This window comes from Bos taurus, chromosome 8 (genome assembly GCF_002263795.3).
Source record: "Bos taurus isolate L1 Dominette 01449 registration number 42190680 breed Hereford chromosome 8, ARS-UCD2.0, whole genome shotgun sequence".
Classification (NCBI taxonomy): Eukaryota; Metazoa; Chordata; class Mammalia; order Artiodactyla; family Bovidae; genus Bos; species Bos taurus.
The window spans coordinates 60,493,390-60,554,337 of record NC_037335.1 but is presented as its reverse complement, the minus strand read 5'-3'; the positions used below and the strand labels follow the sequence as shown (position 1 = coordinate 60,554,337).

At 41.2% G+C, this 60,948-nt stretch overlaps 1 protein-coding gene and 1 non-coding gene across 8 annotated transcripts; one reads left to right on the top strand and one right to left on the bottom strand.

Moving 5' to 3' along the window:
* Positions 1 to 206: 206 nt before the first annotated feature.
* On the top strand, positions 207 to 60,061 carry GNE (glucosamine (UDP-N-acetyl)-2-epimerase/N-acetylmannosamine kinase). 7 transcript variants are annotated; one of them, XM_005210123.5, is made up of 12 exons: positions 207 to 363; positions 26,046 to 26,248; positions 33,493 to 33,944; positions 41,100 to 41,252; positions 41,661 to 41,873; positions 44,136 to 44,223; positions 44,957 to 45,167; positions 49,308 to 49,437; positions 49,771 to 49,992; positions 51,853 to 52,035; positions 54,632 to 54,748; positions 56,328 to 60,061. In XM_005210123.5, exons 1-12 carry the CDS (start codon positions 313 to 315, stop codon positions 56,561 to 56,563), a joined length of 2,259 nt encoding a protein of 752 aa, XP_005210180.1. In that variant the 5' UTR covers positions 207 to 312; the 3' UTR covers positions 56,564 to 60,061. The 7 variants fall into 7 exon arrangements, 6 of the variants coding, with proteins under 6 accessions (XP_005210180.1, XP_059745270.1, XP_059745271.1 ...); XM_010807952.4 differs by lacking the exon at positions 207 to 363 and adding an exon at positions 17,505 to 17,687; XM_059889287.1 differs by lacking the exon at positions 26,046 to 26,248.
* Positions 3,857 to 3,988, bottom strand: LOC112447912 (small nucleolar RNA SNORA70). The gene has a single exon (XR_003036179.1). It is a non-coding gene; the product is annotated as a small nucleolar RNA SNORA70 (small nucleolar RNA).
* Positions 60,062 to 60,948: the final 887 nt, after the last annotated feature.

The window sequence follows — 60,948 nt, the reverse complement described above, 5'->3', positions numbered from 1 at the left end:
CCACCTTTAAGAAACTCAGAGGAAGAAAATTTTTCTAGTGGAAAATAAAATCATCAGATAGAATAGTGCATCCAAAACAGGAAACTAACACTCAGACACTGACTGTCCTACTTCTAAGCTACTGTCCAGGCAGACAGGAAGAGTTGAGAGTCACATTTTTTTTTTTTTTTTTTTCTTCCTTTTCAGAGAGGCGGAGCTCAAGATTTAGTTTGAAATTCAGACGGCTATTTATGACTGCTCTGTGGTAGTTAAACCAAGAGAACAAACGGCTACTCTGCTCACTGATTCAGACACCAGATACAGAGCTCCGGGATGGAAATTAACGTGTATCCTCACCATGCCTTGGGCTTTCCAGGCCCCCATGTAAGTAACTTAGCGATTTGATAGAATTTTATCATTGAAAATGCAATCAGGGAAAAAAAGGAGAAAATGGTCAGGAGGAAGAGGAAAAGCTTTGGTTTTAAATCTATCACACCTAGAAGTTTTTCTAATGTCATTTTTTTTTTTTTTTAACTGCTGACTCCTGGTAGCAGTAATTCTTTGGTTGCTAGATGTCTCTAAGTTCCTGTGTTGAAACTCACAGCCTCTTAACAATTCTAAACAAAAAACCGAAAATGAAATATTTCCATAAGATTCCTGATGCTTTCCTCACATAAAGAGGGTAAGCTTTTACTTTTTGAAACATCTGCTTCATAAATGTAGTTTTTTCCCATAAGTGCAGTGTTTACTGCAATTACTTTTATTTTTTCCTTTGCTTTTGAAACATGGTATATAGAGCTGCCTGACTTGTAGTACTTTTTCTCCCAGCTATTTACCTATTGACTGACTATACTGGTGAGGGAAGTACATTTTTTAATTTAATTAGTATCTGAGCCAAATTAAATGGAAATTACTTATGTTTATCTATATATAATATATATCATATCATATGCTATATTATAACATAGCTTATTTAGCCTCAAATTTTTACTGAGAAATATGGAAATGCAGATGTTTCAGAAAATCATCATCACAATTCAGTTTGGTGATTTATTAAAAAATATGTCTATATATATTCAATTTAAAGATCATTTATAGCTAAGGAATTGATTTATAAGCACCTTTCAATCAAATTATGTCATTCTTACAATTATTTTCAACACAGTCTACTAGTTATATCACTAATGCCTAATTTCAATTTATCTTCTTCAATGAGAATTTATTATTTTTTAATAGCACTTCCATTTAAATTCAGGGTCAGATTTTCTGATCTTCTAGTTGGAACTTTGTAGGTTTTTTTTTTTCCTCATGTCATCAATGAAATGTGAGAAATGGTTGTCTCTGGTTACAAAGTTACTCCTATTTTTCAAGTGACTGCTTTTTTAAAATTCACTTTGAAATGACCATTTCATCTATCTGCCTAATGTTTGGTTGTTCTACCACCACATCAGCTGTGAAATTTCACATGGAGTATGGCCGCTTTCAAGTCACTCTCCCACTTGATAGTCCAACCATGTTTTCCAATACTTCTCAACAGAACTTCTCCTGTCAGGGCTAGTCTCAATCCCTCCTTATTATCTTCAACCACACTGTATTCTCATCTAGGAAAATGCTCATGTAAACTGTAAAATGGGTAGGATTTCATGGCAGACTGAGTTTGAGAAAGAAAAGAGAAGTCAGGAGCAGCTCCCAGGTAACTGGGAGGGTGACTACCACCACTGAAAATTAGAATGGAGAAAGGCCAGGTGTGGGGGAAGAGGAAAACTTCACTGCGGCAAACTGAATTGAAATGCCCATGGAACACATGCGGAAAAAGGTATCCTAAAAGGAGTTGGATATTTGGATTTGGACTGAGAAGGCTGGGCCACAAGTTCAGATTTAGAAATAATGTTAATGGTTGTTTTTTAAGCCCCGCAAGTAGATGAGATCACACTGTGCACTAAAATGAGATGAAAGGAAGGCTAAATAGGGAAGCCTAGGAACCTTTAAGTAGGGGTTTGGTGACATATAGCAGACAGAGAAATTGGAGGTGGGTGGCAAATCAGGAGATATCATGAAGCTCAGGAAGAAGAAAGCTTTGAGAATAAAGCAGTGGGGACTTCCCTTGTGTTTCAATGGCTAAAACTCTGAGTTCCCAATGCAGGGGGCATGGGTTCCATCTCTGGTCAGGGAAGTAGATCCCGCATCCCACAAATACAGATCCCGCATGCTGCAACGAGGGCTGAAGAGCCCGTGTGCCGCAACTAATGCTCAGCACAGTCAAATAAACTGATTAACAACCACAACAAAAAAAGATAGAGCTGTGACCATAAGTGTAAAGAAGGGGTTAAGAGAATAGAAGGTGGAGGGCAGAGAAGATTCTGTGCAATGGGCAGTTGGATGAAGTGAGCTGGAAAAGAGGGAACCTGGCCAGGAAACACCACCGTTTATTGTAACATAAGGTGCAATAAACTGGGTTTCCACGGAACTTTACTCCTCATGCAATTAAACAATGTCGAAGAGTCTATTTAAGACTTATGTAACTACTCTATATAAAATATTACAGAAAGAGTTCTGAACTGGCCAAGAGTAAAAGTATAACAAACTGGGAGCCAGGAACATAATAAAAATCTGGTGAAACAGGTAGGGCAAGAAATGTAGTTGGCTGCATTAGGCTAAGAGTGAACCGTGTATTTCAAGACAGATACACATTTTATTGGGTGAGTTATGCCTATCACAGGTCTGTCTCTCCAACCCATCTCTTGCTTCAGGTCCTCAATCACAAATTCAACATATCCAGATCAGATCTCATTGTCTTCTCACTTACTCCAGTCCATCCCCAACCTGCTTCTCTACTTCAGGGACAAGCACTGCCAGCTACCCCATTGCTAAAAGTGGAAACCTGTGTCATTCATTCTTTTCCATTGGCATCTTTTCCATCTCATCTCTGCCATCAAGTTACATTCATTTTTTCCTCACATTCTTTTTTTTGGACAGGAAAGTATGATTTATTGGTGGGCGTGAGTAAGGAGGGAATAGTGTCAAAGTTCTCATGAGTGCAGGCCCGCTATTTGTCCAGAGGGTCACGATTAGGAATGTATTTGACCCCACAGTCATCCAAGACGAGCCGCTTTTCTGCCACCATGTTTTCAAATTCATCCACATTAAACTAAGTAAATCCCTACTTCTTGGAGATGCAAGTCTCCTGGCAGCCCAGGAACTTGAATTTGGCCCTGTGTAGGGCCTCAGTTGGGCTTCCCTGGTGGATCAGACAGTAAAGAATCTACCTGCAATGTGGAAGACCTGGGTTTGATCCCTGGATTGGGAAGATCCCCTGGAGGAGGGCATAGCAACCCCCTCCGGTATTCTTGCCTGGAGAATCCCCATGGACAGAGGAGCCTGGAGGGCTACAGTCCATGGGGTTGCAAAGAGTTGAACATGCTGCTGCTAAGTCACGTCAGTCATGTCTGACTCTGTGTGATACCATAGACGGCAGCCCACCAGGCTCCTCTGTCCCTGGGATTCTCCAGGCAAGAATACTGGAGTGGGTTGCCATTTCCTTCTCCAATGCATGAAAATGAAAAGTTAAAGTGCTCAGTTGTGTATGGCTCTTCGCAACCCCATGGACTATAGCCTACCAGGCCCCTCTGTCCATGAGATTTTCCAGGCAAGAGTACTGGAGTGGGTTGCCATTGCCTTCTCCCAGTTGGACATGACTATGTGACTAAGCACAGCACAGGGCCTTGATCATGTACACCTTGTTCTGCAACTTGGACATTATGATTTGGCCAATGTGGACCCTGGCCACTCTGCCCTGGGGCTTTCCAAAGGCACTACACACACGTGTCTGGAACCTAGATTGGGGACAGCATGTCAATCATAAATGTCTACTGGAAAGGGCTGTCTCCAAAATACCTTAGGGCAACCTGCACAGGCTACAGGCTTCCAACACTAAGGAGGCTGCTGTTTGCAGCCCTTGCACACTAGGCCCCCATGGGGAAAAGAGAACAGTTGGCTCAATGGGCTGAAAATCTCTACATTCTTTTGACTCCATTCTCTTGCTTTTCAGTCCCACCACCACCACTACCGTACTAAAATAGTGTTCTTAACTGGCCTACCCTCTCCTAGTTCTTCCTCCTCTTCCCTATCCATCTCCCACAATTCTAATGAAGTAAATCTGATCAGGTCCCTCCGTGACATAGCTGGCTAATTAAAAAAACCTCCCAGTTCCACTGATGAGAAAGAAGGTCTGATCTGCTTGGCATGACATCATGCTAACAAGCCCTGCCCTACATCTTGGCTGACCCAGCCTAACCTGCTGACTCAGCCTTGCCCCACATCTTAGCTGCATCTCAAGACTTTCTGCCTCCTCACATCCACCTTCTAACACTGCTAAGTTTCTCCTTGTTCTTTAACTCACCATGTTCCTTTACATTTGATTTACACTAAAGCCTGAGCAATAGTATTGTTCTACTAAGATCATTAGCTTGGGTGCTGGAAGAGGGCAGAATGGGAGAAGTTGAATATAAGTGATTAGGACCAGCCATAGAGAAAAGAATAGAGGTGGCCATGACCTTCGTTAAGAGATGTGATCCTGCATTGAACTCAGTGCTTATTAGACTGTATTTCTTAAATAAATCACAATTCAAGGGAAACAAGTATATCTAATAGAAATAATGTCAAAGAATTTGTAATTTGATGAGAGAAATAAGACATAGAATGAGGCAACTAATGTGACTGATTTTTCCTAGGTTCATTATAAAATGTCAAATTAATTGCTTTACACTCATAAATATACCACTGACTCAATGGACATGAGTTTGAGCAAACTCCAGGAGATAGTGAAGGACAAGTAAGCCTGGCATGCTTGGGGTTGCAAAGAGTTGGACATGACTTAGCAACTGAACAGCAACAACATACATATATACAGACATTCAAAGATACTAGATAACTAATAATATATTAGTATAATATTAGTATAATTAACTGATCGATGTACTAATTAATTAGTATAACTAATTATAATTAGTATAATGCTAATATAATATTAGCATAATATTAGTATTAGTATAATAATAATATATGTGAAACATGGTGGCAGGAAAGTGGATCATCCTGGATGGCTGTGGGATCAAGACAAGTCCTACAGAATTTGGAGGAAGACAAGAGTATTTGGGGATAGAGTGTTCAGGTTACATTTACAACAGAGATAGAACTTGCAGTCTGAGTAGGGCATACGTAGCAGGAGGAATAACCTTCTAATTATGGGAAATGACACAAACAGAGGCAGAAGAGGATGTGTTCAGGGCAGAAGAATCTGGGTAGGGGAATTATATTGATAAGGACAGGAAGAGGTCAGGGTGTGATTGTGGGGTCCCTTCAATGTGTACTCGACCCCTCGGCATACCTACATACTTTACCTAGCAGAGAATGGGTACCACTGAAGTTGTTGGTTTTTTTTTTGGTCACACCTAGTTCCCTGGCAATGGATGAATCTGTGCCTGCAGTGGAAGCACAGAGTCTTAACCACCGGACATAGTGAATGCAGTCTTTTAAGCAGATTAATCAGGCAGTAGTGTGCAGGACAGATTAGAATAGAAAGGGAATTCAGGCTGAAAGAGCAGTAGCACAGTAATCTAGGTCTGAGATGTCATAGTTTTTTATTCTAAGACACTATTGAATAATGGGTTTTTGTAATAAAAAGCTCTACATTAAATGTCTACACTGATTATACAATTTTAGGTATATAAAATTATAAAAATGCTGGCATCTCAGAATTAAGAACATAAGATAACGATCTGAACTAAGGTGATAATGAAAGGAATGAGAAGAGTAGATGCAAAAAAGAAAAAATCTTGAAGAATTTGGATATTAAAAGTCAGAGGAGGTTAAAATAAGATTCCATTGTTTTGAGTCTGAATGAAAGTGACAAATTGTTACCATTAAAAGAAGTGGCAAAGTCAAGAAGTAAAAAACCAAACTAAATTTTATGTAGAGTTGGAGGTGAGGAAATATCTAGCAGACAGTTGAAGATATTGGCTTAGAACTAGGAAGAAAGATCAGGCCAGAGTATTATCCAAGGAATTACCTACATACAAGTCATAGTTGGGATGGAAAGCTGAGAGTGAATGACATTCTGAAAGACCAAGTGTGTAAAGACCAGTGAGAAAAGGTGTCATTGCAAGGGAGTGCCCACATTTCAGGACAGAAAGGAGGGTAGGAGAAAAAAAACAGAAATCATTTGAAAGTTTGACTTAGATCCAGAGTAGGAGCATGGAAAACATGAGGAGAGATTGAGGTCTTCTTTTCACGCTTAGAATTTATTGTCGTTCACCATGTATATTTGAGTGTGTCTTAAGTATTCACAGTCTGGGCTTCCCTGGTGACACAGTGGTAAAGAATCTGCCTGCCAATGTAGGAGATGCAGGAGACATTGGTTCGATCCCTGGGTCAGGAAGATCCCCTGGAGGAGGAAATGGCAACCCACTCCAGTATTCCTGCCTGGAGAATTCCATGGACAGAGGAGCATGGCGGGCTACAGTCTATGAGGGTCACAAACAGTTGGACATGACTGAGCATGCACACCTCTAAGTATTCACACAGGTATGAAGAAGCCCACAGTGGCATCCAAAGGAACGTCCATGTGGGCCTGCACCTTCATCCTTAGCTGGATGCCAAGTACTAACTGTGGGCTGTTCCTCAGCTCCAGAGGTTCTGGACATATACCTGGGCTGGTTCCTCAGCTGTTGTGAAGAAATCATGAGATTTTTCTGAAGGTTTATTCCTTAGGAGATCCTTTAAAGTCCAAAAGAACATACTTCCCACATTACTCTTTGATGAGCAGTTATTTAGGAATGTAATTTTGTTAATCCAACTTTTTATAACAGGATCAAAGTTAAAAACCAACTAGTTTCTAACACTTTTCCAGTTCAGCTGGAATAACTGTGCCAGTTCAGCTTTCTGGATCCTGCTGGTCAGGGATGACTGAGCTCTCTCTGGCTTAGCTCATTGCCCTAGCAAGACAGATAAGAAACAAAAGTATTTATTAGTGCAAAATATGATACTTTCATAGCCCACAAAAATACATTATGAAATTGTCCAATGAAGGGCAATATTTCACAAAAACACACACATGGTCATTGTATTTATTTGTACTTTTCTTCTATAATTGGGAAAACTAGCACAGGCATGGCTCACCATGGCAGGCACTCTAAAAAGCTAATTGGCTGACATGATTAGTAACTGGGGATGTGAACAGTGATGATATTATCCCCAAATATGAACCTGAAAAAGGCTCCTCTTCTTGTCACAAATATTTTAATCAGGATGTTTGTAAGCATATCTTATAGTCTCATGCTCTTACAAACCTGAAGTTGACCCATACAGTTCGTTCACATTGTTACTGAATTATTTTCAGCCAGTATAAACAACCCTCACATGACTTTCCCAAGAGGAAAAGAAGTGCTTTCTCCTCTATATAGTGAAGCCTCATCAGTGTCACAGAAGTAATTCTCTCTTGTGAGGAGGTACCCACCTGACTTGGTTAGGCTGTAAGCAATCTGGCTTATGCAGTGATACTTCTTTGTAAGGTGTGCTTTATCTCTTTATATACTCAGGAGACTCTGACAATTAAAAGGTCATGGCTGAAATACAGAGTGGGGTAGAGGGAACAGCTAAGGCAAGGATATTTATTAAACAGAAACATCCAGATAATATGGTGATTAATTGCTCAGCTTTTCCCATCTGAGGTCGATTTCTTCATGATACGGGCCAAGAGCAGGAATGGCAAGTTCATGTCACCATTTCCACCTCTTTTCCACACACATCCCACCCACCCTCCCCCCTCCCCCCAAAAAACCCACGTGGAAGACACCACAGTTTTTTTTTCCATTGGACTAAGTCTTGGAGTTTGGTGTTAGTATCTTCTGACTCCAAGGAATAGGGAACCTTAAGAAAAAGAGGATTTATTTTAAGGATACACATAGTTTGAAGTCAGAGAGTTATTTAGGATCCAAGGCAAGTCAGAGACTGTATTCTTGCCCTATGGCCCCCCTGTTCAACCTCTCGTAATATATCTGTGCTCCCATTCCTTGACTGACCAATCTTCTTTATATTCCACAGTCTAAATGCTTCAGAGAGTCAGTTTAACATGCTTCCTTAATTACCATTGTATCTATTACTAAGCACAGCTTTGGTTCCAGGTTCTGTCATGGGTCATGGATAGGCAGCTCTTGGTTAGGCAGCCCATGGATACTGGTACTTTTTGTCTTTATCTTAGTGGTAGTTATCCAAGTGTGTTCAGTTCATGAAAACCCAAAATTCAACACATGCTTGTTATGTGCAACTTTCTTTGTTGTATTTTAATAAGTTTATTTTTTTAATTATGCCAAACTGATCTCATTCTCTTTTTTGAAGCACATCAGAAGAATGTCCAGGCATATATGTTGATTTTAAAGATATCTTTAAAAATTTTCTAAGACCATTATGTGTAATTCAGAGAGATATGGGCTGTATAGTAGTTATGTGAATTCTTAACAACTTACCCAAAAATTGACAATTAAGATCACCCTGAAGACAGTTTTCTGTCATGATGTATGTGGGTTCTCCAGTACAGAGAGGAAATGTAGGTCGAGTATGTGGGATCAAGGGCTGGGCTTTTCTGCTTAATAGCTGTTTGACCTTAAGGAATTTTTCCTTCTGTGCTTCAGTCTTTCTATCTATGAAATAGAGGTGATAGAGTCTACATCTTAAGATGGTTAGGGGTACTGAGTGAACATAAAGTGTTCAGAATAGCAGGCTACTAACATGTGGGCAGAGAGGCTTTATCATTAAGGTAGAGTAGAGGTAGAGGTGGGTAGAGGTAGAGCACTGTATCATTAAGTCACCAAGTTAAAGAGCAATACAAGTCCCTGTTAGGATAAATGTGCCCAAAGTGCCAGATGAACATCTGTCAGGGATGCTGTAGAGAGATCTCTTCTGTTAATGAGAAGGCTGAATTAGATGATCTCTCAAGGATTCTTTGGTGATCTAATTGTGCCCTGAATACTAAATTCTGTTTATGGAGTAATTCTATAGTTTCTCACTAAGAAGGGCTGGAGTCACCCATAACAAAATGGGTGTGCTTTGGAAACATCTGAGAACCCGGAGAACCAGTAGCTCATCCATCTAACGTTAGGTGAAAACATGAGAAAGTTCAATAGCCCCAAGCTTGTGAAAAACAACTACCTGTAAAACTGAAGAATCAAGAAAGAAACAGAGAGGTTTGTCTGCTTCATTTCTTCTTTAAAATGACCACCTGGCTTTAGCCATCATCTGGAATGTACTTTAGGCTCAAAAGGAACAAACATACACCTTCAGTGATTTGCCAAGAGTATCAAGGTAACTGCCTTGCTTTGTTTGCAAGAAATGTTTGCTAAATTTTTAAAACTCTGATTTTATTACATTACAAAGCCATCAGTACTTTTTTTGCAGTTTGTAGAGCCCTCAGATTAAAACCAAAGGAAATCAAACCAAACAAAACATAATGACTTGAGGAGTGGCCAAGAAGATGGAGCAGGAAGACCTGGTGTTCACCTCCTCCCAGAGGCACACCAAAATTGCAATTATTTACAGACAAAGTAATGCTCAAAATTCTCCAAGCCAGGCTTCAGCAATATGTGAACCGTAAACTTCCAGATGTTCAAGCTGGTTTTAGAAAAGGCAGAGGAACCAGAGATCAAATTGCCAACATCTGCTGGATCATCAAAAAAGCAAGAGAGTTCCAGAAAAACATCTATTTCTGCTTTATTGACTATGTCAAAGCCTTTGACTGTGTGGATCACAATAAACTGTGGAAAATTCTGAAAGAGATGGGAATAACAGACCACCTGACCTGCCTCTTGAGAAATCTGTATGCAGGTCAGGATGCAACAGTTAGAACTGGACATGGAACAACAGACTGTTTCCAAATAGGAAAAGGAGTACGTCAAGGCTGTATATTGTCACCCTGCTTGTTTAACTTATATGCAGAGTTCATCATGAGAAACGCTGGACTGGAAGAAACACAAGCTGGAATCAAGATTGCCGGGAGAAATATCAATAACCTCAGATATGCAGATGACACCACCCTTATGGCAGAAAGTGAAGAGGAACTAAAAAGCCTCTTGATGAAAGTGAAAGAGGAGAGTGAAAAAGTTGGCTTAAAGCTCAACATACAGAAAATGAAGATCATGGCATCCGGTCCCATCACTTCATGGGAAATAGATGGGGAAACAGTGGAAACAGTGTCAGACTTTATTTTTTGGGCTCCAAAATCACTGCAGATGGTGACTGCAGCCATGAAATTAAGACGCTTACTCCTTGGAAGGAAGGTTATGACCAACCTAGATAGCATATTCAAAAGCAGAGACATTACTTTGCCAACAAAGGTCCATCTAGTCAAGGCTATGGTTTTTCCTGTGGTCATGTATGGATGTGAGAGTTGGACTGTGAAGAAGGCTGAGTGCTGAAGAATTGATGCTTTTGAACTGTGGTGTTGGAGAAGACTCTTGAGAGTCCCTTGGACTGCAGGGAGATCCAACCCGTCCATTCTGAAGGAGGTCAGCCCTGGGATTTCTTTGGAAGGAATGATGCTGAAGCTGAAACTCCAGTATTTTGGCCACCTGATGTAAAGAGCTGACTCATTGGAAAAGACTCTGATGCTGGGAGGGATTTGGGGCAGGAGGAGAAGGGGACGCCAGAGGATCAGATGGCTGGATGGCATCACTGACTCGATGGACTTGAGTCTGTGTAAACTCTGGGAGTTGGTGATGGACAGGGAGGCCTGGTGTGCTGTGATTCATGGGGTCGCAAAGAGTTGGACACGACTGAGCGACTGAACTGAACTGAACAGACAAAGTATCCATAAGAGCACCCTGCTGCTGCTGCTGAATCACTTCATTCATGTCCGACTCTGTGCGACCCCATAGACGGAAGCCCACCAGGCTCCCCCATCCCTGGGATTCTCCAGGCAAGAACACTGGAGTGGGTTGCCATTTCCCTCTCCAATGCATGAAAGTGAAAAGTGAAAAGGAAGTCGCTCAGTCGTGTCCGACTCTTAGCGACCCCATGGACTGCAGCCTTCCAGGCTCCTCCGTCCATGGGATTTTCTAGGTAAGAGTACTGGAGTGGGGTGCCATTGCCTTCTCCGAAGAGCACCCTGAGGACTAACAAAAAAGGTCTTCTAAAAGCTAAAGTTACAAAGAAGGAACCACAGTGAGGAGGGGAGGAGGGGAGGAGATGCGGTTAGTCAAGACTCATGTCACCCAGGTAAGTGATGCACAACTGGGAGGATAATTACAGTTGCAGAGGTTCTCCCCCAAAATCAGGGGGTCCAAGCCCTGCATTGGGCTTCCCACCCCAGGGATCCTGTAATGGGGAGACCAGCCCCCAGAACATTTTACTTTGAAGGCCAGTGGCACTTTCTTTAGGGAGACCCAGAGAGTTATGGGAAATAGAGACTCCACTCTTAAAGGGCACACACAAAATCTCACACACTCCAAGATGCATGGCAGAAGCAGTCATTGGAAAGGAGCCTGGAGCAAACCCACTTGCTGATCTTGGAGAGCCTCTTGTAGAGGCAGGAGGCAACTGAAACTCACCCCAGGGACATAGATGCAGCCATTTCAGGGAGGTCAACCTACCAGGAGGGCACTGGCGCTGGCAAGCACCACTTTAGAGTCTTCCCTGTAGCTTATTAGTGCTGGAAACTACTTGCCCACCAGCCAGTCAGCAGCAGTCCAGGGATGCCTGAGGCCAGGTGCCCCAGATGGGCAGGGTCTTGACCTCACCCCCTAGCAGAAAGGACTCCTTGAGGCTCCAGCCTTGCGCCAGGACACACCCTCACCTACCAGATGGCCCAGGACGCAGCCCCACCCACCTAGTGTGTCTACATCAGCTACAGAACCTTCAGCCCCTCAGTCAGGGATCCCAGGACACAGCTCCACCTGTGGGTTGACACTAGTCTTGGAAAGAGGCCTCACCCACCTCTGGTAGACACCAGCTCCATGAACACCAAGACCCCGCAGCCAGCTGTGTCAGGACCTGGTGCACAGACCAGCAGGCTAACACCAACTCCAGGAGCAGCAGGACCTGGCCTCATCCACTAGTGGATGGGCGCCAGCCCTGGGAGCCCTGGGCCCAAGCCCCACACACCGATGGGCTGACCCACGCTGGGGTCACACGGACCACTGCCAGCCATGTCAAGACCAGGCCCATCTGTTAGCAGGCCAGCGCCACTTCAGGGTAGATTAAAGACTTAAACGTAAGACCTGAAACCATAAACTCTGGTAAGAAAATAGGCACTACACTCTTTGACACTGGCTTTAGCGATTTTTTTTTGGATGTATCTCCTCACAACAGAGGATGAGATGGCTGGATGGCATCACTGACTCGATGGACGTGAGTCTCAGTGAACTCTGGGAGTTGGTGATGGACAGGGAGGCCTGGCGTGCTGCGATTCATGGGGTCGCAAAGAGTCGGACACGACTGAGCGACTGATCTGATCTGATCTGATCTGATCTCCTCAGGCAAGAGCAACAAAAGCCAAAATAAACAAGTGGCACTACATCAAACTATAAAGTTTCACACAGTGAAGGAAACTATCAACAAAATTAAAAGGCCGCCTCCTGAAAGGGAGAACATATTTTCAAGTGATACATGCAATAAGCAATTAATGCCCCAAACACATAACGAACTCATACAACTCAACATCAAAAGACAATTTTTAAATGGCAAGAGATCCTAAATGGACATTTTTCCAAAGAAGACATACAGATGGCCAACAAGCATGTGAAAAGATGCTGAATGTCACCAATCATCAAGGAAATTAAAATCAAAACCACAATAAAATATCACCTCACATCTGTCAAAATGGTTAGCATGTGCTGTCAAAAAGATAACAAATAACAGCTGTTGGTGAGGACTTGGAGAAAAAAGAAACTTTGTGTATTGTTGGTGAGAATATAAACTGACATAGCCACTATAGAAAACGGTAAGGAGGTTTCTCAAAAAATTAAAACTACCATACCATCCAGAAATTCCACTTCTGGGTATTTATCCGCAGAAACTGAAAATACTAAGTATTAGAAAAGATAATGCTCCCCTATAGCAGAGACCCAGAAATCCAGAATGGTCATCTTTACCCATAGAAAAGTGATCTTAAAAACCCAAGAGAAAATGCTTCCTACAGCTTCTTGCTGCAACTTCATCTCAAGAGAACATAGAAGAAAATCCTAAAAAGGGATAATTTAGGGTTAAATGATTCTATGAACACAGAACTATTCAACTATATATGAAACTATAAAATTCTCAATATTGGTCAAAAAACCACAAAATCTATGAGTGGCTTAATAAGTGTATAAATTGTCAAAATTATATTTCCTATTACTACAAGTATTTATATTTCTAGTTACATTTTCCCCAGCTATCATCTTAAGCATTATTTCAGAAACATATTGTACTTACAATATAAACACAAAAAGTGCACATATTTTAAGTGTACAATATGAAATTTTACAAACTAAACACATCCATGTAATAAGCCGCCAGATAAAAACTGAACATTAACACTGTTTTGATATTATTTTTTATTCAAGAAAAGAAAACTGTTCTGGATAGGGTCTTCTCCAGCACAATTCAAAAGCATCAGTTCTTCAGTGCTCAGCCTTCTTTATGGTCCCACTCTCATATCCATACATGACTACTGGAAAAAACACAGCTTTGACTATGCAGACCTTTCTTGGCAAAGTGATATCTCTGCTTTTTAATATGCTGTCTAGGTTTGTCATATCTTTCTTTCCAAGGAGCAAGCATCTTTTACTTTCAAGGCTGCAGTCACCATCCACAGTGATTTTGGAGCCCAGGAAAGTCAGGTCTGTCACTGTTTCCATTTTTCCCCCATCTTTTTGCCATGAAGTGATAGGACTGGATGCAACAATGATCTTAGTTTTTGAACGCTGAGTTTTAAGCATCAAGAGGCCCTTCAGTTCCTCTTCCGCTTTCTGCCATTAGGATGGTACTACCTGCGTATTATCTACTACTATCTGCATATCTGAGGTTCTTGATATTTCTCCCAGCAATCTTAATTCCAGCTTGAGCTTCATCCAGCCCATCATTTCTCATGATGTACTCTGCATATGTTAAATAAACAGGGTGACAATATACAACCCTGATGTACTCCTTTCCCAGCTTTGAACCAGTCCGTTTTTCCATGTCTGGTTCTAACTTGCTTCTTGATCTGCATACAGGTTTCTCAGGAGACAGATAAGGTGGTCTGGTATTCCCATCTCTTGAAGAATTTTCCACAGTTTGTTGTGATCCACACAGTCAAGGGCTTTAGCGTAGTCAATGAAGCAGAAGTAGATGTTTTTCTGGAATTCCTTTATTTCTTTAATGATCCAACAAATGTTGGCAATTTGACCTCTGGTTCCTCTGCCTTTTCTAAATCCAGCTTGTACAACTGGAAGTTCTCAGTTCATGTGCTGTCAAAGCCTAGCTTGAAGGATTTAAGCATTACCTTGCTAGCATGTGAAATAAGCGCAGTTGTGCAGTGGTTTGAACATTCTTTGGCACTGCCCTTATTTGGGACTGGAATAAAAACTGACCTTTTCCAATCCTGTGCCCATTGCTGAGTTTTCCAAATTTGCTGGCATATTGACTGCAGCACTTTAATAACATCATCTTTTAGGATCTGAAATAGCTCAGCTGGAATTCCATCTCCTCCACTAGCTTTGTTCGTATTAATGCCTCCTAAGGCGGAGCCTGGTGGGCTGCCGTCTATGGGGTCGCACAGAGTCAGACACGACTGAAGTGACTTAGCAGCAACAGCAGCAAGGCCCACTTGATTTCATACTCCAGGATATCTGGCTCTCGGTGAGTGATCACACTATCATGGTTATCCTGGTCATTAAGACCTTTTCGTACAGCTCTTCTGTGTATTTTTGCCACCTCTTCTTAATCTCTTCTGCTTCTGTTAGGTCTTTGCCTTCTGTTAGGCTGTTGTTGTTTAGTCGCTAAGTTCTGTTCAACTCTTTTTCGACCCCCATGGATTGTAGCCTGCCAGGGTCCTCTGTCCATGGAATTTCCCAGGCAAGAATAATGGAGAGGGTTGCCTTTTCCTTCTCCAGGGGATCTTCCCAACCCAGGGATTGAACCCATGTCTTGTGCATTGGCAGGCGAATTCTTTACCACTGAGCCCCACCAGGGAAGTCTGAAGGAAGCCTCTAGAAATTGGAAAAGGCAAAGATACAGATTCTTCCCTGCAGCCTAAGGAAGACAAAGCTACTGATACCCTTTTTTTTTTTAAATTGAGGTATATTTGACATATAACTTTACATTAGGTTCAGGTGTAAAACACAAGAATCTTGTGAAATGATCACCATGATAAATCTAGTTAACACTGATCATGACACATAGTTATAAATTTTTTTCTTGTGATGATGATATCTATCCTGCTTCTTTTATTTTAGCCCCTCAAAAACCCATTTCAGACTTCTAACCTCCAGATTGGAAGATAATATATTTTTAAGCTACTAAGTTTTGTGTAATTTGTTATAGCAGCAGTAGAGTTCATCTAGAGTCCAGTGAATCTGTGTGTTCAGATTCATATATCTTTTGTATATGTAATTTATTTTTGGCTGTGCTAGGTATTCGTTGCTGTGCAGGCTTTTCTCCAGTTGCAGGGAGTGGGAGCTTCTCATTGTGGTGGTTTCTCTCGTGGAGCATGGGATCTAGGTGCACATGAGTTTCAGTATTTGCAACTCCCGGGCTCTAGAGCACAAGCTCAATAATTGTGGTACTTGGGCTTAGCTGCTCCTTGGCATGTGAGATCTTCTTGGACCAGGGATCGAACTTGTGTATCCTGCATTGGCAGGCAGATTCTTTACCACTGAGCCACCAGGGAAGCCCTAGATTCATATATCTTATTGCCTTTATAATAGTTTCATGTGGCTGTCTCGTAGGCATCTCAAATCTAACACATCACAAATTACACCTTTACTTTTAAATCCCTAAACCTGACTACTCCCCCAGCTTTTCATCTTGGTAAATGGCACCAATCACCCAATTACCAATACCAGACATCTGGAAGTCAACCTTCGTTTTCTCTGTCATCCTTGCATGTGTACTAAGTCACTTCAGTCATGTCCAACTCTTTGTGACCCTATGGACTGTTGCTCGCCAGGCTCCTCTGTCCATGGAATTTTTCAGGCAAGAATACTGGAGTGGGTTGCCACGCCCTTCTTCAGGGGATCTTCCCAGGGATCGAACCATGTCTCTTACGTCTCCTACATTGGCAGGCGGGTTCTTTACCACTGAGCCACCTGGGAAGCCCCGTCCTTTCATACCTGATTCATAATTAAGTTTCATCAATTCTACTTCCAAACTAAATATCATATCCAACCACTTCAATCGAGTTTCACTGCCACCATTTTTTTTTTACCATCAATTTTCTTTTCTTTAATATGGAATGCGTGTATATACTACACAATACAAAAGATATTATAAAAATAAATTCAGTGAAAAGTTTATCTCTTCCCAGCTCTGCCAAATGCAATTAGTGGTATGGGTTTTGTGTGTATATGTGTGTGTGTGTATCCTTTCAGAGATTTTTTTTTTCACTACCACAATTCTCAACTTTCAACCAGTCCATTTTCCACAGAATAGCAAAAGTGATATTTAAAAAAGAAATCTGCTGGTACTTCCTTGCAGGAAGGAAATCCCCTAATATCTGTCCTTTTGTGGCTGATGTGACCTCTTGGTGACATCAAGCTAGCTGCAGGGGAACTAACGGTTCACATATATTCTGTAAATTAGAGCATCATTAACTGAAATAAATTAAGTGCAAAAGTTTATTGGGCTTGAAATTCACTTTAGCAAGAACTGACAATGAATCATTAAGCTGTTTAGTTTCACTTGTGGTAAATTATTTACTAGCTGTAAAAATATTTTAATATACTGTATCACCAACTCAAAGCTTGTCAGTGGTGACTAAGGAGTTTGAAACAATCATTAGAAAGTGTTCATCAGGAGCTGTGTGAGCCCTTTCCCGCCACTTTCTCTGCCACCTCTATGTTCCTCTCTGTAAGTCTCTGGGGCAGGACGGCCTGGGGGTTCCGCGCATCATAAGGATCAGCAGGTCTCCTCTTTGCCCTGGTCATCAGCATCCACAGATCCTTCTAGTAGACGCGGTTCTGGAGGGGCACAGCTTCACTCGGGAGACGGCTCTGGGTGGACCGCCACACGACCGTATTGTTTTGGTCCTGCCTGTGAAATGACTGCGTGAGAAGGCCTGAGACATTGCCTCTAGGGCTCAAGGCCAAAACAACTACCCGTGAGGCGCTCGGGTTCCGAACTTTCACTTAACAGGCGGAGAAGCTGTCCAGGGGCGGGAACACCGACTGAGAACGAGAGCTGTCGCCTGGGGGCTACGCCACGTCCACGGAAGGCGCCGCCCCGGCCCGTCCTCCTCGCTCAGCCAATCGCAGAATTCCTCGCCGCTGACGTAGGGCGCGTCGGCCGATTTGGCGCTCGGGTGGGCGTGCAGGGCGCGCGGGGTGCGCCAGGAGCGGGTAGAGGCGAGTCATCGCTCTCGGTGCAGAGTGGCGGAAGCCGAAGGGGCTGTCTCGCGCCGGCCTGCGTTCCAGCTCGGCCCTCAGTTCTCACCCGCGAGGTCTGGCGGCGGCGACGCGGGAGAAACAGCGGACCCGCTACTGGTGAGACCTGCGTGCCGCCAGGGACTCGGGGGAGGGGTCGCGGGCTCGGGGAACGCCACCTGTCGGGCCCCAGGGCCTTCCTCTTTCGGCCTCCACCCGGAGGCCTCAGATCCCCGGCCGGCGGCTCCGCACCTCATCACGCCGTAGGTCCGCCCCAGGCCCGGGCCTCGCTATCTCCCGTGGGCCTGCACGCCAGGTCCGCTCCTTAGTCCAGTTGTGGGCTCAGCTGTTGGCTGGTGCAGCAGTTTTGAGTGCGGACCCCGGGTGAGTAACCCCGGAGTGGGGCTCGGGGTCTCAGAGGAAGGCCGGCTGCACTCTGTTCCTCCGGCTATCCTGAAAGACAGCGAGCAGCTGCTCACGGAGATGTGCAGGAGAAGGCAGGGAGCTCCGTAAAGATGAGTGGCCCTGGGATGTAAAGTGTCGGACGAAAGATGATCTTGAAGGTCTGTGCCTAACCCTGACTGTACTCTGAGTCTGAGCTTCCTTGGAAGCTTGATATGCATTTATTTCACTATCCCCACCCCCCACCCCCCACCGCGCGCCCCAGCACACTTGTAAAATTGTTAGAGCACGAAAGTTTTTTTTTTTTTTTTAATCCTGATGGAGAAGAGGCGTAGGGTACAACTTGGCATTTAGAGATAACTGTTCGAGTCGACTGTGGAAGCTCTGGAAGGAGTCACACCCTAGCATAGCTCAAGATAGTTCTGAATTTCAGACCACTTCAAGATAGACCTCTCCTGATTCTTGTGAGCCTCATCCGGTCTGCACTGAGCGAAGAGAGGGACTCATCATATGTGCCCTTGACTCACGCGGTGCCTGGCAGGAAGGTTCGCACTCATGAGTGCTTATGAAATGGACAGGCAAACACTGGATATGAGGACTATCTTGAGCGCTGATTTGGTGTTTGGTTTTGGCAGTTATTAGCTATGATTTGGGGCAGGTAAATTGGTTTTCACTGAGGTATGTCCATTTGTAAAACAGGACATAATAAGATAGGGCTGTGAGGATGAAGTGAGTTAATGCTTGTAAAGTTCTTAACATGTGCTTGGCAATTGTTTACTTTGATGGTTTCCTCTGCTCAGAAGGGCTTCCCTTGTGGCTCAGCTGGTAAAGAATCTGCCTGCAATATGGGAGATCTGGGTTCGATCCCTGGGTTGGGAAGAGCCCCTGGAGAAGGGAAAGGCTACCCACTCCAGGATTACTGGCCTGGAGAATTCCATGGACTATAGTTGCAAAGTTACTCAACTGAGCAACTTTCATTTCGCTTCTGCTCAGAAACTGCTTGAGCCAAGTGTCTTTTTCGATAGTTAAACGGGACCACAGTATTTATTTTCCTGGAAAGGGTCGCTCACCTTTTTGTCAGTATTTATAATAGTCTTGAGAGAATGTAGGTTTCTCAGATTGCCAGTGAGTTTGAGGTGAAGTCTTATTTTCATACCAGTATCTATGTTTTAGTAGCTCTGGTTACTCTCATGGAATTGAGTGAAATGAATGTAAATATCCAGTCTATCTGCTTTCTGAGCTTTAGGCTTTAAGGACTGTGGACAGTGCATCTTCATTGTTCATTTAAAAGATTTCTCGTTTTCCATACAATATTTTATATATGCTGAAAAGGATAGAAGACAACATGACACCCTGCACCAATCCTCAAGATTTAATACATATTAATATGTTACCATGTTTGTTTCAGATCTCTACTTAAACAATTTTTAAAAAAATGTTTACATAGACAACAGAAACCCTCTAAGCCCTCTTTTCCTTTCCCTTCCCTCCTCCTTCAGAGGTAACTACTTTCTTGAGTTGCTGTATAATTTTACTATAGATCAGTAAACAACATATAGTAATGTTTTACATATTTTTAGATGGTGCCCTATTGTATCTTTTTAGAATATACTGTTGTCATCTAACATTATATTTTAGATGTTTATTAATATTGACACATTTCAATGTAGTCCATTTGTTTTCATTACTCTCTGAGAGTCCACTGTGTAAATAAAAAGTTTTATCTTGTTTTACATTGCACTTTATGCAACTTAAAAACTCCTGGTATAGTTTAAGTCCATTATGTCACATTTATTCATTTCATACTGGTCGTGGAGACTCTGATCACAGTTCTTGGTGTAAAAATGGATCCTTAGACATTCCATTTTATCCAGAACAAATAATAATTATACTGGGCAGTGAAAGAAAATTTGTTACTTTTGTTCCTAGTGCTTCTGTTGGGAAGGTGATCTATTAATGTGGCTTGGTGGCATGTACTAGATTCTAAGTTCCTAAAAACCAGAGGTGAGATCTTCCTCAGCTCCACATCTCTGCTTTCCGTTGCTCTGCACAGAGGCAGTTCTCAATAAACGTTTGTGACACTTTTACTTTCAGGGCTCTCATAACCCTACATATATTTGAAAAGTTGATGGCCGGCAATTTTCAAAATTTCACTATAAAAAATATAATTTTATTTATTTATTTTGGCTGTGCTGGATCTCCATTGCTGTGCAGGCTTTTCTCTAGGTGTGGAGAGTGGGGGCTACTGTCCACTTGGGGTGTGCAGGCTTCTCATTGTGGTGGCTTCTCTTCTTGTGGAGCACTGGCTCTGTGGGATGTGGGCTTCAGTGTTTGTGGCATGTGGGCTCCGAGGTTGCAGTCCCCAGGTTCTAGAGCACAGGTTCCACAGTTGTGGTCCATAGGCTTAGTTGCTCTGCAGCATGTGGGATCTTCCCAGACCAGGGATCAAAACTCATCTCCTGCATGATCAGGCAGATCCTTTATGATTGAGCCACAGGGAAGCCCAGACTTGCACTTTTAGATTTTATCTCTCTGATCTGCCTCTTGAGAAACCTATATGCAGGTCAGGAAGCAACAGTTAGAATTGGACATGGAACAACAGACTGGGTCCAAATAGGAAAAGGAGTATGTCAAGGCTGTATATTGTCACCCTGCTTATTTAACTTATGCAGAGTACATCACGAGAAACGCTGGGCTGGAAGAAGCACAAGCTGGAATCAAGATTGATGGGAGAAATATCAATAACCTCAGATATACATATGACACCACCTTTATGGCAGAAAGTAAAGGGGAACTAAATAGCCTCTTGATCAAAGTGAAAGAAGAGACTGGAAAAGTAGGCTTAAAGCTCAACATTCAGAAAACTAAGATCATGGCATCTGGTCCCATCACTTCATGGGAAATAGATGAGGAAACAGTGGAAACAGTGTCAGACTTTATTTTTGGGGCTCCAAAATCACTGCAGATGGTAATTGCAGCCATGAAATTAAAAGATGCTTACTCCTTGGAAGGAAAGTTATGACCAACCTAGATAGCATATTCAAAAGCAGAGACATTGCTTTGCCAACAAAGGTCCGTCTAGTCAAGGCTATGGTTTTTCCAGTAGTCATGTATGGATGTGAGAGTTGGACTGTGAAGAAAGCTGAGCACCGAAGAATTGATGCTTTTGAATTGTGGTGTTGGAGAAGACTGTTGAGAGTCCCTTGGACTGCAAGGAGATTCAACCAGTCCATTCTAAAGGAGATCAGTCCTGGGTGTTCTTTGGAAGGACCGATGATAAAGCTGAAATTCCAATACTTTGGCCACCTGATGTGAAGAGTTGACTCATTGGAAAAGACTCTGATGCTGGGAGGGGTTGGGGGCAGGAGGAGAAGGGGATGACAGAGGATGAGATGGCTGGATGGCATCACCGACTCGATGGACGTGAGTTTGGGTGAACTCCGGGAGTTGGTGGTGGACAGGGAGGCTTGGCGTGCTGCGGTTCATGGGGTGGCAAAGAGTTGGACACGACTGAGCAACTGAATTGAACTGGACTGAATGCCTTTAAGGGCTTCCCTGGTGGCTCAGTGGTTAAAGAATCCCTTTGCCGATACAGGAGATGTGACTTTGATCCCTGGGTCAGGAAGATTCCTTGGAGAAGGAAATGGCAACCCACTCCAGTGTTCTTGCCTGGGAAATCCTGTGGACAGAGGAGCCTGGCGGCTACAGTCCATAGGAGTCACCAAAGAGTTGGACATGACTTAGTGACTAAAAAACTACAACAACAATGTCTTTAAAGTTTCCCATTTTACCACTTGATTCAGAAATGTAATTAAGAACAATTAAAAAGCAAGGTATGTGACAACAATTTGTAGAATATATTGCTAATTGCCTAATACACTCTCTGTATATTTATAAAATATATTTGTATTTATATATGTGAAGAAATATATGTGTATTTTTTGTATATATAGTTTATCTGTAGGAGGATGGATAAGTAACTAGCAACTCTAAGCACCCAGGGAGAACTCTACGTCTGAGGACACAGATGAGAAGACTTTTAGAGCCTCTTGTGCCTTTTCAGTTTTAAACTGTGTGAATGTACTATCTAATCAAAAGTTAGTTAAATTAAAATTATTTTTTAAAAATAATTCTCCCCTTAAAAAAAGGATTTTTACCATTATTACACTTCAAAAAAAAAAAAAAGATTTAGCTTTTTTCTTTAAAAAACTTTTGGTCTTAGTAACATTTGTATTTTTTTCATAGTTTGTGTAATATGGCTACTTTCACTTTTGGTAGAATAACCTTTGAATTATCTGATAAGCACTAAGCATTTTAGAATTGCCAGATAGAAAGTTTACTATTCTAAAATAAATACAAATTTACCAACCTTTGGTTGGTAAAAAAATCCATTTGCTTTGCCTCATCTAGCAAATTAAATATCATCAGCAATTTATTCAGCTCAAATTTAATGAGTGGAAGAAGATTTACGTACAAGAACACTTAGGCCAGCTGGTTTTGGAAAAATATCTTTGTCTCTTTGGTTAGGTAGTGCTTGTGGGAAAAGAAAATGTGAAAGTGTTAGTCGCTCAGTTGTGTCTGACTCTTTGTGACCCCATGAACTGTAGCCCACCAGGCTCCTCTGTCCATGGGATTCTTCAGGCAAGAAAACTGGAGTGGGTAGCCATTCCCTTCTCCAGAGGATCTTCCCTGCTCAGGCATTGAAGCCTGGTCTCCTTCATTGTAGGCAGATTCTTTACCTTCTGAGCCATAGCTAGTGCTTAGACCTTACAAATACAACTCTCTTGACAGAATGTTCATTACACTATCTTATAAATGCTTTCCATTGGGTGGAATTAGTTCTTACTGGAGATTATAAATTCTGAGTGGGCCTAATGATGGGCAGTTTGTGTGATTATAGAAGTTCCAGCATAAGAGAGATGAGGTATCAACAGCAGAAGGTTACTGGCAGTATTTCCACTGAGTTTGGGTCTACCTTGATTGAAAAGGCAGCTCCCCTTTTATTGGCACCCTTACTCAAGCTTCTCTGGATTCCTGATCACAAATTCTAAATGTTGATACACTTCCTGAGACCTAAGCATTGAGATTAGTCCATGAAGTTAAACTTTACATTGATATAAGGAAGTTTTAAAAACTCCATGAAACATAACTCTTACACCTTGTCCCTGGTTTTTACTTTTTGAACTGAGAGTACAGGATGGTGGGGGATAGGGGGGCAGAGGAGTTGAGCAGTAGTAGGTGGCTCAGTGGTAAAGAATCCACCTGCCAAGCAGGAGTCTCGGGTTTGATCCCTGGGTTGAGGTGATTGCCTGGAAAAGGAAATGGCAGCCCACTCCAATATTCTTGCAGGGGAAATCCCATGGACAGAGGAGCCTGGAGGGCTATAGTCCATGTGGTCACAAAGAGTTGCACATGACTTAGCAACTAAACAACAACAATATATGTGTATGGTAGGCCACAGTGCTCAGAGGGAGGCAGTGATGAAAAGGGGTGGAGCAGGGAGGAATTGAGGTTTATGTGAAGGCTTTCCAGAAGAGGTGATGCTCAGACTGATTTTAAAGGTTGCGGAAGAATCCAGGCAAGAGGGAAAGGAAGTTTTAGGCAGAGGAACGTGCATCTAAAAAGGCACAGAAATATGAAGACCCACTGGTTGAACTACATGCACTTCAGCATGGCTTTGGCTCAGAGTAAGGGTAATTATAATGGTTGGAAGAGTGGACTAGGTTCAGATCTGCAATTTGGAATTTATCCATAGGTGATATATGTTTAGCAATGTAATCAGGTTTACAAACTTGGAGAGATCACCCTGAAAGTTTGTGGGAGTCAGGGCAAGACCAGAGACAGGTAATCCACTTTGAGGGGCTTCCCAGATGGCCCTAGTGGTAAAGAACTCGCCTGCCAATGCAGGAGACACGAGAGACACGGGTTTGATTCCCTGGGTCTGGAAGATGCCCTGAAGGAGGACATGGCAACCCACTCCAGTATTCTTGCCTGGAGAATCCCAGGGGCAGAGGAGCCTGGCAGACTACAGTCCATGGGGTCACAAAAGAGTCGGACACAACTTAGACTAAACAACAATCCACTTTGACAGCTATTAGAATTGTTCTGACCCGAGGTCAGGTATTGGACTAGGAGATGTCCTGGTGGGTGGGGATGGAGAGGAGATAGATTTGAAAGATATTCAGAAGGTAGAATTGACAGGGCTGAGGAAGTACTGGGTGAGGAACAGAGAAGACAAGCATGTCAAGGCATTTGGATGAATGGGATTTCATAACGGAGTTAGAGAATAAGGAAGGAGGAACAGGTTTGGAAAAGAAAATGAGTTCCATCTGGGACAGTGACTTTGAGGTGCCTGTGGGGAAGGAGATAGCTGGTAGGCATTTGGAGTTGTCAACTTTGTAGGCACTGGCTAGGGATGTGAATGAGGCCTTGAAGATAGGGGGTTTTGTTTCGTCTTACTCATCTTTTCCTCAGCACTAATCACAGTGCTTTGTGTGTAGTGTGAGAGTGAGTAACTCATTTGTTATAGGATGTGCTCTTGAATCTTGGGGAAGTAATTTCCTCCCCCAAGGCTTGTCTTTCTCTTTCTGCAAGTGGGGAAGTTGAACTAAATCAGTGGCTTTCAACCAAACTTTTGCTTTAGTCTGGTATATTGGGATTGATTGTGAGGAATGGCAAGTGATTTTTAATTAATAATAAAGAGCTGATGTTTGCTTGCCTTTTAAATGAGAGATGATTTGTTACTCTTTCCAGACAAACCATACAAAATGGTCACAAGCTTTTGCTTAAAGGGAGAATTCTACACTTGACAGCTAAGCCACAGTGTTATTAGTGAGTTTGTTTAATGTTCCCATTTTGGTTCAATCAAGCTTGTCCAGCTATAGCGTCTAAATAAAGTTAGACTTGATTACAGACCATATTCTAAAGAACTGATTAGTTGCTTTTAACCACTGCAATTAGATTACCATAAAAGGGGGGAAAGGAGCCCATAAAATTAAAACAAAACTATCTTTCCCTCACCAAAAAAAAAAAAAAAGAGAGAGAGAGAAACAGTCACACCCTGCAACTAATCCTGACAACTACCTTCATTCACAGTGGTGGTGGTTCAGTCACCAAGTTGTGTTTGACTCTTCCTACCCCGTGGACTGTAGTCCACCAGGCTCCTCTGTCCGTGGGACTTCCAGGCAGGAATGCTAGAGTGGGTTGCCATTTCCTTCTCCAGGAGCTTTATACTTAAACCATGATGGGGAAAATGAATAAAAGCAGAAAGAGGCTATTGCTTTTAAACGTTTCACCACAATCCAGATGATACTTCTAGCCTCTGCTCATGCTAATTTACAACAGTGAATGAGGACAAGACATAGATTTGCTAATGTGCAAATCAGCAAAGGACTGGCAGTGTCTGGGCTTTTATTCTGTAGTATTTCTAAGACTGTGTCCATTAAATGCAAACAAAAAAGGAAGAAGTCTTGGCAGAACAGTGGAAGTGATGCATACTTGATGATCAATGGATTTAAATATTATCTGTGGCATACAGCCTAGTCCATGCTTCAGCTGTTTCTATGGCTTGGGCTTCGTTGGTCTTCCACTGCTCCGCTACATCATTTGTTAATGGATCATCTGGACTGGGAGCACTTAACAAAGACTGGATTGATAGCAGAACTATGCACATCTGCAATGCTGGGGACTACTTGTCTTTCAAAATATCTAAACATTCTTCCCAACTTTTCTACATTCGGATGATAGATTCTGGTCATGAAACACACTTTGGGGGCTGCCATTGGGTATTCTTTTGAAGGAATGGTTCAGGTTTAAAAGTCCCTCCCTTTATCACTATACTTAATGATGGTTAAAGATTTAAGACTGCAAAATTTTATGTTTATATCTTGGATCTATCATTCTGATTATAAATAAACTTTTTGTCTCTGTAATGTCTTATTATTGAAGTACAGTTGAACAATATGTTAATTACTGTTGTACAGCAAAGTGATTCAGTTATACATACATATGTTCTTTTCATATTCTCTTCCATTATGGTTTATCACAGGATATTAATTTTTATTTTTGCAACTTCAGGAACTCTATTTTCAGAACCTCTCAAAAAGAAAACAAATCATGGAGAAGAAAGAGAATAACCGGAAGCTTCGGGTTTGTGTTGCTACTTGCAACCGTGCTGATTATTCTAAACTTGCCCCCATCATGTTTGGCATTAAAATGGAACCTGAGTTCTTTGAACTTGACGTGGTGGTACTTGGCTCTCACCTGATAGATGACTATGGGTAAGATGAAAGCATTTTCTTATGGTATTCTTCATCGCAACATGGTGTACTACTGAGAACTTGGGTCCTGGAGCCATGTGGACCCAGCTTCAAACGCCAGTTCTACCACTTAGTTTTTAGGTGGCCTTGGAGGAGTTGCCTAGCACTTCTGAGCTTCAGGTTCCTCAGTTATAAAACAGTAGGAACTTGTATTGCAGGTTACTGTGAAGAATGGAGATAGTGACATAAAATGTCTATACAGGGATGCTGCCTATTAGATGCTAGTAAATTATAGCCATTATTATTACTATTATTTGCTACTACATTCAGAAATGCCATTTATAAATGTATATTGTGTGACTATAATGTGATTTTATATAATCTGTTTTGAGAGTTCTAATGCTAATCCTACATGAAAAAACTGTATAAAGTAGTAGATACTGAATAGGATTTTAAAAATCTAATCTATAAGATAAAGTAGAATTACCATTACCATTGATACTTATTTTGATGACATTAGGTTTGTTATTGATCACAGTCTAAATATGAAAGATGAAACTTGGGAAATCTTTCAGGGAGCAGAAAGAATGTATATACCAAAGATGAACATTGATTTTGTTATGTGTTAATAATAAAGTGGCTTTAGTGCACCCTTGTGGCATGAAAACATTAATGCAGCCTCTGAAGAAGGTAAAAAATACAATATGAAAGAAGCTTGTGTTAAGGTAAAATTGTCTTTTTCAGACTGTCCTTTAACAATAAGATAATGACAGCAAAAACAAAAACCTGCTTCCAAAAACAAATTTGGCAATTTGCTATAAGAAAACACTTTTAAAGACTAGAGAAGAAACTTATGGATAGCTTAAAAGTTCATAGATTTTTAAAATGTGAAATGAATTTTGGCTATCTAAGAAAATCCGCTTGAGTGTTCTTACATTGTTGAACAGAAATTGGACAAAGTAGAAGAGAAATTTTAGTTACAAACTGAGGTAAAAATCTAAGTGTGTTCTTTTACTTCTTTGAGAAAAGTTTGGCAGAAGACTGGTAGGGGAGAGGCTTTCAAAGAGATGGCGGTAGGTCTCTTACCTGCCTGCCACAGTAATTAAGGGGGAAGGTAGTGTTTGTCAGGTGAGACTGTCAAAATGGAAACTTGACTGGTACTGGAAATACTTGTCTGTAGTGCATTCTCACACAAGAAACTGGTTGCTCATGGGGAGAAGCACTGGATAACTGGAAAACAAAAGTGAGAAGTAGCCTTTTCACTTATAACCCTTTGTATACTGAGTTTTAAACCATGTGATTATACTATTTAAGAAGACATTAGGGCTTCCCTGGTGGCTAAGTGGTAAAGGATTCACCTGCTACTGCAGGAGATGTGGGTTTGATCCCTGGTCAGGGAAGATCCCACATGCCATGGAGCAGCTAAGCCTTCGTGCCACAACTCTTGATCCTGTGCTTAGAGCCAGGGAACTGCAACTACTGAAGCCCAAGTGCCCTAGAGCCCACGCTCCACAACAGGAGAAGCCACCACAGTGAGAGAAGCCTGAGCGCTGCAGCTAGAGGAAAGCCCACGCAGCAACGAAGACCCAGCACACCAAAAAATAATACGTAAATAAAAACTATAGGGAAAAAAGAAGACGTTAAATCAACAGAAGCAGTTAGCTACCTTTCTACCTCAGCTAGTTGAATTCTTTTAAAAAAACATCATTTTTATACTCTTAAGAATTGGGCAAAAAAATTCAAATGAATAACAGACTCCTTAGGAATTCATTGGTTCATTTATTCAGCACTTTTTTTTTTTCAGATTGGTGTTATAGGTTTTTTTTTGTTTTTTGAAGTATAGTTGATTACAATGTTGTGCTAATTTCTGCTATATAGCAAAGTGACTCAGTTATATGCACATATACATTCTTTTTTGTATTCTTTTCCATTATCCCAGGAAATTGGATATTGTTCCCTGTGCTATATATACAGTAGGATCTTGTTGTTTATCCATTCTAAATGTAATAGTTTGCATTTACTAACCCCAGCCTTCCAGTCTATCCCTCTGCCTTCCCTGATCGCCCTGGCAACCACAAGTCTATTCTGTTTGTCTGTGAGTCTGGTTTTTGTAGATAGGTTCATCTGTGCCATATTTCATTTCATTTATTAATTTGACCACACCATGTGGGCTTATGGGATCTTAGTTCCCTGACTAGGGATTGAATCCTGACCCTCAGCAGTGAAAGCACCAAGTTCTAACCACTGGACTGCCCAGAAATTCCCTGAATTACCTATTTCTTCTTGATTCAATTTTGGTGGGCTCTATGTTTTGTATGTTTCTAGAAATTTGCCCATTTCTTCTGAGTGTCAAATTTGTTGGCGTATAATTGTTCATAGTATTCTGTTAGGGGTTTTTGTATTTTGTGGTATTAGTTGAGATTTCTCCTTTTATATTTCTAATTTTTCAAAAATTTGAGTTCTGTCTTTCTTTTTGGTGAGCCTGGCTAAAGATTTGTCAGTTTTGTTTGCCCTTTCAAAGAATCAGCTCTTGGTTTTACTGATTTTTTTTTTCAATTGTTTTTTTAAATCTCTACTTTATTTCCTCTCTGATAAATTTATATTTTATTTCCTTCATTCTGCTGACTTTAGGTTTTGTTTGTTCTTTTTCTAATTATTTTAGGTGGTAGGTTAGTTTGTTTATTTGAGCTTTTTCTTGTTTTTTGAGGAAGACCTGTATTGCTATGAACTTTCCTCTAAGAACTACTTTTGCTGCATCCCATAGATTTTTGTATAGTTGTGTTTTCATTGTCATTTGTCTCAAGGTATTTTTTAATTGTTTTGATTTTCTCACTCACCCCCCCCCACCTTTTTGTAGTAGCATGTCGTTTAGTATCCATGAAATCATTTTTTCTCCTCTTTTCTTATAATTGATTTCTAGTTTTGTGCTTTATTTCAAAGGGATTTTGATTATGGTTCCTGATTCAGATGGTTAGGTATGAACATTCTGTAGGTAGGACAGTCTCAGAATTAAAGCTGTGTTGCAATCTTAGAAGACATACCTGCCAGAGCTTTCCAAATTTGGTAAAAAAAACAAGCCCAGAAAAACCCAACATTGATGTACATATACAGAAAGGTCAACAACCCTTAACAGATAAATACAAAGAAAACTACATGTAGACATAGCTTAGTCAGTTTGCCGAAGACAAGAAAATCTTGAAAGCAACAAGACCAAAGATTACATTTCTTACAGGGGAACTAATGATAAGAATAATTAACTCACTGACAGTGGAGGCCAGAAGACAATGGAACATCTTTAATGTGCTCAGAAAAGGGGAAAAAACCTCTGCTAACACAGAGTTTTTTCATCCAGTGAAAGTACCTTTTAAAAATAAAGTTGAAGTAAAGATATTTTCAAGAAAAGCTAAGCAAATTATCACCAGCAGGTATGTGCTGCTAAAAATGCTAAGGCAGATGCTTGAAACTGAAGAGAAATGATACCTGTTGGGAACTTAGATCTACAGGAAGGAGTAACTACAAATGGTAAAATACATGCGTATATATAAAAGAAAGAATGCCTTTAAAAAATAGATTTTAGTTTTTAGAATAGTGTTAAGTCCTGCGGCAAAACTGAGCAGGAGGTACAGAAGTTACCCATATACCTCTCTTCCTCTATACATGCATAACACCCCCCACTGTTGGCATCCCCTACCATACCTCATTGGTATATATTGTTCAAACGATGCACCTCCACTGACACATCATTATTACTCAAAGTCATAGTTTAATTGGTTCAACTTGGTGGTGTAAGTTCTATGGGTTTGGACAAATGTATATTGATATGTATCTACCGTTATAGTATCACAGAGTCATTTCACTGTTCAGTTCAGTCAACCAGTTGTGTCCAACTCTTTGTGACCCCATGGACTATAGCATGCCAGGCCTCCTTGTCCATCACCAGTTTCCAGAGTTTACTCAAACTCATATCCATTGAGTCGGTGATACTATCCAACCATCTCATCTTCTGTCATCCCCTTCTCCCGCCTTCAATCTTTCCCAGCATCAGGGTCTTTTCAAATGAGTCAGTTCTTTGCATCACCTAGCCAAAGTATTGGAGTTTCAGCTTCAGCATCCGTCCTTCCAGTGAATATTCAGGACTGATTTCCTTTAGGGTGGACTGGTTGGATCTCCTTGCAGTCCAAGGGACTCTCACGAGTCTTCTCCAACACCACAGTTCAAAAGCATCAATTCTTCAGTGCTCATTTCACTGTTCACTGCCTCCCAAATCATCTCCTCTACCCATTCATCCCTTCCTCTCCCCCAACCTGTTTCCTGGCAGTAACTGATCTTTTTACCATTTCCATAGATTTTTTGCCTTTTCCAGAATGTCATATTGTTTGAATATCCTATATTATGTAGCCTCTTCTTTCGTTTAGTAATATGCTTTTGAGTTTCTTTTATGTATTTTCATAGCTTGATAGTCATTTCTTTTCAGTGCTGAATAATATTGCATTGTGTGGATGTATGATAGTTTATTTCTGCATTTTCTTACTGAAGGATATTTTGATTGCTTCCAAGTATTGGCAATTAAGAATAAAGCATATTTTTGTAGATTTTTGTGTAATGTAAGTTTTCAGCTCCTTTAGGTAGATCAAGGAGCATGATTGCTCCTTGTAAAAATGTATGTTTAGTTTTGCAAGAAACTGACAAACTATCTTCCAAAATGGCTGTATCATTTTGTATTCCCCCAACAGTAAATGAGAATTCCTGTTGATCCATATCATTGCCAGAATTTAGTGTTGTCAGTGTTCTGGATTTTGTCCATTCTAATAGGTGTGTAGCAGTATCTCTTTTTAATTTGCATTTCCTTGATGACACATAATGTGGAGCATCTTTTCATATGCTTATTTGCCATCTTTGTATCATCTTTGGTTTAACCCATTTTTAAATTGGGTTGTTTATTGTTGAGTTTTAAGCTCAGGGGCCAAACAAGAAATCCTAAGGGAAATTAGAAAATATTTTGACCTAAATAAATATTACAGTGTATCAAAATTTGTGGGTATAGGTTAATCAGGGCTTATGGGGAAATTTATCATTTTAAATATTAATACTTATGTGAAAAAAGAGGTAAGAGTCAAGGATCCATTTCCACTTTAATAAACAAGAAAGAAAATGAAGCCCAAAGTAAGTAGAAGGGAGGACCAAGGGCCAATAGAGTCAAAATCAATGAAATGTAAAAGTAGACTAAACAATAAAGAAAGTTAATTGAGCTAAAAGTTATTTGTTTAAAATAATAAAATCAACAAGCTTCTGCAGAACAAGGAAGGGGTAACACAGAAATTACCAACATAGGATAACAAAGAGGATGTCACTACTGATCTCAGCCATTAAAAGAATAAAAGGAGGATATTAGGCCAGTAAATTGACAATCAATTTAGACGAAATGGACAAGCTTTTGAAAAATACAGCTTACAGTATTTTTTTCTACAGAAAAGATAGAAAATCTCAATAGCTTTATATTAAAGAAATTTGGTTCATTATCAAACCCTATAAAAATAACTTCCTACAGAGAGACCTTCACTTTTGAATCCTATCAAACATTTAAGATCCCATTAAATTCCTATGGGAATTCTCACAGGATTTTCTTTATTTACAATGTCATAGCTTTTGTAGGAAAATCAAAGAAATCTATAATGACTGCTAAGCCATCTATATGATGTATGTAAAAAATCCTTCATAATCTGAGAAAATATCATAGTATTATATGGGTTAAATAGATTACAAAATTGTACTATGATGTATTCTCAATCATTTTAAAATATTATGGGAAAAATTATGTATAAAGTGGTTAGAAAGAGGGACTTCCCTGGTGGTGCAGTGGTTAAGACTCCATGCTCCCATGTAGAGGGTGCAGTTTGATTACTGGTTAGGGAACCAAGATCCCACATGCCACATGGTGTGGCAACAAAAAAAAGACATCATGGTAATACTGATGGTGCTGAGTGGTAGGTTTATGCATGATAATTTGCTGTATTTTTCTAATTTTTAAGTAATGTTTTATATATTTCCAGAAAAAATCAGATCTTTTAAAATCTAGTCATAACAAACAGGAAACTTTAAAGCATTGAGAATTGCTATTGCTGTTAAGCATGAAACAGACTTGAAACTGCATTTTACAGCCAATTTAAGCCTACATTTTCACCCCAGTCAGAATTATGCTGCATGAGTGGTACCATATGAAAAGAATTCAGGAGATAATTTTCATCATTCAGAAATTTATAATATAGTACTGTATCAGGTATCCCAGTTCCATACTACTTTTTTAGGAGCATTTATAAGTAACATTTTTTTCTATTAAGTAGCATGATTTCTTTTAAAAAATTATATATATTTTTCAGTTCAGTTCAGTCGCTCAGTCGTGTCCGACTCTTTGCGACACCGTGGACTGCAGCATGCCAGGCCTCCCTGTCCATCGCCAACTCCTGGAGTTTACTCAAATGAGTAAACTCATGTCTCATGAGTAGACTCATGAGTTTACTCATGTCCATTGAGTCGGTGATGCCATCCAACCATCTCGTCCTCTGTTGTCCCCTTCTCCTCCTGCCCCCAATCTTTCCCAGCATCAGGGTCTTTTCTAATGAGTCTGTTCTTCGCATCAGGTGGCCAAAGTATTGGAGCTTTAGCTTTAGCATCAGTCCTTCCAATGAATATTCAGGACTGATTTCCTTTAGGATTGACTGGTTTGATCTGCTTGCAGTCCAAGGGACTCTCAAGAGTCTTCTCCAACACCACAGTTCAAAAGCATCAATTCTTGGGTGCTCAGCTTTCTTTACAGTCCAACTCACATCCATACATGACTACTGGAAGAACCCATAGCCTTGACTAGACAGACCTTTGTTGGCATATAATATTTTTAAAAGGAAAGAAAAAGTCGTGATCACTGTAAAATTTAGTCTCTTTTTTCCTAATAAAAACATTCTCCCCCCAGGTGCTCACTGAAGCGGGGCACAGGTGAGACCTGCAAGGTGTGGGAGGTATTGGTCTAGGTGGTGACTATAGGGGTGTTTGTGTAGAAAAAGTAATCAAGTGATCTGTATATTTATGGCCTATGCTTTTAATTTTTGTGTGTAAGTTATACTTCAGTTTATTTTAACAAGGAAATTTCGTGAAATATTTCTCCCTTCAGAGTTAATGTTTTATTAAAATAAATAGTTAAAATAGGGCTATGTTTTTATAGCCCTATATTTAAGAACATGCTCTCACATTTTTATTTCTCCCTGCTTTAGAAACACGTATCGCATGATTGAACAAGATGACTTTGACATTAACACCAGGTTACACACGATTGTCAGAGGGGAAGATGAGGCAGCCATGGTGGAGTCAGTAGGCCTGGCCCTTGTGAAGCTACCAGATGTCCTTAATCGCCTGAAACCTGATATCATGATTGTTCATGGAGACAGGTTTGATGCCCTGGCTCTGGCTACATCTGCTGCCTTGATGAACATCCGAATCCTTCACATTGAAGGCGGGGAAGTCAGTGGGACCATTGATGACTCTATCAGACACGCCATAACAAAACTGGCTCATTATCACGTGTGCTGCACCCGAAGTGCAGAGCAACACCTGATATCCATGTGTGAGGACCATGACCGCATCCTGCTGGCAGGCTGCCCTTCCTACGACAAGCTGCTCTCCGCCAAGAACAAAGACTACATGAGCATCATTCGGATGTGGTTAGGTATGTGTCAGACTGTATTCAGTCTAATGGTGCTTTTGTCCCACAGTTTGGTTATGTTTCAGTCCTTTTGGTAACTGTTGTACATTAGCAGTCGGAAGGCTAAAATTTTATTCATAAATCTTGCCCTGTAGTATGACTTCAGCTCTCTGAGACTCATCTTTTCTAAAAGATAGGCTTAATGGACTGAATTTTTGAAATCTATGCTATTTTTATATAACAGAATGCTTTTCATCTGTTAAATACAACATTACAGGTGAATATTTAGTTGCAGGGACAGATCCTGACATATCAAAAAGGGAAAAAAAGGAAGCTACAAATTGTATAATGTGATGCTATTTTTATAAAAAATAATAGCATAATAGAAAAGTTGGTAAGTACACCAAATCATTTATAATATTTACTTCTGGTTAGTAGAATTATGGGTATCTTTTTTCCTTTGTTTTTTTAGCACAATGAAAAAAATTAATTTTAATGCCTTTCTTACAGGCTTGTTGAAATACTCAGATAATGTTGAAAGCAGTAAGCCATAAGTACTTATAAGGGATTATGATTATTGTTAAAAAGCAGAAGTCATAGTTCTACGATTAGAGTTTGTTAGCCCTGTAAATAAGCCTTAAGGAAGGTTGTTCATTTATCTTCAGATCAATGATCTAGATTCCTGGAAGTTACTTTTTGCTAATCAGAGGCAAAGAAAAAAGGTTTGCAAACAATGTCAGTTGGTTAATTTATAATGAGTGTACTATCTTGAGGCTAAATCAGAACTAATTGTCTGTTTAGGTATTTAGGACTCTGTGAAAAGGTAGATCAGTTGAATAATGATAATAAATTGATCTAGTGGTTGTATAATTTTAAGATTTTAAATCCAGATCACATTAGAACAGGAATGAAATTGGATTTTTTTTTACTCTATAGTTTAGCCCATTCTGTGTATTTCTTACCCCTGGACAGATTCATAGCTGTAAGGGAACCTGTTGAGATAATGCTGATGTAACAGACTTCCATCTCTCAGTCTCCCCTTTCTTTTTTAATTTTTTAAATATAAATTTATTTATTTTATTGGAGGATAATTACTTTACAATATTGTATTGGTTTTGTCATGTATCAACATGAATCCGCCACGAGTGTACACATGTTTCCCATCCTGAACCCTCCCTCCCAATACCATCCCTCTGGGTCATCCCAGTGCACCAGCCCTGAGCATCCTGTATCATGCATCGAGCCTGGACTGGAGATTCGTTTCACATGTGATAATATACATGTTTCAATGCCATTCTCCCAAATCTTCCCACCCTCTCCCTCTCCCACAGAGTCCAAAAGACTATTCTATACATCTGTGTTTCTTTTGCTATCTCTCATACAGGGTTATTGTTACCATCTTTCTAAATTCCATATATATGCGTTAGTATACTGTATTGGTGTTTTTGTTTCTGGCTTACTTCACTCTGTATAATAGGCTCCAGTTTCATCCACCTCATTAGAACTGATTCAAATGTATTCTTTTTAATGGCTGAGTAATACTCCATTGTGTATATGTACCACAGCTTTCTTATCCATTTGTCTGCTGATGGACATCTAGGTCCTTGCTATTATATACAGTGCTGCAATGAACATTGGGGTACACGTGTCTCTTTCCATTCTGGTTTCCTCAGTGTGTATGCCCAGCAGTGGGATTGCTGGGTCGTATGGAAGTTCTATTTCCAGTTTTTTAAGGAATCTCCACACTGTTCTCCATAGTAGCTGTACTAGTTTGCATTCCCACCAAGAGTGTAAGAGGGTTCCCTTTTCTCTACACCCTCTCCAGCATTTATTGCTTGTAGACTTTTGGATCGCAGCCATTCTGACTGGCGTGAAATGGTACCTCATTGTGGTTTTGATTTGCATTTCTCTGATAATGAGTTCATGGATCGGAAGAATCACTATAGTGAAAATGAGTATACTACCCAAAGCAATCTATAGATTCAATCCAATCCTATCAAGCTACCAGTGGTATTTTTCACAGAGCTAGAACAAATAATTTCACAATTTGTAAGGAAATACAAAAAACCTCAAATAGCCAAAGCAATCTTGAGAAAGAAGAATGGAACTGGAGGAATTAACTTGCCTGCCTTCAGGCTCTACTACAAAGCCACAGTCATCAAGACAGTATGGTACTGGCACAAAGACAGAAATATAGATCAATGGAACAAAATATAAAGCCCAGAGATAAATCCACGCACCTACGGACACCTTATCGTTGACAAAGGAGGCAAGAATATACAATGGAGAAAAGACAATCTCTTTAACAAGTGGTGCTGGGAAAACTGGTCAACCACTTGTAAAAGAATGAAACTAGAACACTTTCTAACACCATACACAAAAATAAACTCAAAATGGATTAAAGATCTAAACATAAGATGAGAAACTATAAAACTCCTAGAGGAGAACATAGGCAAAACACTCTCTGACATAAATCATAGCAGGATCCTCTGTGACCCACCTCCCAGAATATTGGGGAAAAAAGCAAAAATAAACAAATGGGACCTGGTTAAAATTAAAAGCTTCTGCACAACAAAGGAAACTATAAGCAAGGTGAAAAGACAGCCTTCAGAATGGGATAAAATGATAGCAAATGAAGCAACTGACAAAGAATTAATCTCAAGAATATACAAACAACTCCTGCAGCTCAATTCCAGAAAAAATAAACGACCCAATCAAAAAATGGGCCAAAGACCTAAACAGACATTTCTCCAAAGAAGAAATACAGATGGCTAACAAACACATGAAAAGATGTTCAACATCACTCATTATCAGTCTCCCCTTTCTGCATGCTTCTAAGCAAGCATTCTTGCACTGTGTTCTGGTTATTCTGTTAGCTTTCTATGTTTTCTGAAAAACTTGTTAATGAAAGAAAATAACCCTTATAAAGCAGAATACAACAAATTTGTAATTGCAGGGCTTCAGGTTCTATTTGGAACCATTTAAGCAGTTTCTTCTACAGAAGCAGAAGATTTTAAGAAGAGGTGGCAAGAAAACACAGAAGAACTGTACAAAAAAGATCTTCATGACCCAGATAATCACACCCAGAGGGTGTGATCACTCATGTAGAGCCAGACATCCTGGAATGTGAAGTCAAGTGGGCCTTAGGAAACATCACTACGAACAAAGCTAATGGAGGTGATGGAATTCCAGTTGAGCTATTTCAAATCCTAAAAGATGATGCTGTGAAAGTGCTGCACTCAATATGCCAGCAAATTTGGAAAACTCCACAGTGGCCACAGGACTGGAAAAGGTCAGTTTTCATTCCAATGCCAAAGAAAGGCAGTGCCAAAGAATGCTCAAACTACCGCACAATTGCACTCATCTCACACGCTAGTAAAGTAATGCTCAAAATTCTCCAAGCCAGGCTTCAGGAATACGTGAACCATGAGCTTCCAGATGTTCAAGCTAGTTTTAGAAAAGGCAGAAGAACAGAGATCAAATTGCCAACATCTGCTGGATCATTGAAAAAGCAAGAGAGTTCCAGAAAAACATCTATTTCTGCTTTATTGACTATCCCAAAGCCTTTGACTGTGTGGATCACAATAAACTGTGGAAAATTCTGAAAGAGATGGGAATACCAGAGTACCTGACCTGCTTCCTGAGAAACCTGTATGCAGGTCAGGAAGCAACAGTTAGAACTGGACATGGAACAACAGATTGGTTCCAAATAGGAAAAGGAGTGTCAAGGCTGTATATTGTCACCCTGCTTATTTAACTTATATGCAGAGTACATCATGAGAAACGCTGGACTGGAAGAAACTCAAGCTGGAATCAAGATCGCTGGGAGAAATATCAATAACCTCAGATATGCGGATGACACCACCCTTATGGCAGAAAGTGAAGAAGAACTAAGGAGCTTCTTGATGAAAGTGAAAGAGAAGAGTGAAAAAGTTGGCTTAAAGTGCAACATTCAGAAAACTAAGATCATGGCATCTGGTCTCATCACTTCCTGGCAAATAGATGGGGAAACAGTGGAAACAGTGGCTGACTTTATTTTTTGGAGCTCCAAAATAACTGTGGGTAGTGATTGTAGCCATTAAATTAAAAGAGGCTTACTCCTTGGAAGGAAAGTTATGACCAACCTAGACAGCATATTAAAAAGAAGAGACATTACTTTGTCAACAAAGGTCCGCCTGTGGTTTTTCCAGTAGTCATGTTTGGATGTGAGAGTTGGAGTATAAAGAAAGCTGAGCGTAGAAGAATTGATGCTTTTGAATTGTGGTGTTGGAGAAGACTCTTGAGAGTCTTTTGGAGTGCAAGGAGATCAGTCCTGACTGTTCATTGGAAGAACTGATGTTGAAGCTGAAACTCCAATACTTTGGCTACCTGATGTGAAGAGCTGACTCTTTTGAAAAGACCCTGATGCTGGGAAGGATTGAGGGCAGGAGGAGAAGGGGACGACAGAGGATGACATGGTTGGATAGCATCACCGACTCAATGGACATGAGTTTGGGTAGACTCCAGGAGCTGGTGATGGACAGGGAGGCCTGGCATGCTGCAGTTCATGGGGTCACAAAGAGTCGGACACGACTGAGTGACTGAACTAAAGCAGTTTCTCTGTGAAAAGAAGAATGACAAAATAGCCAAAACCGGATTTTTTTTTTTTTTTTTTAAGCCAGTGGGGGAAAAGAAGACATTTTCTGCAAAGCTTTTACCTGCTTCTTGACCTACAATTTCTGATGTCATCCTTCTCCTTATAGGAAAAATAGCATTGGGTAAGCCACTCAAACATGCAGCTTTGTAACCAGAATATTAATAAATAACAGCCCTAATAAAAATATTAGAAAAGTTAAAAAGACATGTTAACATTTCTAATAATGAAAGAAATACCATAGTAAATGTAGAACTTTGACACAAAACCAAGTAATGGTACCATAATAGAAAGGCTTTAAATAAATGCTTTAAATGTGTGGAAGGACTGAAGCTGCTGAGTTCTGGAGACAAAGGCAGATAATGTCAAAGTCCTACATCACATTAAGGAACCAGTGTGGGATTTGCACAGAATATGTTATTGCTAGGGATGGGTAGCCGCAGCTCATTGTCCTGTGTTTCCTTTTTCCTTTTTTTTTTTAAGATGTCTAGTTTTTGCTCTTCTGTTTTCCTTTTTTAATAAAGAAACTGCTTAAATGTTTCCATATAGAGCCTTAAGTTACAAAGTGCAGTCCTGCTTCATTCTGCATTATAGGGTTATTTTCTGTATACTACAAATATTTCTCAATCACACTTAAAGTAGAAGATAAAGAAAAGCTCTCATGGGGTAAACTGCTGGAATTTTTCTTCCTCTTCACCTTCCACTTGCTCCTTAGCAGTAAGTTGTGTAGAATGATCCTCTGCGTGGGACCACAAAAGCTCCATTCATCCCCACTCTCAAAGAACAACTGCTACCAAAAAAGGCACAAAGATCAAAGAGACTCATCCAGTAAGTGTTCTCAAGACAGAGTAAATCGGCAGACTGAACTCCAAGAAAAACCATGGGCTGAGGGGGGCTTGTGACAAACACACTATTTCACTACAGCTTGTTGTATACATTTCCTTTAAGGTTCTTAGCAGTCAGCCTTGGGGAATCATGAATGAATAACTCAACTACTGCATTAAAGGTTGACATCATTCTTCTGTTTGCCAGTCACAGATGAGCTAATTCACATTGTAGAAGCAACACATCATAGTGGGACTAACTTGTACCTGCGGCCAGATTGCAGCATACACATGATGTTTCCATATCTGTTACAGCAGACACCTCTTTAGTTGGTTTTCTTCTCCCCAAGTTTTTAATTCTCTTTGCACTAGTTTCTTTCTAATGGCCCTGATCTATATCTAACAGATGGCCTGAGTTTGTGTTGACGGCATCTTTATGTTTTTGATAGAGTCTCTTAGGCCTTTAGACCTTTTTTCTGCTTTGTACCAAAATGTAATGATGATATCCCCATGCCACCCCCAGTTTAGAACATGATGGGTCCAATAATTTTTTTAAATAAAATTTTGGAGCCTGTAGTCTTTTGAATAATACTGAAGATTCTTAGTAACAACTCTGTGTTACTATTACATCATAAAAAATAACTGCTACTGGTTGAATTTGGATTAATGATAATCATAGTTCATGATAAAGTTGTTCATTAAAATTAATATCACAAAGAAATATTTTCTTTCATTAAAACTTAGTGAGTAGGAGCTTCCCTGGCGGCTTAATGGTAAAGAATCGGCCTGCCAATGCAGGAGAAACAGGTTTGATCCCAGGTCTGGGAAGAGCCCACATCCCACGGACCACCTCTGCACCGCAGCTACTGAGCCTGTGCTGTAGAGCCCAGGAGCTGCAACGATTGAAACCCGGGTGCCCTAGAGCCTGTGCTCTGCAACAGGAGAAGCCTGAGCACCACAATGAAGAGTAGTCCCCGCTGACTGCAACAAGAGAAAGCCTGCATGAAGCAATAGCAGTTGCTGCCCAGCACAGCCAAAAATAAATAATTTTTAAAAATTAGCAAGTAGAACTAATTTCCAGTTCTATGGGATAATATAGGCACTGTTGCAAAATGGTTTGTATTATTTGACATAGCACTCTTCATCCAAATTTTTACAGTTCACATTTTTGCTGAGGAACTGTCCTTGAGATCCCTGGGGATGAGTGAAGCCTTTCTAGTCTTTTGAACAGAGTTAGAAACACTGGCATTCTATTGAATCTGGTGAGTGAGAGTGGGGAAGCTCCTGTGCATTATATGAAATTTATTTAATGTTCAGTCAGTCTCTGAACCCTCTGATTTGCAACACATTATTACTCATTGACGATAAGTCATTAGAAACACCAGTTAGAAACTGGAAAGAATCGCATTTTTCTAACACTTTGAAATATTTTGGATTTTAAAACAATGAAGTCTAGTGTCTGCTATTTAAAGTTTTATATTTTGTTTGTGGTAGCAAGCACCTTTGTAAAATGTTAAGTTTGCTGAAGAATCCTTGGACTTGTTGCTAAAAGTTCTTATTGTTAGATCCTAATTTGGATGCCCTGCTTAGATTGTGACAAACTGTTTTTTCCTTAGAATTTTTAAAAGCATAGACCTGGGGGTCTTGCTCTTCAGAAATTGCTTCTTCCTCCTGTAAGATTCTTAATTAATGAAGCCATGTGATTTGATTTTCTTTAAACAGGTGATGATGTAAAACCTAAAGATTACATTGTCGCACTTCAGCACCCTGTGACCACTGACATTAAGCATTCTATAAAAATGTTTGAATTAACATTGGATGCACTTATCTCATTTAACAAGCGGACCCTAGTTCTGTTTCCAAATATTGATGCAGGTAATTGAACTTGAAAATATTCCACCTACCTTTCCAGTTTTTTGCTTCTATCATGTCTTCTTTTGACTGACATTCCTGTCCTGCTCATCTTATCATTGAAGGCCATTCTATTCTGAAATATATTCTGATTTTCAAAGGGTCATGACCAATTTTTCAGTAGATTGAAGAGTTTGCAATATTATTGTCAAATCTAGTAGAAACTTAGTAGGAAAGAAATACTTCTAAATCTCCACTCTATATTTTCATGTTTAGTCTCTTCCCTCCAGTTTCCACTCATGAGAAAATGCAGTAGCCAAGAGATATAAACCTTAGAAGTTGAGTTGACCACAGTAGAATAGCCATTAGGTATTTCTTGTGAAAATTTTTCCTTTATCTTGTAAACCATTTAACAGTTGGTTCTTTCCATAGGAAGCAAAGAGATGGTTCGAGTGATGCGGAAGAAGGGCATTGAGCATCATCCCAATTTTCGTGCAGTTAAACATGTCCCATTTGACCAGTTTATACAGCTGGTTGCCCATGCTGGTTGTATGATTGGGAACAGCAGCTGTGGGGTACGAGAAGTTGGAGCTTTTGGAACACCTGTGATCAACTTAGGAACACGTCAGATTGGAAGAGAAACAGGTATTTACCTTTATCTTTCAACTGACGAGGCTTACTACATTTGTTTGCATTATTACAGGTATGCATGTATCAGTGCTGTCATATGTGTTTATGAATAAATGAGTAAATGAGGTTAATGACCAACTGTAGCCTGAAACCTGTAGATAGCACACATATTACCAAAGTTTTTAGGGCCCTTCTTGTATTTTTATTGTCTTTGTAATAGCAGAGCTAAAAGTTTCTTAGTTAATTATGGTCTTTAATAGTTGTGTTTGAGAATGTGATTGAATTGTTTAAGTATATGAATGCTAGCCTTTCATCTTCCTGGGTCCAGTAAAATGAAGGGAATCAACAATACCCTCACACTCCTGGTTTGAGCAGTGGGGGGTTCTCTTTCCTGATACGGAGGACCCTGAGGAAGGACAGTTTGGGAGGGGGTAGAATTAAGAGTTCTCTGCGCTGTGCTTAGTTGTGTCCGACTCTTTGTGACCCCATGGCCTGCAGCCCTCCAGGCTCCTCTGTCCATGGGGACTCTCCAAGAATACTGGAGTGGGTTGCTTTTTCCTTCTCCAGGGCAACTCCCTGACCCAGGAATTGAACCAGGGTCTCCTGCATTACAGGAGGATTCTTTACCAGCTAAACCACCAGGCAAGCCCAAGAGTTCTCTGATGGCCATGTTAAGTCTGAAATGCCTTTTAGATATTAGAGTGGAGATGGTGGGTTAGCACCTTTATTGTTCCAGGAAGAGCTGAAATTGAAGATAAAAATTTGAGAGTGACTGGCAAATGGGTGGTGTTAGTTAGGATATCAGTTCAGCTGCTGTAACAGACACAAGAAAATAGTGCCTCAAATAGATTTTCTTTGTTTCTCACTGGTAAGTCATCAGAGACTTAGCTTCCATCTATCTTTTTTTTTTTCTGTCTTCTTGATGGTTGCTCCAGCTCTTGCTGTCACTTGACACACTGGCACATTTTAGCCATTGGGAAAGGAGGAGAGGGGAAGATACCCTTCCCTCTAAAAGCACAACTTGGAAGTTGCAAGTATTTCTTCCTACATCCTATAGAATGTTGTCACGTGGCCACATCCAAGGGAAGCTGAAATTTATGTATAATCTTTAACTGGGTGATCAGATGTCAAACTAAAAATTCTGCTACTGATACAAAGGATATTGAGGATAATGCCACACTCTGCCAGGAATGATACTGACATTTAAAACCAAGGGTGAAATGAGATTACCCAGAGGGGATCATGTAAATAGGGAAAAGAATGGAGCCCAAGACCAACCTCTGGAGTCTTTCTGATGAGGAGGGAAGAGCCAGGAAGAAAGACTGAAAAGGAACTACCAGAAAATCTGGAGTGTGATATTAAAGCCCAGAAAAGAAAGGGTTTCAAGGAGATGGTGTTGAATGATGCTGAGAGTTCAAGTAAGACATGAACAGAGAATTGAACACTGGATTTGGCACCAGGGTTGTCTAGCAAAAGCAGTGTGTCCTTTCTGCTACCACACTTAAAAACACATGCCCTCCATCCTTTCCTTCTTGCCTTCTTTACATGGGAGGGTGTGGGGTATGGGGTCACCCCTGCATGTCCATTGCTCAGCCTTCTGTGTTCTAGATCCCCACCCTCCTGCTTCTCAAGGACTATCAGTCATCCTTTTTCTTCCATGCTGCTTCCTTAGCATTTAAACATGCCTGGGCCTCTGGTATGTTAAAACTATAAAACAACCCCTTCTCTCACCCAACAACTCTCCCCAGCCACCACCCTTCTGCTCTGCTCTTCTTCATAGCCAAGTCCGTTAAAAACATGTCATTGTCACTGTATTTACTCCCTCAAATTGGTCAGAAAATGTATGGAGAGAATGTGACTGTATCAACAGCTGACTGGCTTATCTGACTGATACCCTGGCCTGACCAGCTGATCCAGCAACTGGCTGAGTAGATGGAAGTCAGGGCAGATGAAGAGAGTGGATGTGCTGGATGACTTTATGAATGACAAGTGGATACTGGATTAATTACTTTATTTATTTCAATAAAGAAACCAAAGTTTGATTTATTGTCTTTGGGAATAAAGGAATCTATGGCCCTCAAGTATTTGATATATGGACATATTTCTGCGAGTGCTTGCAAAGGTATAAAGTAGAAAAGTGCATTTCTCTAATAGAAGACGACTTGTTTGAAGCCTTCTGGGTTTCAGGACTAATTATGAGCACGACACACTGCTCATTTCTGTCTTCTCTGGTTTCTCCCACTTCTGAATCACCATGACGTCACTGGACTTACCTAGGGGAGAATGTCCTTCATGTCCGGGATGCTGATACCCAAGACAAAATATTGCAAGCGTTGCACCTTCAGTTTGGTAAACAGTACCCTTGGTGAGTGTATACTTTTAAAGTGATTTAAAAGGGGAGGTTGCCTTGGGCACCATGTTCAAGCTGTTTATCCTAACAGCATTCTCACTCTGCATTCTTAGGGGTCCCTGTCTGCTGGTGAGATAGGGCTTGTTAATACCCGCTATGACTCTACCAAGGGTTCCAGTGGAGAATAATTTATTTGTCTTAGTTAATTAATGTAGCACTTCTACCAGGAAATATTGCTTTAGCCTATTTTGAATTTCTGTAAGTATTAGAAAATAATGTAACTGATTTTCTTTAAAAATAATACACTTCAGCATTTTAATTTAGACTATCCTTTCTGTTTCAAATTAAAGATGTTTTCCTTTACTTGAACCTTTTTTTCTGAAAATAACTTTTTCCCCATAAAAGTAAAGATAAAAAGCAAAAAAAATACTTTTTTATTATCCCAAACTATGATATATTGGCTTAAAAGAGGTAATTTTCCTTTGATCTTACTGGGATTTTGTTAATGATATCTCAGGCTGGAAGTAGCTGTATTTCAATCAACAGCAGTTTTAGATATTCCATTGATAATATGAAGGTCCTTAATTAAGTGTTGCTGAAGAGATCCAGGTGTTGTTTTATAGTTTAAAGGGAAAAAGCCCAAACTATTAATTACCTGAAGTTTCAGATTCCAATAATACCATGTCCTCCATATAATTTAATATGTGCAAGGAAACACTTAATTTAGTTGACTTTTTGGACATTGCAGTTCAAAGATATATGGGGATGGAAATGCTGTTCCAAGGATTTTGAAGTTTCTCAAATCTATTGATCTTCAAGAGCCACTACAAAAGAAATTTTGTTTTCCTCCTGTGAAGGATAACATCTCTCAAGATATTGACCATATTCTTGAAACTCTAAGTGCCTTGGCTGTTGATCTTGGCGGGACGAACCTCCGAGTTGCAATAGTCAGCATGAAGGTAAAATAACCCCTAAGGTTATAACTTTACATCCCACATGAGTAGTTGATTTTCTTAAAATATGGTTGGAAGGTAGGACTATAAACATACATAAGAGCTTGGACTCATTTGCCAATAGTATTGACTTATAGGTCCATTACAATGCTTGTCTTACTATTTACTAATCACTAACATTTTAAAGAGGTAAAATTCTCAAGGAATTCAAGTTTGTAGATTTGAGCTGACAATGGGAAACCCATTAGACACCAGAGAGGGCACCTACCATGCAGGAGACCTGAAATTCTATACTCAGTAACAGCTTGGAGCATGAAGCATGTTGATTACTCTCACTGCCCTGGGGAGGGTATCTTCAGATGGTGAGGGGAATTGCTTCTCCTCTGAATCACGATTTTAGTTGAGTTCAGCATACCTTCAATCTCTTAAGCAAACCAGCACCATAACGTTGACAGTGCTTTTATAAAACACCAAAACGTCCATGATAAAATAATCTTTGATGATGTAACAAGGAAGAATAAAGTTACCAGAAAAATCTTTGAAACATTATAGGTGTATGACGTTTCAGGAGTCCATGAGAAATATAAAGGACTTTAAACACAAAGTTGTTTAGATCAATTAAAAAAAAAAGCAAAACAAAACATGATTTTATCTAGTGAAGCCAAAGGGCCTCCTTTATAAAATTTTTTGCGGGGGGCCACACTGCGTGGCTTGTGGGATCCCAGTTCCCTGACCAGGAATTGAACCCAGGACCTTGGCAGTAAGTGTGTGGAATCCTAATCACTGAACTGCCAGGGAACTCCCTATAAAAGTATTATTAGGGAACTTCCTTGGTGATTCCTTCCAAGAATATGCCTGCCAATGCAGGGGACATGGGTTCAGTCCCTGCTCGAGGAAAATTCCACATGCCTTAGGAGCAGCTAAGCCTGTGCACCACAACTGCTGAGCCCAAGTGCCACAGCAACAAAGACCCAGAGCAGCCAAAAACTAAATAAACTAATTTTAAAAATATTACTAGAAAAATGTTTTCTTTAACATATGATGATGATGATGTGAAGTCGCTCAGTCGTGTCTGACTCTTTGTGACCCCATGGACTATAGCCTACCAGGTTCCTCCGTCCGTGGGATTTTCCAGGCAAGAGTACTGGAGTGGGTTGCCATTTCCTTCTCCAGGGTTCTTAACATATATTCCATATCAATGACCAACACCCTCAATAGTGGCAGGTCCAAAGATACACTTATTAAAATCAAGTGGAAAAGAAGGATATTTTCTGCAATGTTATTTAACATAATTCTCAGAGTTAGGAAGGGAGTAAAGCAAGGAATGAACAGCAAAAATGGCAATTGTGCACAGGATAAAAAAAAAAATTTACTTATAGATAATATGAATAAACCAACAAGCTTGTAGAATAACACAATTGAGTAAAATGGTTAGATATTATGATAAATATGTAAGTATCAATAACTTATATGAAATTGCAGATAAAGATTTGAGTTTTTCTGTAGGTGAGTATTTGTCAACCCTGATTGCACATTATTAGTGTTACATGGAAGCTTTAAAAAATTATATGGATGCCTGGCCCCCACACTAGACTAGACAGATGCCAGTCTCTGGGGGTAGGAACCAGGCATCAATATTTGTTCAAAGCTGTCCAGGTGATTCTGATGCACAGTGAAGGTCAAGAAGCACAATGAGGTTTACTTTTAATGACAATCGTTAGTGACAGTTTTAACCCTTGTAAATGGATAAAAAGCCATTAATGGGCTTCCCTGGTTGCTCAGTGGATAAGAATCCACCTGGCGATGCAGGAGACATGGGTTTGATCCCTGATCTGGGAAGATCCCATATGCCAGACCAGCTAAGCCTGTGCACCACAACTATTGAGACTGTGCTCTAGAGCCCGGGAGCTGCAACTACCGAAGCCCTAGAGCCTGTGTTCCGCAACGAGCCACCGCAATGAGAGGCCCATGCCCCACAACTAGAGAGTAGCTCAGATCACAACTAGAGAAAAAGCCCACACAGCAATGAAGACCCAGCACAGCTAAAAATAAAAAAAAGAAATTTTTTAAGTCATTAGTAACAGAAGAATGGAAAAAGAGATCATATTTAGAACAACATAACTTCTAAGAAAAATCTAAACCAGAAAACTGTGACCTATATAAAGAACATCTAAAAACTATAAAATAGAAAGCCTTAAAAATCTCCTGGATGGGAGTGCTGAGTATTTTTTAAATGCCAGGAGTTCCCAAATTGAATTGAGTTTAACATAATTTTAGTCAACATTTCAGTGAGGCTTTTTAAAGTTTAACAACATCATTCTGAAATTTCCTTAGAATACACAAGTGGGAAGAGCACAGAAAAAAAAATTAAAAACAAGAATAATTAGGAGGGACTGCTGAGGTCCAGCCCCGGCTGATCCAGGGTATTCGAAGGAGAGACGGCTTCTGCGACCTATTTATTTATTTATTTATCAAAGATATAAAGAGTAATAGAATGAGGATAGCTCAGTAGGAAAATTCAGTGGAGGAAAGAGGCTGAGTAGCTTGGTTTACGCAGAAAATCAATATAACCTGTGACACCAGGTTAGCTCTGACCACGGAGGCCGCAGGTGCCCTCTCGAATAGCGGAAGGTGCCCCACCTTAGATACCTTCTCGAGTGGGTCTTAGAAGCCCAGGCAAATAAATGGTCGCAGAGGATTTCCGCGCTCCAGATGGAGACTCAGCTGGAAGTTAAGGAGAAAAATGACATGGGGAGACCAAGCTTTGGTGAGCAAGGCCCGTAGCTTTATTTTCAACAGGGGCTTTTATACCCTAAGTTACACATAGAGGATAATAGGGGATGCAAAGTCAGCAGTCTTTGATCCTTATCAAAAACCAGGGTTTCTTTCCTGCAAATTTATTGTATACAAATGGTTTAGGTGATTTACATCATCTTCTGGCCAGAAGGCCTATTAACATTTTATGACTCTTGACAAAGACTTATTTTCTCTAAGAGTAATTATTTTAAGGTTTGGCGCCATCTTCCGAAGGTGTTAGATAAAATTTCATTCCTATAGGGCGGATGTGTAATGGGTTTACAACAAAGGAAAGAATTTATTACCTTAAGGGTCTAAAGTTGCTAACACTAAGGCCACTACTTATTTATTCTACATACCAACTATATTAATTAATACACATTCAAGGATACAATACAGGGGATGTGAAAACTTGGCAGCAAGCATTGGCTCATCAATGAAATCTTTTACTAGTTTTATTCTGACAGTTTCTAACTCTCTGAGAGGCTCTAAGCTATTTGAATATCTTAAGCTTCCCGTGCCTCTTGAGGCTGGGAGACTGTAAACAACCGTATGCATAGCTGTAGGAGTCGGGGTAAACTTGTCAGGCGAGTTAGAGAGCTATCTGAGGGGTTTGGATTTAAACACTCCTAATTGCCCAGGAACTTTATTAATTGGAGCTGTAAGTTAACTCTTTGACAGAGAGAGTGAGATGGTGGTGGGGGACAGCCCCCAGTAAAATCAGAGGTAAGAGCACAAAGCAATAAAGTAGGCAGACTCCGGTTTTTTGGGGGTAGATGCTCGAGAATATCCAGGGGGACTCCTGAGGCTCGATCCCGCCTTTGCGTATGCCGAGCCTCCTTCCTCATGACCTTTGTCACAAGTGGAATGCCTCACCGGCTCCCGGCAAGGGACTATGCCTGATTGGTACTGAAACATGTCACCAAGCACAGTAATTTAATAAACATCATGGTTTGATACCATTATTGGCTTCAGTTATAGAAGATGATTAAAGTTTACTTAGCATTTTTATTTAGTTGCCTTCAGTATTTAAACAAGGGAATTTTGTCAACCTGAAAGAGTAAAATATGACCTTTTAGTGAAGAGGCAGATTAGCCAGAAGTGAGGGCCCCTCTGGTTGGCTGTGGAGTTGTCATTGCTGCAGTAGCCATATGCCAGGTTGGCTTCCTGGAAACTAGTTGGGTGTAACCAAGGGCTGGCCCAAGCCAGCAGGGGCTCTCTTCCCAAGCAGTCATCTGAGTCTGCAGTACTGTGCTAAAGCAATGTCTGATTTATCATGAGAAAGGTCAGAGATTCACTGTATACTCCTCGGCTAAGACCAGTGAGACAGATCTGGTTTTTCTCTTTCAGGGTGAAATAGTTAAGAAGTATACTCAGTTCAATCCTAAAACGTATGAAGAGAGGATTAATTTAATCCTACAGATGTGTGTAGAAGCCGCAGCAGAAGCTGTAAAACTGAACTGCAGAATTTTGGGAGTAGGTGAGATTGTGAATTACATATCCAAGCATGTTCACTCCCATATACAAATTTTGCCAAGTTCTGATGCATGACGCGGAGCATCAGCTCACTGTCGTATGTGTAGATGGCTCCAGTCCTGTCTATGGGTCCTCAGCAAACATTGTGAAAAGCACTGATGGAACTCGCAGTCTATGGGGAGGCACAGGTTTAGCCTTACATTACCTTGCAGTCCTTGGTAATGTTTGTTTTAGGAGATCTTGGGTGAATAATTTGTGTTCTAAGCCCAGAAAGCCAGCATAGTCTTCTGAGATTGCTCAACAAAATTATTTTCCTTGTGTTTGTTGTGGAGCTCAGGCATTTCTACAGGTGGCCGTGTAAATCCTCGGGAAGGAATTGTGCTGCATTCAACCAAACTGATTCAAGAATGGAACTCCGTGGACCTCAGAAGCCCCCTGTCTGACACTTTGCATCTCCCCGTGTGGGTAGACAATGATGGCAACTGTGCTGCCCTGGCAGAAAGGAAATTTGGCCAAGGAAAAGGCCTTGAAAACTTTGTGACACTTATCACAGGCACAGGTAAGAGTAGAGAAGGCTGCTTCGGTTCAGGCAATTTTCACCTTCCCTTCCTGTAAAGCCTGAAGGTGAGAGCTGAGAATACCCAGGTCTTTCCTGAGCATGTGCCAGGCCCTGGGCACGAATGTGACCTTCTAAATTGCCAGGAACTGTCAGAGCTCTTCTAAGCCCTTATTCCGCAGAGCTTCTCATTGCTAGTTCCCCAGCCTTTCTTCCCACTCTTTGGTTAGTGTATTGTTTGTCACAACTACCATCTATTGCCCTCAGCAGTAGAAACTAGTAAGTATGTCTTCCTTTACATGTCTTTGACAAGTGCCCCCTGGGTAGCCTCTCAGCCCTGGGAGAGTTCTGAGGAGGGTGAGATAAAGACCAGCCCTTTGAGCTAGTCCACCAGGAGCCACCAAGCAGGTCTAAACAAAGCACCACAGTGTCTTGAGAATAGTTCATTCTCCTCCCTCCAGTATTGCCATCCTGGGCAATACTACATACTGGGAATATAGGCTGTTACTCATGGCCATCGCCAAGCTGGGAAGTAAAGGGTGGGGGTGATGGGACCAGAAAATGCCAGAAATCTCTAAGATTCAGCTTGTTTTCTCTCAATTCCCCTGTTTGCTGTAAACGTTTGGTTAGTTTCCAGAGTTCCAAAAAAAGTTGATTCTGACAGTTTTTACTAGTTTATCATTGCTTTAGTGGAGGGGTGGACTTTTGGAGTTCCTACTTCTTCACTTCTGCTGATGTTCCAATTCGTTTTTTACACGAGGAAACAGATTCAGCTAGTCAGTGTTGGAGGCAACACTTGGTCTCACATGTTTCTCCCTTCAAACCCTGTGTGCTCTTCAGCTCCACGTCAGACTCTCTCCCTAAATGGAGCATGCACTTAGTCTCGGACACAGTTTTAACAGCTTGGATATCATTTCCTAGTTCAGAGGAGTACATGCTTAAGTCACTTCAGTCATGTCCAATTCTGCGACCCTATGGGCCATGGCCTGCCAGGCTCCTCTGTCCATGGGATTCTCCAGGCAAGAATACTGGAGTGGGTTGCCATTCCCTTCTCCAGTAATAACCTGCAAATTAGAGGAGTGCGGATTGAGGAGTAGGTGCCACAGAAAGTAAGAGAGGGCAGTTCTAAAATGCAACACCTATTAAGGCAAAATGCCCTTTCTAACTCCTTAGCTCCATGACAAAATTCACTGATATTCATAATTATTGAATCATACATTTTTAGACAAGGTGGCATTAAGAAGAGCCAAAACTATTTAATATTCTGTTTAAGAAAGCAGGTGTTTAAAAAAAAAAACAGGTGGTGTATGAAACCTTTTAAAAAGATTATCTTATCTTGGATTTTCCCCAAAGCAGAGCCTGAGGCGAGGAGTTTGGTGTGGGTATTTTATTTTGGAGGTGATTCTGAGACACAGGAATGAGGCGGTGGAAAGAGTAGAGCAGAGCAGGAGAACCGTTAGAAGATGCATTATCAAAGCTACCTTGGAAGCCTGTAGAATCCACCCAGAGCTGTCCACTACATCTGCTGGCTCCTGTCTCTCCTTGTTGAAGGTTGCCTCTGGGCAATGTGCTTCCATGGCTGCTGGCTCTTACTTGAGTGCTAGAGAAGACCTTGGTGAGAACCAAGTTGAAATCACAGTGATTCCAAGCAGATGCAACAGAGGGCATCAGAGGACCAGCTAAACATTTCCATCCAAAAGGATTCCAGGTGAAGTTTTGATACTTAGTAAAGTTTTAGCTATTTAAGGAAGTAGGCACCATACAGGACCTCACATTCCGAAGTCTGCTAACAGAGGAGGCATCGCCATCAGCTCAGGTTTCTGTTTTCAGAGCCACTTCAGTGATTGTCATCTCTCACTATAGGGATCGGCGGGGGGATCGTCCACCAGCATGAACTGATCCACGGCAGCTCCTTCTGTGCTGCAGAGCTTGGCCACATTGTGGTGTCCCTGGATGGGCCTGATTGTTCCTGTGGAAGCCACGGGTGCATTGAAGCATATGCCTCTGGAATGGCCTTGCAGAGGGAAGCAAAAAAGCTACATGATGGTGGGTTTCTTTCATCTGAGGGATAAATAGCCAAGTGGTAGTATTTTCAAAATAGATATTCCAGAAAGAGCTAAATGCTGGAAGCCAGAACTTTCAAGCTTTTTACTCTCTAGAGGAAAATCAGGACTCCGCATACTGAAGCGCAAAGCCCCCCTGGTCCTGACCCCTATTAACACTCTTCCTCTCCAGCAGTGGACAGGGACTAGGGTCTTGAGCTCCAGGAGAGCAGGGGAGATTTCTGTCATTTTTGTCTTCTCAACCCCTAGCACAGGTTGGGTATCTTATTACAGATGTAATGGAGAAGTAAATGGATAAACACACAATTTTTCAAGTCTGAGCGGTCATTTGAATTACAGCTGTTTCTGGACATGTTATAAAAATCAAGATGGTTTCCAGTCTAATATAAGAGGGAATCATTTAATATCATTATAATATGGTGTGTCAAGTGCAATGAGAATGATGGCCAAGGAACATAGACGCATATAGGAAGGACACCAGTGTCCCTTCCCTTCCCTCTCCAAACAGTGAAGGGAGCATTAGGCTGTCTAGTTGAGTCAGAGGGTAAACAGAATTACTGAGGCAAGTTTGGATGAGCCAGGCAGCACTTCCAAGCATAGGAAACAGAGGTGTTGGTGCATAAGGGCAAGGCAGGGTATAGTGTAGCCAGAGGTTTGCCAGGACCAGCAGCTAATGGAGAAGCCACTAAAAAAGTTTAGGGAAAAGACAGATCTGAATTTTAGGTTGTTCACAAAACTTGTTTTCTAGGAAGACAATGATAGTTGAATGGAGGATGGCTTTAAGGGGGACAGTGTTCTGTATGACTTGCAGTTTTCTGGTTGGGTAACTGTGGTTGGGAATGTAGGGAAGGAATAGAGTCTGGCAGATGATGATGGTTGGGAACCAGTGGGATGTGCAGGAGCAATGTGCAGAAGGCAGCTGGCCACAGGGATCCGATGCTCAGGACAGGTGACGGGGCTGGACTTGGAACCCCTGGCACTGAGGTGGGTATTACGCCTGTGAATGAGACTTGGAGTGAGATGAACTGAGGGTGGAATCCTGTGAAACACGAGTACTTGTAGGCAGAGAGGAAAACCAGGAAAGGGTAAAGCCACAGGAACCAAAGAGGGAGTGTTTCAGGGAGAGAGTGGTGGGTAGTGTCAAGTGCTGAGCAGAAGGAAACCGGAAAGTTCATTGGTTTGACCCTGAGGAAGGACACCATCTGAAGCCCTGAAAACAGTGTTGATTTTCTACCTCATTTTTATCATCACCCCCACTAAGAAGTCTAAATGCTTAGACACTTTTTCCTAGTCATTCCACCCCATGAAACTTGAATACCACAGATACGTTGTTTGTTTATGTACTCTCTGTATAAAAAGAAAATTTTTTTGCCCCTAAGAATCAGTTTTTGCCCCCATGGGGATAAATGCTTATCTTAAAGAAAGAAGTTTGGTCAGGTAGTGAGAGCAGAAAACTAACTACCCTGAGTAGGAGGGAAGAAGAATGCCTTGAGCACGAGCCATCTGGGTGCCCACATGGGCGGAGAGGAGCCAGCGAGGGTGTAAGGAGACAGTGGGAGCGGAAGTGGGGGTTGAGAACACAGGAGAGGATCTGGGGAGGAGCCCATACAGGCCCTGGGGAGGCAGGGAGGAGTGGGCTGCGAAGCCCAGGTGGGGGTGCGAGAAGGAGAGGAGCCAGGTCGTGAGAACACAGCCCTGTTTATAGGCAGGGGCAGAAGAGTAAAGGGAGTTCCTGCCTGGAGGTGTCCTCTCCCTAAGAGGCCAGAGATATTGACAGTGGGGGCAGGGATAGACAGTCTGAGGAGATGAAGGCTGAGAAGGGCCCTGAAGGGGACTGGCAGAGTGGACAGGGCAGCTGTGAGGGCCCCTGAAGACAGGAAGCCCCCAGCTTTTGTCTAGATAACCGTCTTCTTGGTTGGGATTTTCTCCCATCAGAGATGGAGTAATAGCAGATGAGGAGGGAGAGTGATCTAGGTTGGTGACTTGGCAGCGTCGGGGCAGAGGACAGGGACTGTAGATAACAACAGAAATATATACATTTAGCATTTCCTCTGGCCAGCACCTGGAATCCTGCTAGGGTAGGTACTGTTACCCTAGCCTTAGAAGAGAAACGCGTGGAGGTGACGCATGTGGGCAGGGTAGCGTGCGGCCAGTGGGAGTGGAGCTGACAGCTGAACCCAGGTCCGTCAGCTTCGGAGGCGCTGGGCCTTCCTGCTGCTGTGGGGCACTGGCAGCAGCCTTGCATCTCAGCTAGACAAGGAAGGAGATGAATGCAGAGAAGTGCTGGTAATTTGCAGGAAAAAACACTTCATGACTGTTTAATACGGAATGGAGAAGCAAGGGAGGATTTCTAGTTAGAGAAGTTTTGGATGATGTATAACCAGGCTGCAAAGGCCTCTTTGGCAGATGTAGTATATGGATATTTATGATGATTGCAAAGCTTTTCAAGTGCAAAAAAAGATGATCAACTTCCCACTTGGGGGCCTGCTGCCCACAGATACAGTTCTAAGTGTGGCCTTCCCACGGGGCTGCTGCAGCTTGTGAATGACTGCTGCTCCTTCTCGCCTCTGCCCAAACAGAAGACCAGCTCTTGGTGGAAGGGATGTCAGTGCCAAAAGATGAAGCTGTGGGCGCACTCCATCTCATCCAGGCTGCAAAACTTGGCAACGCAAAGGCCCAGAGCATCTTGAGAACAGGTGAGCACACAGCTCTGGGCAGCTCTGCCTGGGGGGAGCCTGGAGCTCCCGCAGGCGCCCAGCTGGCCGCAGGATCAGTGCTCTGTCATGTCTGTGAAGAGGTAGTTTTTCTGCTCACTGAGACAAGGAATTGCATTCAAGGTATTTGGTAGCATTGCCTTTTTTTAATTGGAGTATAAATGCTTTACAGTGTTGCATTATTTCCTGCTGTACACCAGTGTAAATCAGCTCTAAGTGTGTGTGTGTGAGTGTATCCCCTCCCTCCCACTTCCCCTGTGCTTCCCCTCTAGGTCATCACAGAGCACCGAGCTGAGCGTCCCACCAGCTGTCTATTTTACACGTGGTAGTGTATACATGTCAATTCGTCCCACCCTCTCCCCTCCCCCACCCCTTGTGGCCACAGATCCATACTCTGTCTGCACTTCTATTCTTGCCCTGCAAATAGGTTCATCACCACCATTCTTCTAGATTCCATATGTATGCGTTAATACATGATGTTTTTCTCTTTCTGACCTCACTCTGTATGACAGACTCTAGGTTCATCCACATCACTACAACTGACTCAATTTAGTTCCTTTTTATGGCTGAGTAATATTCCATTATATTTATGTGCCACAATTTCTCTATCCATTCATCCGCTGATGGACATCTAGGTTGCTTCCATGTCCTGGCTGTTGTAAACAGTGCTGCAGTGAACAGTGGGGTGCATGTGTCTTTTCGATTATGGTTTTCTCAGGGTATGTGCCCAGTAGTGGGACTGCTGGGTCATGTGGTAGTTTTATTTTCAGTTTTTTAAGGAACTGCTACTGTTCTCCATATTTAATTTTTTAAAGACCTTCCTTACTGTCCTGATTGTACTGTACTGTAATGGTTGTATCAATTTATATTCCCATCAACAGTGCAAGAAGATTTCCTTTTCTCCACACCCTCTCCAGCATTTATTTTTTGTAGACTTTTCGATGATGGCCATTCTGACTGGTGTGAGGTGATACCTCATTGTAGTTTTGATTTGCATTCTGTAATAATGAGTGATGCTGAGCATTTTTTCGTGTGCTCATTGTCCATATGTATGTTTTCTTTGGAGAAATGTCTGTCTAGGTCTCCTGCCCTTTGTCTGATTGGGTCATTTGTAGTATCGTCTCCCGCTTCCTTTTGTCTGTGTCGGGTCTCCATTGCTGCTCAGGCTCTCTATAGCTGCAGGCTTTTCGCTGCAGTGGCTTCTCTCGGGGCACAGTGCGGGCTCTAGGGCACACAGGCTTCAGTAGTCGCAGTGCATGTCTTAGGAGTTGCGGCTTATGGGCTCTAGAGCACAGGTTCAGTAGTTGGGGCGCATGGGCCTAGCTGCCCCGTGGCATGTGGAATTTTCCCAGATCAGGGATCGAACTTGTGTCCCCTGCACTGGCAGGCGGATTCTTAACCACCAGATCACCGGGAAAGTCCATAAACAGCTTTAAAAGCACTACTTCCCATGAGGCCGTATAGGTGAACTATTCCTGGCTAGTGCCCTTTTTCACATTCCTCTTTGACTTTGGATAGAGCTCTCTCCCCAAAACTTATTTTAATTTTTGTTTTCCTGTAGCTGGAACAGCTTTAGGTCTTGGGGTTGTGAACATCCTCCACACTATGAATCCTTCCCTTGTGATCCTCTCTGGAATCCTAGCCAGTCACTACATCCACACTGTCAAAGACGTCATCCGCCAGCAAGCCTTGTCCTCGGTTCAGGATGTGGACGTGGTGGTTTCCGATTTGGTGGAACCTGCTCTGCTCGGCGCCGCCAGCATGGTCCTGGACTACACGACTCGCAGGATCTACTAGGCCTCCCAGGAATGCACGAGGACAGAGACTCGAGAGCTCCTTGGTGGAATCAGGTTGTCTTCTAGATGAGCATTTATTAGGCAATCTGGCAGGTGACTATGGCAGAGAAGTTTTTGCTTTTAGTCTCCTCTTCCAAAGTCAGTTTTCCCAACCTGATTTTGTAGATGCTGTTCCTCCTGGGGTTATTTCAGCTCAAACCTTGTCATACTCTTCTGTGCCAAAAGGAGCTACAACAGTAGCCAAGGACGCCTTAGGACTCCGTTTACTAGATGTACCACTCAGACCTGCAGGCCTTGCTTGGGGTGGGACCTTGATACTGGAGTTTTGGTTATTAATCCTTCCTCCTCTGACCCTAAATTCAGAACACAGAAAGGGATCCAGTCAGGGAATGGAAGGAAATCTCACCACGAAAGGCTTAAGTAAACTCTTAAAAAGCAGTTTTATTGAGGTATTTTTTTAAGTGCACAATTTGGTAAGTTTTGACATCTATATGAAATCATGGCCACAATCAAGACATCAGGTGTATCTCTCACTGCCGTACGTTACTTGCTGAAAGACGTCGTTTGCTATTACTCTCTCAGAATCTTGAGCAACTGTAGATCAGAGGTCTGAATTACAGTGGCCTTAGTGACCTTGTCCTTATCTTCTTAAGGACCGCTGAGAAGCCACTAGGACTTACAGTCTCTGAAAGGAGATTAACCGTCCCAGAAGGATCTTTGCTACTGAGAACAGACATGTCTCTCTTCAGTAGCTTTTCATATTGTGTTGAATATGACTGGAGTACTGATAAAGGCAGTGTTTATTGTGTGTTATATACCTAGAGCCCTGGTGGCTCAGACTTACCATCTGCCTACAATGCGTCTGCCTACAAAGCAGTAGACCCAGATTCAATCCCTGGGTCGGGGAGATCTCCTGGAGAAGGAAATGGCAACCCACTCCAGTATTCTTGCCTAGAAAATCCCATGGACGGAGGAGCCTGGGAGGCTACGGTCCATGGGGTCGTGAAGAGTCAGACACGACTCAGCGACTTCACTTTTGCCTAGAGCCCACATCCGTGAATCTGGATTCTGGCTAAGTAAGATTCCATGTTTGTATTAGTGTCAAGATGCAGAGGCCAAGGTTCTTGCTATCAATTTCAACCTGGAAGAAATACTAATAGCCACCACTTATTAAGTGCCTACTGTGTGCCAGGCTCTGAACTTGGTGCTTCATATACATTATTCTAAATTCTCACAACCAGTAAGGTAGGTGTTTTAATTTCCCATTTTATAGAACCCCAAACTAAGTCTTAAGTGGTGTGCCTAGAACCACATGGCTAATAAGTCTTAAAGATAAGGTTTGAGGCGGGTCCCTCTGTGCTTTTTCTGCTAAGCTACACAACCTCTAGTCATATCAAAATCTTCCAAAGTGCAAATATATTCTGATTTACTCCAGGCTACCGAAAGCTTTCACAAGAATATCTCAGTAGCAAATGAATTGATTTATCCTTGACACTATCTCTCAGTGGTGAATTTAATAAAATATTCTTGTATGCTATGGAAATTTTGCCAATATAGTATCTAGTGACAGGTTTTTATGGGTACTTTTAGACAATCTAAAAATTAGCATATGTTTTTCAGATTTATTATTTTAGGGAAACCTAAAGGTTTCTACAACATATTATTTCACTTGTTCCCATGTAAAAGAATCAAGATTGTATTTGAATTCCTTCCTTCCTTGTGGGTTAATGTGAAACCCACATTAAGCAAATGTGGGTTGGCTGATTCCTAGAAGTCTGTCAGCTCTGAAATAATCTCCAGGTCCTGGTTGAAACATTCCATGTTGACTCCTGGGAAGGAAGCTTGTTGGCTTGGCCATCAGTGTCTGGGGCCAGTCAGTGTACTGTGAAGGGGCATCCATTGTTCCTTGGTGAAATCTGCAACCACTGTATATACCAGACAGTTGCATTGCTATCAAGTTTCATACCAAATATTTGGAAGAATGGTACTGAATCTATAAAATCAGAACTCAGTTTTTATTAAATTCATGGAAAGGCTAATATATTCCAACATAATTATTACAACTAGCTAAAATCACATAACTTATTTTAATGTAAATATTTTTATGTTACTGTTCTGAGCCAAATTCTAAAGAAAAAAATAAATTATTTCCTTGTGGAAATCCTGACATTTTTCTATTTTGTTTTGTTCTTAATTAGCTCATTAGCTAAAAACATTTCCCTCCCCAAGAGATTTGTTATACTGCTTACTATTTGAAGGTCTTTAAGGTATTTAATATTGACTTAACAATCCCCCCAAAAAAAACCTTAATAGAAAGCATTGTTATGTAACTTTAAAAATACATATATTGCAAAATGATTACCACACTGTTTACCTAACATCATCACAATCCATAGTTAAAAGTTTTTTTCCTTGTGATGAGGACTTTTAAGATTGATTTTAGTAGCAACTTTCAAATATGCCTTATGGTGTTATCAACTATAGTCGCCATGCTGTATATTACATCCCTGTGACTTTTGTAACTGAAAGTTTGTACCTGACCCTCTACACCCATTCCCCACTTCCCAACCCCGTCTGTGGCAACCACTAATCTGTTCTCTGTGAGCTGGGTTTTGTTTTTTTAAGATTCCACATAACACTTAGATCATAATGGTATTTGTCTTTCTTGGTCTGCTATTTACTTATTTAGTATAATGCCCTCAAGGTCTATCCATCGTTCACAAATGGGAGGATTTCATTTTTTTTAATGGCTGAATACTATTCTGTCATATATATTCACACCACATTTTATCCACTCATCTGTCAATGGACACTTAGGTTGTTTCCGTTATCTTGACTGTGTGTGTAAGGCTGCATGTACCTCTTGGGGTTGAGTGCTTTTGTTTTCTTTAGTTAAATACCCAGAATTGGAATTGCTGCATCATATGGGAGTTCCACTTTCAGTTTTTGAGGTCCCCCCATACTGCTTTCCATGGTGGCTGCACCAGTTTGCAGTCTCGCCAGCAGTGCACAAGGGTTCCCTTTCTCCTCCTCCTCTCCAGCACTTGTTATTTCTTGTCTTTTTGATAACAGCCATCCTAAGAAATGTGAGGTGGTATCTCACTGTGGTTTTCACTTTCATGATTAGTGATACTGAGCACCTTTTTCATTTCCCCAGTGGCCAGCTGTATCTCTTCTTTGGATAAATGTCTATTCAAATCGTCTGCTCATTTTTAAATTGTTTTTATGCTATTGAGTGTATGAGTTCATATATTCTGGATACGAACCCCTTATTGTATGTATGATTTGTAAATATTTTCACCCTTTCCGTAAGTTGTCTTTTTGTTGCTAGCTTTCATTTTGCAGAAGCTTGTTTGTTTGCTGTGGTCCTGCTAACTGACCATATACGTGAGTTTATTTCTGGACTTTTTACTCTGTTCCGTTGACCCATGTGTCTGTTTTTATGCCAATTATTGTTTTGATTACTAAAGCTGTGTAATACAATTTGAAATCAGGGAGAGTAATGCTATCAGCTTTGTTCTTTCTCAAGATTGCTTTGGTTACTGAGGTCTTTTCTATTTCCACACAAATTTTAGGACTTTCATTTTTGTGAACAAAATGCCATTGGAATTTTGATAGGCTACACTGAATCTGTAGATTGCTTTTGGTGGTACGGACATTTTAACAGTATTAATTCTTCCAGTCCATGAGCATGAAGTCTGTTTAAATTTCTTTCATTGGTGTCTGATAGTTTTTAGTGTGGTTATATTCTTAGGTATTTTATTTTTTGATGCAGTTGTAAATGGGACTGTTTTAATTTCTCTTCCTGACAATGTTATTAGTATACAGAAATGCAACAAATTTCTATAATTGTTTTTATACCCTACAACTTAATTATTAGTTGTTATTGGTAACAGTTTTTAGAGTTTTTTGTATATAAAGTCATGTCATCTGCAAATAGTGACAGTTTTATTTCTTCCTTTCCAATGTGGGCATTTTTTTTTTTTTTTTTCTTGCTTAAGTGCAGACACTAAATGCTGAGCACTCACTGAGTTCTTGGACCAACCCCTTCCTTTTTATGAAGCCCCACGTGGGTAATGTAGGCATTGGAGACAATTCAGAGTTACCACTGCTGTGTAACAAACCACCTCAAAGCTTAAGAGGCTTAAACAGTAATCATTTTCGCTCATGGTTCTGTGGGTCAGGAATTTTGGAAAGGCTCTACCTGGCAATTCTGACTCAGGGCATCTGATGTGCTTGCAGTTAGGCAGTGGCTGGGGCTGGAACAGGGCTGGCCATGCATCTCTTTGCTTGTAGTTTCAGGGTCTCTCCAGGTAGGCTGGTCTGGGCTTCCTCATAGCATGGTGGCCTCAGGGTGGTAGAGATTTTTACATGGTGGACACAAGG

Coding starts and splice junctions, on each gene's coding strand:
- GNE (XM_005210123.5), top strand. CDS start 313: ATGGAAATTAACGTGTATCCTCACCATGCCTTGGGCTTTCCAGGCCCC. Junction 41,253..41,660: donor GTTTCCAAATATTGATGCAG/GTAATTGAACTT, acceptor TTCTTTCCATAG/GAAGCAAAGAGATGGTTCGA. Junction 41,874..44,135: donor TCAGATTGGAAGAGAAACAG/GTATTTACCTTT, acceptor GGACTTACCTAG/GGGAGAATGTCCTTCATGTC.